The sequence below is a fragment of the Helianthus annuus genome, chromosome 2 (assembly GCF_002127325.2).
Source record: "Helianthus annuus cultivar XRQ/B chromosome 2, HanXRQr2.0-SUNRISE, whole genome shotgun sequence".
Classification (NCBI taxonomy): Eukaryota; Viridiplantae; Streptophyta; class Magnoliopsida; order Asterales; family Asteraceae; genus Helianthus; species Helianthus annuus.
Window position 1 is genome coordinate 135512410 of NC_035434.2, and position 56492 is coordinate 135568901.

The 56492-nt window shown below is 36.3% G+C and overlaps 2 protein-coding genes and 2 long non-coding RNA genes across 6 annotated transcripts; 2 read left to right on the top strand and 2 right to left on the bottom strand.

Moving 5' to 3' along the window:
- Nucleotides 1–6061: 6061 nt before the first annotated feature.
- Nucleotides 6062–7012, bottom strand: LOC110883125. Its single transcript, XR_002560371.2, has 3 exons — nt 6882–7012; nt 6341–6414; nt 6062–6172 (listed from the first exon to the last, which is right to left on the bottom strand). It is a non-coding gene; the product is annotated as an uncharacterized LOC110883125 (long non-coding RNA).
- A 23163-nt stretch (nt 7013–30175) lies between these two features.
- LOC110883126 lies at nt 30176–32823 on the top strand. 2 transcript variants are annotated; one of them, XR_002560372.2, is made up of 3 exons: nt 30176–30338; nt 31001–31088; nt 32582–32823. It is a non-coding gene; the product is annotated as an uncharacterized LOC110883126 (long non-coding RNA). The 2 variants fall into 2 exon arrangements; XR_004886067.1 differs by having other exon boundaries at nt 31001–32823.
- An 8450-nt stretch (nt 32824–41273) lies between these two features.
- On the top strand, nt 41274–43569 carry LOC110883127 (short-chain dehydrogenase TIC 32, chloroplastic). Its single transcript, XM_022130966.2, has 8 exons — nt 41274–41394; nt 41466–41697; nt 42236–42315; nt 42436–42586; nt 42676–42754; nt 42845–42929; nt 43026–43072; nt 43257–43569. Exons 1-8 carry the CDS (start codon nt 41289–41291, stop codon nt 43419–43421), a joined length of 945 nt encoding a protein of 314 aa, XP_021986658.1. The 5' UTR covers nt 41274–41288; the 3' UTR covers nt 43422–43569.
- Nucleotides 43526–48490, bottom strand: LOC110886193. 2 transcript variants are annotated; one of them, XM_022133960.2, is made up of 4 exons: nt 48354–48490; nt 47952–48103; nt 46297–46469; nt 43526–46200 (listed from the first exon to the last, which is right to left on the bottom strand). In XM_022133960.2, exons 3-4 carry the CDS (start codon nt 46427–46429, stop codon nt 43535–43537), a joined length of 2799 nt encoding a protein of 932 aa, XP_021989652.1. In that variant the 5' UTR covers nt 46430–46469; nt 47952–48103; nt 48354–48490; the 3' UTR covers nt 43526–43534. The 2 variants fall into 2 exon arrangements, with proteins under 2 accessions (XP_021989652.1, XP_021989653.1); XM_022133961.2 differs by having other exon boundaries at nt 48375–48455.
- Between the last annotated feature and the right edge of the window lie 8002 nt (nt 48491–56492).

Here is a 56492-nt window from a genome sequence, read left to right on the forward strand (position 1 = left end):
GAAAACATATATCGAAAATACAGTTTTACACAATAATATAAACAAGTTTGAAGAGAGTTCTAGTCATACAAAACAATATAAACAAGTTTGAAGAAAGTTCTAGTCATATCGTTTTCGTTAACCATCACGATTGTCGATTGGTTTGAACCTTGAAGTCCACTTTGATTCTTTGAAGCCTGCTGTTGGGCCCACTTTGAAGCCCACTGTTGAACCTGATTTAATTGACCAAATGGATAGGCCTGTTGACCATTATGTTCCGATTAATATGGTGTTTGGTGTTTGACATTTTCCCCAGCTTTTTGTTGGGCTCTATTTATATATATATATATAAATAGTGTTCCAAAGTAGCATGTGAATGAGACTAACAAACTCCATTTGGATACCCTAAGTCCAAACGTAGCGTATGTTATGTGATTTTAACTTGGCCCATTTTCAGTAATGGATGAAGATGGGTCGGGTTCTAGACAACTTTGGTATTTGAGTGACTAGGACCACGAGTTGAACCGGTTCCGCTATCTCGATCCCTGTTTTCCTTATGAATCCTGACCACTACAAACCTATTTGCGATGAGAGCTTTGGTTTGTATCATCTTCTAGAGTTGAATATAAAAAAAACCATAGTGACAACTTCCATTACATTCTAAGAATTAAGTTCACGTACAAAGAGTCTTATGGTACAAAACGTACAAAAGGCATGAAAAATCCAAAAAACGCGGTGGCATTTTCGTAATTATTTATTCGTAGAGTAATTATCAAAATTACTCTACAAATGATTCTATAGAGTAATTTTGATATTGTAGAGTAATTTTGTAAAATATTCTTGTAGGGTAATTCTGATCTTTTAGAATATCATAATTACTCTACAAATGATCTTCTTTGGTAATTTTGATTTTGTAAGGTAATTTTGTAGAGTATCATAATTATTCTACAAATGATTTTGTAGAGTAATTTTGAATTGTATGTTGTTTGATAAACTTGCAGAGTAATTTTGATGCATTGTAATTTTGATACACTTGTAGAGTAATTTTGATAACTACCGTACAAGATCAAAATTACTCTACAAGAACATTTTACAAAATTACTATACAAGATCAAAATTACTCTACAGGATCATTTGTAGAGTAATTTTGATGATTACTAATAATTATGAAAATGTCACCGCATTTTTCAGCAAAACCTTCAGTTCGTACGTTTTGTACGTTAAAGTTATTTGTATTCGATTTTTTGTCTACATTCTAATATATAAAGCATGTCGTGCATGAGGTGGTAAAATGGAAGGGTTGAGTAATGAATACATTATATATATATATATATATATATATATATATAGGGGACCGCTAGAATGAGAACCACCTCGAGTTGTAAGAACCGCGAGAACCACACCGTACGGGGCGAGGTGGACCAAATTTTTTTTTTAAAAACGTAGATGCGTGTATTATAAACACATTCGTAAAAAAAATTAAAAAAAAAATGTCGTGCGTGTAGTTTTTACACCACAAGTTTGTGGTTTACGAGTTCCGTAAATTTACGGAACTCGTAAACCACAAACTTGTGGTGTAAAAAACTACACGCACGACATTTTTTTTTAAATTTCTTTTTTTTTACGAATGTGTTTATAATACATGCATCTACGTTTTTGAAAAAAAAATTGGTCCACATCGCCCTGGATCAAGTAGTTCTCGCGGTTCTTACAACTCGAGGTGGTTCTCATTCTAGCGCCCCCCTATATATATATGTATATATATATATATATAGGGGAAGGTTCAAATGAAAACCACTAGTTATTGTGAAAACTCGAAAACTAATTAAAAAAAACCAAAAAAACATACAAAAAATTTTTTTTTTTTTGCAATCAAAATTTCGCAGGTTTTTTAATATAAAAAAAAATTTCAAAAAAAAAAAAATTTTGTCTAGTGCACATGTGTAATACTGCACATATGTATGTGTACTACACATGTGTATTATTACACATGTGCACTACACAAATTTTTTTTTTTTTTTTTTGAAAAAAAGTTTTTTTATATATAAAAACTAGCGATTTTTATAAAAAAAAATTGAAAAAAAAAATTTTTGTGTGTTTTTTAGGCTTTTTTTGGTTAGTTTTCGAGTTTTCACAATAAAAGTGGTTTTCATTTGAACCATCCCCTATATATATATATACTAGTTTAAGATCCCGCGAATTTCGCGGGTGGACTAACACACAAATACATAACTTAAAATTGTTGAAATAATTCTTTGAAAGAAATAAACGTTCAAGTAACGAAATCCATCCCTCTACCAACGGGTACGTAATGTCAAACGAAGTTAGAAAACCAACGCACTATTTTTACGATCTAATTAAACAAACAATACAAATACCGTTCGGCTCTTACACACACGTCCCAACGTATCTGAAAGGTAAAATAAAACACACTATTTTTACGGTCATTAATATTATATGTAAATGACTTGCTTTAATCGAATCTATTATAAAGTCAAAAGAAGAATATTTCTGTAGTCGAAAGAAGATAATTGAACTCTACATGTTTGGTATCGTTTACATATTGGTTTTTGTTTGCTTATGGTGGGTTACAACTCCTTTAATGGGAAAATCAGAAAAGAAAAAAAAAGTTTCACAAACAAAATTACTAAAATACATATGGACAAAATTACTAAAAAAGACATGAAATGGAAACGGTATATACAAACATCAAGCGGGAAAAGTGGTTTAGAAGAAACTACAACAGGTGTTATTTGTTCTATTGTCACATAATGGTCCCCTAAAGCATTAGTTGCACAACCAAGGTTTATATAAGAAGAATTAACACAAATAAAAATGAATTTGTTTAACTGAAAGAGAACCAATCAATGCTTAGTAAAGCTATATTATAGTTTGGATTGAATTCCGATTAAGTGTTTCTCCGCACACGTAACATGTCTGCAAGATACCAAAAAACCAACAAACTTAACTACCACACGCGGCAAAATTTGAGGTTTGTTTGAAGTAAAATACGACAAAAGAACAGTACCTGATGTCAACAACCAAAGGCCATGTCTTTGATATTAGTAACCAAAATTGGGCATTGCTGAATAAGATCCAAAAAAAAAAGAAAAAAAATCATCACACCTCGAATTTAACCAAGAACCGTGTTAATGCAAAGTACTTTGAAAGAACTGTATGAATTAGAATTTTTTTTACGTGCAGTAAAATGGGCCAATGAGTAACGGGTCAGAATGGACTTGAGCCAAAACGGTAAATATTCTGACTGTCAAATGTGTACCTGGTTGTCAATTGTTGCTTTATATTAGAAGGGATTTCCATAAATGCTAAAAGAGCAAATTTGGTCTCTTTTTGTAGTATTGCAGCTACATTATTTGACATGATTTCTGTGAAATTGACAAACTAAGACAACAAATAGAATAACATCAGAAGTTACAATATCTTAGTAGCACACTATAGATACTAAAAAATAACATTAGAAGTTATGATATCTCAGTTGCGATCAGGGATATTATCGTCAAATTCTTTCATTATGTCCCATGGCCCATCACTATCCTCAAGTAATACGATAGAGAGTGGAAGCTTGCTGTACAAAAATATATATTATACTTTACCAAAAGCCGATAAAAATTCTTACAAATAGAAACTTATTACTTAATAAATGTTGTAGAGTGTAGACAATCACCTTGCTTCAAAGATACATCAAACTTAATAAATTCTTCGTTGTAGAGTGTAGACCTCCAAATATGAAGCGCCTTCATAAGAAGTCATTGTGGTTAGTTTGCCTTCAAAGCAATTTGTTATAAAATAAACAATGATTATTTTGAAAGAAGCCCCATAGTGCGACCCAGTCCATGGTATGGATCCTAAAACAACAATGTTCAGATTTATCTTATCTTAAAAATCCCAATAAAAAGCATTAAATTCAAAGCGAAAAGTGACCCGATAACTTACTATTCCATAAGATCACTATCAAGGCTTATTCCCACCACTAATTTTAGTGTAGAACACCACCACATTTAGTTTTTTTTTTTTTTTATCATTTTGCATTATTCAAATGACTCCAAACATTCTTTATATAATCACAGATATACAAACTCATAAAAGATTCAAAATGCTCTTGGTAATCTTGATTAATTCATCAAAATATACTTCTTTAAAGCTACAATAAAAGATGTTATATTCCGGTATTAAAAGGGAAATCAAGAGAATTGTCCACCTGATTATATTAACGATTCAGATATCTTGCTTACACAATGTCGTTAATCTCTTATATCCAAAACGGGATGAATTTTGTAACCCACCACCGAAGCAACCTGAGCCCAAGGTCGGCAACACTGCCTAAACATAATTGACGAAAATCATACCTAAAAAGATAGAAAAGATCAGTAATTTGATATCAAACCGACGACATGAGAATCCAAAACGAAGAATCAACACTGGCGAGTATAGAGGTGAAGAAGCGATTTGTGGTTTGAAATCGGAAAGAACGATCTAAGATATATCAAATTAACAATCAGAATATGAATCAACAAAAGGAAAATACATACAAGATTGATTATAGTGGCTGGATCTTTGAAGAAACAATTGTAGCGGCTTGATCTTAAAAGAACCATCAAGTCTTACCATATGGAAGACCGAAACAAAAATCATATTGATTACAGCATCACGCGATATTATAAAATTATAAAATGAACCAACAGAAAGAGAAACTTACCATATGGAAGACCGAAACAAAAATCACGAATCTTTGCCGACCGTTGTTGTTCAGAGATTACGTTTTCCGTTGGTTCACTGATTGCTTCTCCATTGACATATTCTGTAGTACTTGAATTTGGTTTCCCTAAAATAGCATTATGTGATTTTAATGTACGATTTAGAACTGACTTACTATCTAACTAAATCAAAGATTGATTTGATTTGGTGTCACAAGAGTAAGAAACTGAGAAGAGAAGAATACGATTGTAAAACGTTTTGCCGCTAAAACATATCTTACCTTCGATTGTCCGTTCTGTAGCATGGTGTGAAAGATCCAGATAACGAAATAATTTCAAATCTTCCCTACAACAAACCATATATTTCCGTTAAATGAAATAATTTCATAAATTATTCAAATTAAGTTCCTAAGATCATATGTTACGGTTCCTACAGAAGAACTGGCATGGGGCAAAGTCACATGTGAAATAACTTCTAAGCCCGCTATTGAACACGATAAGATCCGCGCCTTTCCATTTCACAGAGCCCCAATCCATTTTATCGAGTTTCAAAGTGGTCCTCACTTGTTTTGGTGAGCCAGCTGGCGGTCGACTCTGCAGGACCAGGTATGGGGCCCGGTAATACTCGATCGTGCAATTAAACTCAGCGAATTTAAACACCAAGAAACCAGTATGTTTAGTTATTAGTCTCCTGTTAACTTCATATATTGAAGATTTGTTTGTTACAGCAGTTGATAACAAACACAAAGGGGATTCCCATTGGTTTCTTCCAATTGAATCACCAACAAATGCTAATCTTCTGTTGCTCAGTCTTTCTAGCATAGTTTTTGCATCAAAGAAGATAAAAAACTAAGGATTCATTTGCAAAGAAAAAACTTTTACCAAAAACTCCAAATGATTACTTTTTATAAAAAACTGAAGTCAAAGATGCTCGCCAAACTACCAATTCATTTCCATAAAGTGAGTGTTTTGCATAAGAATATGATTTGCATCAAATAAATATAAGCAGCACATGATAATAGGTTTACTCATGTGCATCCACTTGTTACATCAAAACCCAACAAAAAGTTAAGCAGACCAAAGTGTTACTCTTTTAATATGTTCCCCTAGATAAACTTTATCAATTATGCCCCAAAACAATACCTAAAGAATGTTTATTAAGCCAAAAACTCACAATTTAGTGCACCCGTAGTGGTTTCGAAACGAAATAACTGATTTTTAATGATAACAAAAACCTCTTTTCCATGAATACCAAATTCTTTGGGTTGATTTGTTTCGGCCCGCTTGATCCGACCCGTGTCACACGTTATCTATAAAATTAATATAAAGGTAAAAAATAACTAAATATATCGGGTTATCTTTTATACCTTCAGCAATCTCCATTTTGTATATTTTCAGCACAAGCAACTCCTCAATTAACGTGCTGACTGGCTTAACCGGCCTTGACACGTTTGACAAAAGCCCAAAACGCTCCAAAACTACCCATTTTCCAGTAACAAATAAGTCTCTACACATTGCAAAATAATAAACAAATCGAAAGCAAAAACCAAAATAAAAATTACCTGAAATAAAAAAAATCTAAAAGCAAATTGAAAAGCAAAAACTGAATGAAAGCTTAAACATGAATACAAAAGTAAAAACATTACCTATGTTGCTTCATCGAGTGGTTTTCCACAGTCGATGGCTTCAAATTTGGCGAGTTCCCCTTTCTTTCAGTTTACTGCACATAAATGAAAGCTTAAACATGAATACAAAAGTAAAAACATCACGAATACGGATTCAATATTTCATCCGGCAAATAATCAATTTTCCAGCAAGATATTCAAATACAAATCAGATTCAGATGATAAAAATCAAGAACAAAATAGTAAATTACAAATCAGTAACCATAACTCATGGATAATTCTGTAGTATTCTAATTACATTCAACAAAACTTATGGATATTGAAACCCTAGACCTCAAAAATCGTAATTATTGTTCCAAAACTCATGGATACTCAGATTCAAAAACACAAACCTGATGGTTGTTGAAAAAAACATCTACAAAAAACAAATTTAAGATATAAATCTACAAAAAACAAATTTGATTTACCATATCAGTCGATTTAGATCGAGAGATCACCGTCATAATATTAAGTATAAACCGAGTCACCGTCATAATCCCAATCGGAACCCTAAATCGAATACCTTAAAGATGAAGATGAGAATCCATGGTCTGCGGCTAGGTTTTCTCCAAACAGAATGCGAATGAGGGATTATGTGATGAAGAGGAACAATGGAAACAAAAAAACCCTAATCCCAGTATGAGAGAATGAGAGAGAGAGAGACTATAAAAGAAGCGTATGTGAGAAGCTTCTCCAATCGATGTATATTGCCGCTCAAATAAGAATTGTGAGGAATATTAAGTTGACAGGTGGCAATAATAGGATTAAAATAATGCCAAGTGGCACCAAAGTGTTTTGTTTTAATATAGATAATAGATAGGCTAATGCTAGATAAAAAACCCTAAAAATTTTAAAAAACCCTAGAAAACCCAACCTCCCGACATTTTTTTTTTGAAAAAAATAACACATGTAATATACATGTTTTTAAGAGTTTTGGGCCAAAAAAAACAAAAAAGCACCGAAGGATTATTTTAAAAAAAAATAAACAAATTTCAGCAACTTTCGTGACTAACATGTGTTAGACAAAAAATACTGAAACTTGTTTATTTTTTTAAAAAACATTCATTCGGCGCTTTTTTTTTGCCTAAAACTCTTAAAAACATGTATATTACATGTGTTATTTTTTTCAAAAAAAAAATGTCGGGAGGTTGGGTTTTCTAGGGTTTTTTAAAATTTTTAGGGTTTTCTATATAGCCCTACCCTATATATATATATATATATATATATATATATATATATATATATATATATATATATATATATATATATAAGGGGTGGGGTTCTAGAGTGAACACTAGTGAATTTGCGAACTGAGTAAACAAATTCTGGCCATTGATCTATCTACATACGTGTATGGCTAGGATCTCATCATCAAATCGTAAAATACACTAGTGTATTTCAACATCAAATCCTGGCCATTGATCTACATACGTGTATGGTCATGATTAGTTCGCAAGCTATACTAGTGTTCACTCTTGAACCTAATCCTAAATATATATATAGGGTCAGGATTTAGAGAGAAAAGTGAGAAGTGTGAGAACAGTGAGAACAATTTTGGTGGTGATATATGGCATTGATGTTAAATTACACTAAGCGGTAATATTGTCAAAAAAAACCCACTCACGTTAACTAGGTGTTCAAATAAAACGCCATAACAAAAAAAAAAAAAAAACTATTTTTTGAGCTATAATTTACAACAGCTCAAAAAAACCATTTTTTAGCCATATAGCTCAAAAAAGGCCAAAACTCCCAAAAAAAAAAAAACTATTTTTTGAGCTATAATTTACAACAGCTCAAAAAACCATTTTTTTTAGCCATATAGCTCCCATTAAAACGCCATAACAAAAAAACCTATTTTTATAAGCTATATTTTAGAACAGTTAAAAAAAAACCATTTTTTTTAGACATATAGCTCAAAAAACGCCATAAGCTCCCAGCAAAAAAAAAGCTATTTTTGAGCTATAATTTACAACAGCTCAAAAAAAAAAAAACATTTTTTAGCTAGCTCCCATTAAAACGCAATAACAACTATTTTTTTGAGCTATAATTTACAACAGCTTAAAAAAAATCGTTTTTTTTTTAGCCATATAGCTCAAAAAACGCCATAAGCTCCCAGTTAAAATGCCACCAAAAAAACTATTTTTTTGAGCTATAATTTACAACAGTTCAAAAAAACCATTTTTGAGCCATATAGCTCAAAAAAAACCATTTTTTTGTGTCTAACCGCCTAAATTAAGATAGATGTAAATCTCGGACCTATGAATGGGGATATTCCCGAAACTGACAAACAAAAATGGAAGTGAGTTTTGAGCTTAGAAAAATCATAATTTGTGCTGTAAAAACGCCATAAAACACCCAGTTCAGAAAAACGCCATGAAAAAACTCAGTTGAAAACGCCATAAAACACTCAGTTCAGAAAAACGCCATGAAAATAACTAGTTAAAACGCCATAAAAACACCTAGTTCAGAAAAACGCCCTGAAAATACCTAGTCTAAAACGCCATAAAACACCCAGTTCAGAAAAAACGCTATAAAACCCAGTTAATTTTTTCCCGAAAAGTATATCAATAGTATACTCGTTGGAAAGATAAAAAAACGCTGAATTTTATTGTGTAATTTTTTTCAAAAAATAATCACATATAAAAAAGTTATTGTCGTTTAAATATGATGAGGGAAAATGGCATGTGCACCTTTGTTTGGATCTTCCTATTTTACCCCTCCTGAAAGTTCCAAGGCCCCTATTATTTACAAAAATGTCACCGCATCAATCTCAGCCACAAACCACTAAGATCTTGTGGCTGAGAATCGTTCTTACCGTTCTCACACTTTGAGGGGTTCTCTCCTGATCCTGTTCCTATATATATATATATATATATATATATATATATATATATATATATATATATATATATAGGGAGCCGCTAAAATAGAAACCACCTCCAGTTGTAAGAACCGCGAGAACCACTTTCAACCAATCAGATTATGCCAACTAAAAGGGTGTTTTGGTCTTTTACCCCAAATGTCTAATCTCTCATTCTCTCTCTTCATTTATTCCACCAGAAATGTCTATTCCTCCTTTTTATTGTCTCTCTCTTCTCTCATCCCTTATTCACATTTGCAAAGCTTCCTTTTTGAAACCCATAGATGAAGAAACCCTCACCCTCCTTATCTCATTATCACACTTTGGGTGCCTTTCTTCACTGATGAAACCCTCACCCTCCTTCTCCGGCGAACCCTCCTACTCCGGCGACCCCCCCCCCCACTCCTACTCCGGCGACCACCGCCGCCATCATCACCGCTCCAATTGGGGGGTAGCGAGCTCCGATTTGATGTTTTGTGGTTGTTGGTGTCCAGATCTATGACGTTGGTTGTCACACCCCAACCGATAGCGGAATCATCGGGGCGCGGCACTGAGCGAAACAGATTGTCCAGAAGTTTCCACAACAACTATTAATACAAATTCAGTTTAAAATGATACGTCCCATACCGTATCCCGAATAAATAACAAGTTATTACAGATAACATTCAAACAATTAATCCTGTTCCGACAACTCAGATTCAAATTAAACATAAATATTGTTCAATGCCCCTAAAGACCCAGACTGACAAGATCTACAGACAACTATGCACTAGCAACTTGTTCTTGACAGACAACTATTTGTTGGGGGCCTCTAGAGACTTATTCTAGCTTCACTTCCCTAGCAAGCAATTATCTTAAACACCTGTCACATACGTTAAAATAAAGTCAATACATAAAATGTAAAGGTGAGCATACAAGTTTGATAATAGCATATAGATTTCGAATAGTTTACGCATAACCAGCACGTACACAGAGGGAAATGATGCATGTTAATTATCAACATGGACCTATCGATACCAACGACTGCGGGTTGACTGTCCGAGACAGTTCGCAATACATGATTACCACCGTAATCCATGCAAGTAATTGTCCTTAACAACCCCCGTGTGAATGGGTGCTGAGTCCAAACTATAGTACTACGTTGCTAAGGCAGGTAGACAGCATTCCACGTGTAAACATAACAACAAGCATACATTTAGTCACGTAATACATGCAATCAGTTAACGTTCAAATAGTTTGAATAGTGTGTTCAATTGTGATTTTGATATGTAACATATGTAACACCCAAAAGTGCTAAAGCAAAAAGGGTTCGAGTATACTCACAGTGATTGGTTATGGATTGAAGGGAGCGCTGAGAGTAGGGTTAGCCTGAATAGTTCGATAGGACAACAATGAGTAACGCGAAAGTGCAAACAAGTGTAAATGGATCGAATAGTCTGGTCGATCGAACAACAGGTTCGATCGAACGGGCTGTTCGATCGGCTTGAAAGTCCGTTTGAACAGTCCTGTTCGATCGGCCGGTAGGCTCGATCGGCTGGGTCATTCGAGTGGATTGTTTCTTCCTCTGATGTGTTTGTGTGTTGGTGCATTACGTCTATTGACTTCGTCTTGTATCATGTTATAGGATAGGATAGGTTAGAATAACCAGTGCACGAGGTTCGAGAAACGAGAAGTGGTTGTATAGCATGTTGGACCGCTTATATGGACATTGTCCATAAAAGCGATCCACACAATATCCTGGACCGCTTTTGTGACATGTACGTATAAGGGGTTCCAGAATTCTATAAATAGGTGCATGGTTGATTCATTTGTAACGGCTCGGAACTTGTAACGAAGTGCTGCCGAATTGCTTCCAGGTTGTAAACATTATCAGAATCAATAAAGTGAAGCATTATATTTAGTTTGAGCGTCTAATTCACTGATTCCGCCTTTGAATTGGAAAACGACTCTTCTGATCGACTCATTCAGGGTCAACAACGATCCAACAAGTGGTATCAGAGCTCAGGAGGAAGAGTTTAGCTCAAATTTGATCCGTTTTCTGTCTTCTACACTTTCTTTTTCGATTTAGACAAGTTTCCACGGTTAAAATTGGACGAATTTTTCACAGGACGTGTATTATTGGACAATAACAAATCCTTGAAACTTTCAGACTAAAACTCGAACTAAAAATGGACCAAACAACCTTCGAATGTAGGATCGCATTTTCGGACATAGTTTGGACCGCTTTTAGGTACATTTGAAGGTTGAACCGCTCGAACAATCAGTCTGGACCGCTCCAAAAACGTGTTGGAACCGCTAATTTGAACAAGTTAGAACCGCTTATTTGTACATCCTTTAGTCTGGTCCGCTTTTATGAACCGCTCGATCGATTATCGTCTGGACCGCTCATTCGTACGGTAGTTAGTCTGGACCGCTCTTTTGTACAATTGATTTACCTGGCCCGCTCGAACGACTATACATTGGATCGCTTATTCAGACATTCTTGGACCGCTCGAACGGACAAACTTGGCCCGCTTATTTGACCCACTCGAGTGTACATTTCTGGATCGCTCGAGTATACATCTTTGGATCGCTTTTATAGACAGTGGTGAACCGCTTATCTGACATAGTCTGGTTCGCTCATACGACATAGTTTGGGATCGCTTATTCGTCCAACTTGTTTTGGTTCGCTTATTTGGTCAACTGTTTTGGTTCGCTTATTTGTCCAATCAGTTTCGCTTGTTTGTCAAGTTTGGTTTTGCTCGTTCGATCAATCTGATTTCGTTCAAGTGTCAAGATTGTTACACGACATCGAGTGTTAGTGTATTTCAATTTACTTGATATTGTTTGAACTGATTAAATTTGCTTGTTTGCTTCCAGGTCATTGATTTTCAGGTATTCAAAGATGTCGAACAATGGAGAAGAATTTTTCAACACATTTTACAACGCATTTACTTCCGAATCGTCAGAAAGAAGAATTGAGATGAAAGAAGTTTCAAAAGAGATATCAGAAAATTTGAAGTTTGAAAATATGTATGGTAGTCAACAAAAACCACCGAAATTGATGAAAGTCGAAGATTACAATTGGTGGAAGAATAGGTTTGAAGGTTGGGTGAAAGCTTTTGCACCGGAGAGTTGGCTAAAGTTAGTGACTGAATACAAAGCACCAGAGAAAACAGATGGAGGGGCTATCGAAGAGAAAGATTTTACAGAAGTAGATGTAAAGCATGTTGTGGCTGAATACAGAATGATAACATTGATCAAACAGTCAGTTAGAGAAGATATCATTTCACTGCTTGAAAACGAGAAAACGTCAAAGAAATTATGGGAAGCTTTGGAGAGAAAATGCATTGGGAGTAATGAGATTGTTAAAAACAAGAAAAAGTTGTTGCGTAGAGAGTTTGATTTGTTTAGCTGCATGAAAAATGAATCGGTTTGTAGTATGCTTGAAAGGTTTGGACATTTGAAGATGGAGTTGACAAGGCATGGAATTAGTTATGATGAAGATCTGATGGTAGATAAGTTGTTTGATTCATTACCAAATGATCAGGAATGGCAATATTTCGCACTTATGTTGAAAAACACAATTAAGCCAGAGGAGTTAAAATTTGACTTGCTGATTGAAAGGCTTGAAAGCCATGAGTTAGAATTGAAGAGATCGAAAGTCAACATTCCATCGCATCAGCAGAATGTGGAACTTTACTATAGAAGTCGTATACCACAAGCTGGGTCTCCAAAAACAGCTTTTTCTGCTGAAAGCTCGAATTCAGTGAACAAAGAAAGTCTTCACAGTGGCTATCACATTGGTTCTACGTCTTCTACAAATCAGTCTAATGCAAATTTTTCGTGCAATATCGCGATAGATTTGAAGAATGGACAAAATCTTAATGAGGAGACGGCTAAGCAACAGATGGTCTTTTTGGCGTCAGTATTGGAATCATATGAAGGTCTTGTTGCAGGAAAGATTGGAAATACCAACTTGACTAAAGAGGAGTATGATCAAATAGATCCTGAAGAAATGGAGCTGATGGATATCAGATGGGCTATGGCAAGTGCTGTTAGACGTGCACAACGTTTTATGGAAATCACGGGGAGAAAGTCGATTGGAGGGCCGTCTACCAAATTGGGTTTTGATAAATCCAAGGTGACATGTTTTAAATGCAAACAAAAAGGTCACTTCAAACGTGAGTGCCGTAATTCATATGTTGCTGATGACTCTGAGAATCCTTTCACTGAAGATTATTACAAACGAGCAATTTACCATCAGAACAAGTCTGAGCCACCAAGATTAAAACAACAGGAAGAGAAATCAAGAGCTCTTGCGGTCATTTATGATGATGAAGGATATGACTGGAGCAAAGAAGTTCTTCCGGAAAAAGATGCTGTTGGGTATGCATTTGTTGCAAATGATGAACATGATAGATGGTGGAAAAGAGACAGAGCAAGATGGGAGATTGGCAAGTTGTATGCTCCGTTTCAAGAAGCACAGAGAGCTGAGAGGTGGAGTGAAGAGTTGGAATGCTATTTGGATCCGTATGGTAATCCGGTGGTTGATCCAGCGAAAGTTGACTTTGATGCGGTAACTAATGCGTTTCCAAGTGAAGGCGTTTACAACACAAAAAGGCTCTCTGACAAAAATTATTTGATAGAATTCATGAAAGAATTGAAAGAGATTTTTGAGGCAAGCCTACCGAAGGTGGTAGAGATGAAGAGGAGAAAAGAAGAAGATTTAAAGAAAATGATTGAAGAAGTCAAGGCTGTGGTAAAGATTGATGTCGAAGAAAAGATTGAAAAGATACAGAAGACAGAGGCAGCCGATGTGTCGTCAATCACTGAGGTAAGAAAATTTTCTGACTCATTAAATGATGAAGTGATTGTGGATAAAGAAAACAAGTGCAGGAATTGCATTGAACAATGCAAAAACTGTACTGAAAAAGAAGATAGATTAAAAACAAAAGTTGCTGAAATGCATAAACTTGAAAATGCTTTAAAAGAAAAATGTAAAGAAAGAATTGAATCGGAACAAAATTTGAAGTCAAGAGTCGAGAAATTAACACAAAAATGTGAAAATCTTGAAAAAGAAAATATGGTTTTGAAAGAAAAATGTTCTACAAAATGTGTTGATTGCATTGAAAAAGAATCTAGATTTTTAGAATTACAAAAGCAATATGATTCTTTAAAACAATCAAGTCAGAGAGTACAAGAAGCTTATGATACTTTGAAGAGCCAAGTCAAAAGTTTTGATCAAAGATTGTCTGAAACTTTAACAACTAAAGAAATATATGAAAGACAATTTAAAGAAAAGCAAATTGAATTAAACAAACATGTTGATGAAATTGCTAATCTTAAACAAGTCTTGGCTGAAAAAGAAAAGATTGTTACAAAACTTCAAAGTTATCATGACTCTTCGTACATTCTCGAACGTATTTTCAATATCACACCTGATAACAAAGATACTAATGTTTGTAAAAAGGGTATTGGTTCAGAATATCATCAGGTACCACCACCATTGAGAGACAATTATACTTTTTATGATGAGGAAAAGGTGGCAAAGGGTTTGAACATAGCTGACCAATTACCTGAAAGTATCGATGTTACTTACACCAAATCTGATGATGCTGATGATTCAGAGGTGGTGAGTAAGGTGGTTGATAGTGTTTTGAAAGATGAGTCTACAAAAGGTAAGTCTGAATCACAAGATGAAGATGAAGGAAATCTTTATGATGGATATCTGAAAGATACAAAATCTGAGAAAAATTTGAATGATGATTCAAAAGGATTGGTCTATACCATGATTGGATCGGACAAACTATTCTTGGATGTGGTTTTCCCGATTCAGAATGTGATTTCAGAGAAAATTGACAAAGTTTTCAAGATGGTTGAAATTGAGAAGTCTGAAATGTCGAAGTTTGCTGGTAAAGGTTTCAAAGGGTCTTATAACAAACCTGGTTTTAAGAAGAAAAACATGAAGTCTGGTTTGGGGTATAAGAAGACACAGAGTCGAAATAGAACTGAAAGGTCGAATGTTCAGACAAAAACGAATTTTGTTCAGGGAAAAAGTTTTACTGAAGAAGAAATCAAAATCGGCACACAATCTAATACAGAGTTTGAGGTCATGAAAAAGAAACAACAACAGCCAAAAGATGTGTCAAAGAAAGTCTGTTTTAAATGTGATCAAATTGGCCATGTTGCACGAAAGTGTTCAAATCCAAAGTCTGTTGATGGTGAACCACAGAAATCTGAGAGTGTGAAACCGAGGTCAACCAGATTTGATTCGAGACAAACTTGGAGGTTTACAACAAACAAGTTTGCCTCAAATCAAAATTGGAAATCAAACCCGAACAGGTTTAACTCTAGACAGACCTGGAATTCTCACACATCCTGGAGTCGGAAAACATCAGTTGGTGTGACAAAACCTCAAAAGATTTGGAAACCTAAAAATGTTGTTCAAACTCAAAAGATTCAGAAAGAAACAAATTTTTACAAAAGAGGTACTCCGAAAGGTCAAGTGTGGTCTGTTAAGAAAAGTGTTGAGTTGATAAAAGATGTGAAACAGAAACAAATTTGGAAACCAAAAACAACTTCTGAGGATTCAGATGTGGTTGCTTATGATGCAAACGTTCCACCGCTTAAGGCTGAAAATTTCAAAATTCAGGTTGCTAGAATCAAGGTTACACCTAAGGCTCCTGAGGCCTGGGTGGACACCATGTTTGATTAAGTGGTTGGAATTGCCGGAGCTTCCGGAATCGCGAAGCATGAATCGGCATCTATCTTTATTGTTTGAAATTTGTTGTTGACAAATTGTTTGTGTATTTGATAAAGTTTGAATGTGCAGGTGTTAAATGCTGATGAAGATTGTGAGAGTGTTGCATGGAAAGAGATTGAAAAAGCCAAAAACATGATAAAATCAAAAATTTGAGTTGTGCGTAAAAAGAGGAAATGATAGTACATCAGTAGACAGTTGCAGTATGCTAAAGAAATGTAATGATTAAATAGCATTAAACAGTCTCACTGATGATATGTCGATAGGTTTTTATACATTTAGTAAGCTTTTTCGGGATATAAACTTAAATTCAAACTTGCTTATTTTGTGGGGAACACTACTTGGATATATAGGTAACCCCTGAAATCTCGTTTGACAGGTCTCGTATTCTGATATACTAGGTGTTTATACTCTATGATGTCTGGGGTATTATTCCGGGACTTCTGCTGAACGGTGGTTCTGACCTAGTCCTTGGCTAATACTTTATTCCAAAATGCTTGAAATATAGCATAAAGCCCTCAGCTGATTAGACAATAAAATTGATAATCAGTTGTTGTAGCTAAAAAGATTCTCTAAAGGGAACACACTGCAAAGTCGAAGCTGATATCTCTCTGCTGAACGGAAGTTCTGACCTGAGATCCCTCAGTTCTCGCATACCCTAATTTATGTACAGACATCATTGTAGTATTCTTACCTGTAAGACTGAATATTGGGATTCTGGATACGGGAGTATATTCAAGAGGTGGGACACATGAATGAGTTTAAGTCTTAAAACATCTAAATCGTATCCTGAATCAGTTGAAATCTGTATGAAAATTTAAATGGATCAGTATATCGACAATCTAAGTGAATTGTTTAATTCTGAGTATGATTTAAAGCTTAACGGTACTTGTGACTGGTCAAACACTGATATGATCCTCTGACGCATACTCAAACAAAAATATTGTCTGTAAATATGTTTGTCTATATTTCTTTACAGCTTTATATTTTTCAGAAAACACAAAAAGATTTTGATTTCTGTGTTATTTTCGATAAACCGATGTCTGAGTTGCTGAGTTTCAAAATCTAAGTATGCTGATTGTGTGTCTGAAAACAAAACGAGTTCATTAATTTGAAACTTGAAATTTCTTGGAAAATCTTCAAAAACAGTTGTGATATCTTCAAGGTCATTAACTTGAACTTGAATGATATTTGGTGAGGAAATTGGATTCTTTATATTGCTATATCTGTTAAGTTTGTTGACAGGGGGAGTGTATTAGAGAACATGTTTAATGAATTTGAAAATATTGTTACTTATGAATGTTTGAGAATTACAGGAAAGATTCAGATTACGATCCCAAAAGCTGAGTCTTAGGGGGAGTCTGAAGACGAGTTTATTGCAAACAAAAGTGTGCAAAAAGCTAGGTATCGTTAGCTGAAAAGCAAGGTGATGATCCCTAAAAGCATGGAAGCTTGACGAGAGGGGGAGCTTACTGATGATGAAGATGATCAATGAGAAAGATTGAAGATTGTTACAATCTGAACAAGTTGGCAAAGATGATCAAGACTGAAGAGGTAGCATAACAGAGAATGTTCACTGAAGACTTCGTCAATATCCGAGGGGGAGTCTGTTGGTGCATTACGTCTATTGACTTCGTCTTGTATCATGTTATAGGATAGGATAGGTTAGAATAACCAGTGCACGAGGTTCGAGAAACGAGAAGTGGTTGTATAGCATGTTGGACCGCTTATATGGACATTGTCCATAAAAGCGATCCACACAATATCCTGGACCGCTTTTGTGACATGTACGTATAAGGGGTTCCAGAATTCTATAAATAGGTGCATGGTTGATTCATTTGTAACGGCTCGGAACTTGTAACGAAGTGCTGCCGAATTGCTTCCAGGTTGTAAACATTATGAGAATCAATAAAGTGAAGCATTATATTTAGTTTGAGCGTCTAATTCACTGATTCCGCCTTTGAATTGGAAAACGACTCTTCTGATCGACTCATTCAGGGTCAACAACGATCCAACATTGTGTATGATGGTTTGAACTTTTGAAGTTTTCGTTGTAGTATTTGAGAACACTGAAGTGTTCTTACCTTTCAGGTCGATCGATCGAACGGTCTGTTCGATCGGCCGGCTTAACCGATCGGTTAGGAACTTCAGAAGTGGTTCTCAGCAGAATGTCACTCGATCGAACAGTCTGTTCGATCGGCTGGCACTCCACACTACGAACGAGTTGCAAATTCGATTAAGTGTTGAAGCATAGTATCTCATGATCCGAAGAGTAATGTTTACCAATCGAGTAGCGTATTCGATCGAACATCACTTCGTCAATAGCATACTTCATGAAATCTGAATAGTGTGGAACCATGTGCTAGCCGATCGGCTGGCCCGGCCGATCGGCTGGTCCGGCCGATCGGCTGGTATGTTCGATCGACTAGGCTGTTTGTTCGAATAGCCTAGCCGTTCGGCCAGCAATTTTGACCTGGTCGGCCTCTCGTCTAACACTTGGCTGTTTGATTATTTGTCATGCTTTTAAGGCATTTTGACAGCGAGTTAAACCATAGAACGTGGGTTCTTACTTGTTGCATCGGTTCGGACAGGAATCACCCAAGTCCGGCCGGTGAACTGTTCGGAATGGTAGTTTGATGTTTAACCCGAAATCGGTGAACCTTGTAGATAGTATCCGAATCTTGAACCTTTTAACCGTTAGAATGATTAGTTAGTTGGTTCGAGCTCCGTTTCTATCGGTTTCTAAGGTTTTGAGTGTAAAATGTTGAAGAAAAGTTGGAAATCCTTCCATGAAAATGTTAAGATTCTTACAAATCTTAGTTTGTTTATGTGGAAATCGGTCAGATCTAAGCTATTCATGGTTGAATGAGGCCAAAGTATGATGTTCTTCAAGAACACCATGATGACATCACCCAAGAACACTTAGATCTTGGTGATTTCACGGTTAGAAATCAAGTTTTGAAAGATAGAAAGGTGTAGAATCATGTAATGATAAAAAACGTACAAGAATTAGAGTGAAAACTTACCGGAGTTGAGAGAAATCTGAGAAAAAGGTGAAGAACAAGGCTGGTTCGGTCAGAGCTTTCCAAAAGTAGAAAGAGTGACAATGACAGGGCTATTTATAGGCTCCAAAAGAGGAAAGTGGTAGCCGATCGGCCAGGACCTCCGATCGGCTGGGCTGCTCGATCGAACAGCATGTTCGATCGGCTAGCCTGTTCGATCGGTGATTCCTGTTCGATCAGGAACACCTTCTTGAGTGTTTCGCGATGATTTTCGATATTTCGATTTGGATGGACTACGTTACGAATACGATAGAGTTCCTAGTCAAATTACTTTCAGTCCCAACTACTATATCTAACATACAATCATCTATAAGTCATGTTCCGATGTCGATTTCGATTGAGTTTGATTGCCTTTCGAGTTTCGGTTCGAGTTTCGATTGATTCGATTGAATACCACACAAAACATAAAGTAAACATGCACAAGTAACCCATAAGGCACACACACACGTAAGTATTACCATACCAGTTTCGCATAGTTCGAACCTCGAGTTCGGTTGATTGATTTGATTAACTTGATTATCGATTGATTAACTTTATCGCATTGTTACTTCCTATTATCACAGTCGTAAACCGGTCGCATTGATTAAACACTCGATCATTTTATTTAGACAACACTTAGTCCACATAATACCAAAAGCAAAAAGAAACATTAACAGTCAAAGAATTCAAAGTTGACTTGGACTTTGACTTTGACCTTGACATTCGAAAATACGGGGTGTTACATTGGTGTCCTTCACCCCCTAATTTCTCTCTCTCAAGATCGTTCTAACCCCATACATGTTACGGTGGCGGTTGGTCGGCGGCGGTGGTTCTAACAGTGGGTTAGTGGCTGGTCGTAGCGGTTCGACGGTTGGGTGGTGGGCCGGCGGCAGTGCCGCCGTGAGCGGCGGAGGCCCTGGTCTCCTCCCGACGAGTTGATGATTTCTCTGGTATTTTTTGGCCTGTGTTCTTCTTTTTTTCGGGGGTTAGTTGATTTTTTGGTGATTTCTTGGCCTGTGTTCTTCACATGTGTTCTTGAATGATCTTATTTAGTGGGTATATTGGGGGTGTTTCTGTTCTTGATCTTATTTAGTGGGTGTTGATTTCTTGTGGGTTTCTCTCTCTAGAATCTGATGGTTTTTTGAATCTGATGGTTTTTTTATATGTTAGGGGTTTTGATGGGTTTTGTTGGTGATTTGTGAATGTGTTGAATGTTGGTGATTTTGTGAATGTGTTGAATGTTTGATCAGTGATTTCGAATGTGTTGAATGTTTGGATAGTGAAAAAAAACTGTGGGTTTTGATATGGTCGATTTGGGCGGCGATGATGAAAAAAAACGTAAATTTAGATGACGATGGCGCGGCAAGAACGGCGGAGGGTAGGTTTTTTGAACCTGCAACCCCACTTTTGCAGCCTTTTTGATTATCGGATAATCTGAGCCAAATCTCTTTTTTTTTCGAGATACCCTTTGCTTTGATTTTGTTGGTCCCCCCCCCCCTAGTCGATGATGATAACCATATATCTGAGACACCTCCCGAGTTTGCGATTTCTAGGTGTGTTCGTTTTTGCGTAAAAAAGTTTTTGTAAAAAAAAATTTTAACCGTAAACTTTTTAACATAAACCGTAACTTTTAAACGTAAACCGTAAATTTTTTAACGTAAAACGTAAAAAACGTGAAGCGTAAAAAGTTTTACGTAAAACTTAAACGTAAAACGTTTTACGTAAAACGTAAATCGTAAAAAGTTTTACGTAAAACGTAAAAAGTTTTAACGAAAACATATAACGTAAAAAGTAAAAAGTTTTACGTAAAACGTAAAAACTTTAAAGTTTTAACGTAGAACGTTTAACGTAAAAAGTTTTACGTAAAACGTATAAATTTTTAATGTAAAACGTACAACGTATAAATTATCCCGTAAAACCGTAAATTTTTTTTTGAAAAAAAACGGGCCGTAAAATACGGAACGTAAAAAACGGCGCGAAAAAAACGGGGCTAAACAGGGTGTAAAAAATTTTTGGCAAAACGGGGCGTAAAAAAAATTGGGCGGAGACGGAGCATAAAAACGGCGTTTGAAAAAACGGCGCGTTAAAAAACGTGGAAAAAACGGTGCGTTAAAAAACGTGGAAAAATCGGCGCGTTAAAAACGTGTAAAAAACGGCGCGTTAAAAAATGTGAAAAAATCGGCGCTTTAAAAAACGTGTAAAAATGGTGCGTTAAAAAAACACCGATTGAGAAAAACGGCGTCTTAAAAAACGGCGCGTTAAAAAACCCGGTGTGCAAAAACCGGCGCGTAAAAGTTTTTGTCTTGTTCAAAAAATTTGAAATTAAAAATACTTTTCATAAAAAAAATTCTTTTTAAAAAATAAAAGTAATATAATAAAACAAAAAAGTAATAAAAAATTAATAAAGACAAAAAGACAAAATAGAGTAATTTTACTATACTACCCTTTTGAATTAAAATATTAAAGACATAATAAGACAAAATCTATTTAATATTAATTTTAGTTACTTTAAATCTCATCCATCCATCTTCTTGATCTAAAGGCTAGAAAGTGGTTCTCTCAGTTCTTACAACGGGAGGTGGTTTTCATTTTTGCGGTCCCCATATATATATATATATATGCAGCCGCTAAAATGAAAACCACCCCCAGTTGTAAGAACCACGAGAACCACTATCCAACAATCAGAATAAGGGTTAATTTGGTCATTTGATCCAAATGTCTTGTCCATCTTTTATGTTTATGTATTTGTTCTCTCTCCTCTCTCCTCTGTTGGTGCAATAAAAGCTAAAGACTCACCAGGTTCTTCATCTCCATTAAATATGAGACTCACCATCAAAATATGAGACTCACCTGCTTCCTCCTCTCCCACTTGATACACCTCCCCCTGTTAATAAACCGGCGACCAGGATACTGGTGGAGCCGGCGCCGTCATCCGACAACAAGCCGACACCCACACCCTCCTCCGACAACAACCCCCTAAACCACCTCTTCATCACACAGAACCGGTGAAATCCGAAGGCGGCATGACATCACGAACAGAGAGAGAGAGAGAGAGGGGCTGATCGAGAGAGATGGGAAGAAGAAAGCTGGTTTGAGAGAGAGACGGCGGCATCGGTGCACGGCGACAGCAGCGTCGCCGCCGACGGCGGCGACGGGAGGACGCCGGCTATGATAGTTGTTTTCTTTTCTTTTTCGTTCAATCTCGGGTTCAACGGGTTCAGGTTTGTTTCGACTCGGTTTGGTTGCGGGTGCGGGTTTATTTCGGGTCCCTTCTAGTTGGGGATTTTAGGCTTTGTTTTTGTTCCGATGAAGTTTGGGTGTGAAAGATGTCGCTGATGATGTTCGGGTTCAGACTCTCTCTCCTCTGTCATTTTCTCCGGCAATGGGTGGGTAAGGGGGTGTGAACCTGTGGTGGCCGCCTTCTGTTGATTTTCTCCGGCAATGGGTGGGTGTGGGTTTGATCTGTTGATTTTCTTCTAGGTGTGAGTATGTTTTTCATTGAACAATTTAGGGTTTCTTCGAATTCTGATTGTATTATGTAGTATGATTTTGAAGTTACCAGTCTTTTTTTGCATAAATGTGGTTGTTTTGCTATAAATTTGGGTTTCTGGTTATAAAACATTATGTTTAACATGTAACGCAATTTAGTACAGACAATTAGTATTTAACATGTAAAACAAATTTGACTTAAAATCACATAGAACGTTCTATGTGATTTTAAGTAACCTCATTTGTTTAACTGAACACTGTTCTTAAATGTTACTGTTCATCTGTATATTTGAAAAGACACTGTTCACCCCCTATAATTTTTTAATATATTTTGAAAGTGGTTGTGAGTGAAGGAGAGAGAAAAGATAATGATAAAGGTATAAAAATATATTATTTAATTGAAAAGGAGAAAGAAAATGTAGTGTATTTTAGTGTAATTTAGGGTGAAAAAATGGTGGAATGGATGTGAATGCTCTTAAAAGTCAAATTTGACTTTAAAAATTGTGAAATAAACTGAAAAGTTCAAAGAAAAAGAAGTTGATGTCTTTCATAAAAGTAGAAAGTTTTACAAATGATTGTGTTGGTGGTATGTTGGAGCATTTTGGAAAAGCCGAAATGATCTAATTTTCTCGGGCAGAACAGTTGCGGTGGACGGGATCTTTGCAGTTGCATAAGCCATGGCGTTGATGTGGATCAAGAGCTGGGATAGGCGTCAAGAATTAGGTTGGAAGGAGTAGCATAATTTTAATTTTTAAAATATGAAAGTGTAAGTGTCTAGGTGAGGAGTGTTTTTGAAAGTGTAAACCGTAAACTTTTTAACGTAAAAACGTAAAACGTAAAAAGTTTTTACGTAAAGCGTAAAAAGTTTTCCGTGAAACGTTAAAAGTTTTTAGGTAAATCGTAAAATGTTTAATTTTTTTTAGTAAAACGTAAAAAACGTTAACGTAAAAAAACCGGCGCGTAAAACGTAAAAAAACGGTAACGTAAAAAACCGGTGCGTTAAACGCAAAAAACCGGCGCGTAAAACGTAAAAAAACGGTAACGTAAAAAACTGGGGCGTTAAACGCAAAAAAGGTTTACGCAACACGTAAGAAGTTTTTTGGCGGTCGTAAAACGTAAAAAAGGTTTACCTAAAACGTAAAAACGCAAAAAGTTTACATAAAACGTAAAAATTGTTACGTAAAAAAACGAGTAAAACACGGCGTTAAAAACGTAAATTACGTTAACGTAAAAACGGCACGTTGAAAAAACGACGTTAATAAACGGCGCGTAAAAAACGGCGTTAAAAAATTGACGCGTAAAAATCGGCGTTAAAAAACGGGGTTAAAAAAGTGGCACGAAAAAAACGGCGTTAAAAAATTGGCGCGTAAAAAACGGAGTTAAAAAGTTTGCGCGTAAAAAACGGGGCGTTGAAAAAACGACGTTAAAAAACGGTGCGTAAAACAACGGCGTTAAAAAAATGGCGCGTAAAAAATAACGACGCTTGAAAAACCCCGGCGTAAAAACGGCGCGTCAAAAAAACGTAAAACTTAAAAAGTTTAACGTAAAACTTGAATTGTAAAAAGTATAAAAAAACCTTATAAAGTTGTAATCAAATGTTTAAGCGTCGTTAAAAAAACGGCGTTAAAAAAAGGGCAACAAAAAATGGGCGTTAAAAACGGCGCGTGGTAAAAAACAGCGCGTGGAAAAAAACGGCGTTAACAAAACGGCGGTAAAAAACGGCGCGTAAAAAAACGGCGTTAAAAAATGGCGCGTTAAAAAAACGGCGAGTAAAAAACGGCGTTAAAACGGCGCATCAAAAAAACGACACGTAAAAAAGCCGGATGTAAAACATAAAAAGTTTTACGTAAAACGTAAAAGAATTTACGTAAAATGTAAAAAGTTTTACGTAAAACGTAAAACGTAAAGAGTTTAACGTAAAACGTAAAAACTTTTACGTAAAACGTAAAAAGTTTAAATTTTTAACGCAAAACGTAAAAAGTGTACAAAAAAGGGCGCGTTATAAAAAGTGAAAAAAACGGCGCGTTTAAAACGGCGCGTTAAAAAACGTGGAGAAACGGCGCGTTTTAAAAAAACGACGCTTGAAAAAACGGCGCGTAAAAACGCATAAAAAACCGGCGCGTTAAAAAACTTCGGAAAAACGGCGCGTTAAAAAACTTCAAAAAAACGGCGCATTAAAAAACTTCGGAAAAACGGCGCTTTAAAACGGCGTGTAAAAAATTTGGCGCGTTAAAAAACGTGGAAAAAACGGCACGTTTAAAAAAACGACGCTTGAAAAAAACGGCGCGTAAAAACGCGTAAAAAACGGCGCGTTAAAAAACTTCGGAAAAACGGCGCGTAAAAAACGTGTAAAAAACAGTGCGTTAAAAAAACGCCGATTGAGAAAAACGACGCCTTAAAAAACGGCGCGTTAAATCTGTTGATGCATGAAATGTCTGTTGACTACGTCTACATGAAGTCTGGGGTCAAGAAAGGTCAACAGGGGTCTAAATGTCAAAATATGTGTAATTGTATAGTGGTTCGCTTTTATGTACAGTTGTAGAAGAGATCCGTTTATAGGGTAGAATCAGGTTCGCTTTTAAGGTCATGTTAGGTTCGCTCATGTTACAATGTTATAGGTCCGCTTATATGTCAGGTCGTCTGAGCGGATCTTAGATGCGTGATTGTTCTCTGGAGCGAAACTCTGTCAAAATCTTGTTAGAAAGCAATAAAAGCAGTGGAATTGAAAGGACGAGCTGTTGTAACCTTGTATACTCTGTTTCCGCCTATGTATATGAGGATGAGCTACCTTGACTGACTTTTCGGGTCAAAACAACGGTCCAACAAGTGGTATCAGAGCTCAGGACGAGGAGTTCATACTACTACAGCTTATGTCTGCAGAAATCTCTCTCTTCTACTCACTTTCTCTCATACTTTTTCGATTTTCAGTGGTTCCTACGATTGAAATTGTCTGAAAATGGAATATAACGTGTAAAACACACTAATAACAAACCCTAGAAAGAATCAGGTTAAAATTCGGACTAAAAATGGTTAAAACAGGGTAAAAACCAAGATTCGCTTTTTCGGACAAGTGGTTCGCTTTTTCGGACAAAATCGACTAGTTTCGCTCGAAATTCACTAGTGGTTCGCTTGTAATTCATAACTGGTTCGCTCGAACGGACAATTACAGGTTCGCTCGAACATACATTCTGGTCCGCTCGAACGAACAAGTGCTGGTTCGCTCGAACATCTGGTCCGCTCATTTGAACGATTACTGGTCCGCTCAAAAGGACATTTTCTGGTTCGCTTTTGTGACATTATTGGGTCGCTCGAACTGTGATTTGTTTATTGGGTTCGCTTATTTGAACCTTATTGATCCGCTTATCTGTCATCTGTACAGATAGATTCGCTTTTGTGTCCTGATTTTCAAAAGTTTCGGAAAATTTTTCTAAGTGTTGGTTAATTTTTCAGGTACAATCAAAATGGATGATATTTTCATGAATCCCTTCAGCGACATGTATGCTTTCACAGGGAGTTCTGGAAACAATGACACCTCTTCAAGTAATGCAAACAAGAGTCCACCAAAAGAAAGAAAGAAGGAAGCTTGGGAGTCCGAAAGCGCATTTGGAACATTTAACAAACCTCCTAAGCTGATGGCTATAGAAGATTATAGCAGGTGGGCAACAAAGTTCGAAGACTGGTTGATGGCATTCGCTTTTCCCAGCTGGAAGAGTATGAAGAATGGTTATGCCGAGGGAAAGAAGAATGGTGAAGCATTGAGATCGGTTGATGAGATTGATAGTTTTGTGGCCGAGCAAAAGTGTGTGGCATTATTATTTCAGTCAGTGCGGGAAGACATCATTTCGCTGATAGATTACTCCAATGCTAAAGATTTGTGGGAGAAACTCGAAAAGAAGTGTCTTGGAAGCAAAGAGATTGTAAAGAACAAACAAAAGCTTCTTAGAAAAGAATTTGATCTTTTTGGATGTCTAAAGAATGAATCGGTGTGCAAAATGATAGAGAGGTTCGGTCATCTGAAACTAGAGTTAGCAAGACATGAAATCAAGTTTTCTGATGAAGAACTAGTTGACAAATTATTCGATTCATTACCGGATGAAATGGATTGGAGATACTATGCACTAATGTTGAAGAACACGATTGCTCCGGAAAAACTGGCTCCAGATGTGTTGATTGAAAGACTTGAAAGTCATGAGCTAGAACTGAAGAAAACATATAAAGTCAATAATTCATCTTATCAGCAAAACCTGGACCTATACTATCCGAAAAGCTTGATGCCAAAAGCTACTTCTCCAAAAACTGCATTTTCTGCTGAGAATGTTTCTCCAGCAAGCAAAGAAAGTCAAAGCAGTCCAAGCAGCGGAAGCCACAGTGGTTATCACGGTGGATCTTCGTCTTCTGAAAAACGTTCTGATGCGAAGTTTTCTTGTAACATCGCGATAGATCTGAAGAACGCACAGAATTTTGATGAAGAGTCGGCCAAGCAACAAATGGTTTTTCTGGCGTTTGTGTTGGAGTCCTACGAAGGGTTGGTGGCTGGAAAGATCGGGAACACAAATCTGACGAAAGAAGATTACGATCAGATAGACCCTGAAGAAATGGAGCTGATCGACATTCGTTGGGCGATGGCTAGTGCTGTTAGACGTGCTCAGCGCTTCATGGAGATAACGGGTAGAAAAACGATCGGTGGTCCATCTACAAAGCTGGGGTTCGACAAATCAAAGGTGACGTGTTTTAAGTGTAAGCAGAAAGGTCACTTTAAGAGAGAATGCAGGAATGCATATGCTGATGAGTCAGAAAATCCATTTCGAGACGATTATTACAAGAAGGCAATCTACCATCAAAATAAATCTGAGCCGCCCAGATTGAAGCAGACTGAGGATAACAGAGACAAATCAAGGGCTCTAGATGTGATTTATGATGATGAGGGGTATGATTGGAGTAAGGAAGTTCTACCGGAAGAAGATGCGGTGGGTTACGCATTCATGGCAAGTAATGATGAACCCATTCCATGGAAAGATAATCGAACAGAGGATCAGAAGTTTAAATACCGGAAGATGATTGCTGAAAACAAGATTATCAAACTTTCTGGTATATTTCTGGAGGCAAAAAGAGCAAATAGATGGGATCCAGATAGAGAGTACTACCTTGATAAGTATGGCAACATCGCGATTGATGACAAAACGCTAGATATCGAAGCCATCATCAAGGAGTACAAAGAAGAAGATGAATACTGGCAGCACAAGTGGTGGGGAACGCCAACTGAGAAGATGATTGAAGAAGAGAAAGAGAAAGAGAGAAAGGAGAAAGAGGAGAAAGAGATCAAAGAAAAAGAAGAGATTGAGAAAGTAAAGAAGGTTGATACGGGCTTGATCGATACTACGCAGGAGTTGACAGCTAAGAACCTGGGAAAGATGGCTGACAAGGTGCTGGCTAGGAAAGCGCTTGAGGTAGACCCTAATTCTGTTACTGAGTCAAAGGGGCTGGTCAGTCAAATTGTGTCAACAAATGCGTCAGGTAACAAGATTGATGGAAATGCTGACTGCAAAAATTGCACCAAACAATGCAATTTTTGTAGCACTGTCACGTACCTCAATAGTGAGAAAATCAAGAATCTGACAACGAAAGTTAAAAATGTTGAGGATCAGATTCTCGGTCGTGACAAAACCGTAAAAGCTTCAACTGAACGGATTAAAGAATTAACGGCTCAAATTGAAAATGATAAAATTGAACATGAGAAAGTTAAATGTGAAAATGAAAAGTTAATTCTTGAAAACCGTCAGATTTCAGAAAAGTTTGAAAAACTTAAAACCATTGTGAAAGATAGTGATGATCGAAATGGCAAAACGTTTAAAGAAAATGAACATCTGAGAGTTGTGGTGAAAATAAAAGAAGAATCAATTAACAACCAACTGGATGAAATTGCTAAACTGAAACTTAAAGTTCAAGAAGCTGAAATTGAAAATGAAAGAATTCAGTTGAAGTTAAACAGCTATAGCTCAGCAAGCTTTGTTTTGCAGCATATTGTTCCCAAACCCATAGGGAAAAACAAAGCTGGCGAGGATGTGTTTTCTGATGGAACGGGTGTAGGGTTTCACAAAGTTCCACCGCCAATTTTAGACAACTACACGAAAAAGCAGTCTAGTTTGGTGGAAATTAAGGAAGAAAGTGATGTTAAACTTCCTGAGAACATTGATGTCACGTTCACGTCTTCCAATGACGAGGGTGTCCAAAATGATGTGGTGAAAAGTGTGGTAGACAAAGTGCTTAAACCGGATTGTGACACTTCTGAGGAGGATGGGTGTTTCTTGGATAAATACATTCCGAAACAAAAGTCCAAGAACAACTTAGATGAAGAATCAAACCTTGTCATGTACAAGATGATGGGTTCGGATAAGTTGTTTTCGGATTCTGAGTTTCCGATAGAGAATGTTAATTTGAACATATTGACAAATGTTTTTAAACTGGTCGAAGTGGAGTTGTCAGCTGTGAACAATCTGAGTAGAAAGAAAGACAGGGTTTACAACAAGAAAACTGGTTATCCACCAGGTTTTTACAATAACAACAGAAACAATTGGTCGGGTGGTTATCAAGGGGGTAAACTATATCAGAAAAGAAATGTTCCAAACAAGAGGTTTGTCGAGAAGAAAAAGTTTGTGAACAGTTCGAGTTCATTGGCTGATTAAGAGAAAGAATTTTTTTCAAAATCGAACAAAGAATTTTTTGAGAAGAGAGCTTCACAGATTCAGTCTGAAGGCACGAGTCGAGTAGCTGATACTCGTACTTGTTTTAGGTGTGATAAGGTTGGTCACATTGCACGAAAGTGTACTTATGTGAAGCCTAAGACTGAAGCTGTGAAAGTTCAACAGAAGAAGGTTGATGTGAAGGGTAAAGCACCGATGTTTGTTGAGAAGAAGGTTGTTGAGCTGAAAAATGTTAAAATCGACAACTTAAAAGTGAAAACTGAACCCATAAAGAAGTTGGTAACTCAAAATGATAAATTTTACAAAAGGGTTGCAGTAACTCAACTGGTGTGGAAACCTAAAATTGAATCAAAAGTTGAGAAGAAAGTTTCAACTTCTGAGGTGAAAAAGGCTGAAGAATCAATTACTGTTGATTATGATGCAAATTTTCCACCTCTCAAGGCTGAAAATTTCAAAATTCAAATTGCAAGAGTCAAGGTTGCACCTAAGGCTGATGAGGCCTGGGTGGACTCAGTGTTTGACTAAATAGTCTGAATTGTCGGAGCTTCCTGGATTGCGAAGCATGAATCGGCATCTTTCTTGAAGTTGTTTAAATGATGATTTGTTATGTAACACCCCGAAAACATGTTTAGAAATTAAACCCCGTTAATACCAAAGACGGGGAAAGTACCGTTAGTGGTAAAAGTAAACCGGCAAATATTAGGAATAAATTGAATAATCCTAATATTTATTTAAAGTGAATCAGAGTTTTCAAGAAAAACAGGATAGATCAAAGGCTCAATTTAACGGGACTTAAAGTAGAACGGGTTATGAATTCCCGAACCCACTAAACTGACTAGGAAACAAATAACCTAGTTAGTTGGTTGTCTTGTGTTAAAGCATGAATAGGGTTAAAATGCAACTAGATTATAAGTTGTGCAAAATGGAAGGACCTAAGTTGTAAGAATTGAAACTATAATATTAATTTTAATAAAATTTAAAACCAAAACACCATTTTGAAGGTGTTGGTCGTACAGAAGAAGAGCAGGGGCGACTCCCCACTCTCAAACCCTAAAAACTCACTAAACTTGCAAATTGAAGGCTCAATCCAAGTCGAAATCGAAATTAAAGTGTAGATTATTGATCCTCATCACAAGAGGATTACAAGGTATGTAAAATTTCATGAAAACCCTCAACTTGAATTTCTCATGTAATTGGGAAAATCTGAAATTCATGGTTGCATGTTTGTTTTATGATGAATTAGGAACCATATAGTGTCTAGGGACAAACCCTAGACAAATACAAGTTGAAATAATGTGAAATTTTAGTGAAACCTATGAACACCATTGTAGGTGATTAGTGGGTTATGTGTAATTTGATGAACACTAGGAAATAGAGTGACAATCTAGTATAATTTGACAATTTTGAAATGATTTCAGAAGTTATAGAAGTTAACAACTTTGTAAGATGGTTGATTTATGTGAAAATAGGGTTAAGAGATAAGCTAAAGACTTGATAAATAAACATGTAAAATTCTGCCCTTAAAGTGTTTGTTGAAATGCCTCAAAGAAGGCTCGAAACTAGAATTTTTGTAGTTAAAACACCTAATTGTGATGTTTTGGCTATTATGCAAAAATGTGATTAAAAGAGTTCTAAACGTGATGATTGATTGAACTTATTGTGCGGGTAATATGATTGAAGTTAATTGACTATCGAAAGTCAAACAAATCAATGTTGAAGTCGAATAGTAGTTCCGACATAGAGTTCGTAAGATGAAAAAGTCGTATGTAATAATGACTAAACTAACCTTCTTACGAATTATGATGATAGTTTGACGCTTGACAAGCTAGGTGAAGGCTTGGAAAGGAAGCGGGTCAAACGAAGCAAATAAGAAGGAAAAGCGTACTTCGGATGCGAGGTAAGTAAAACTTACACCCACTTGTAGTATATGTGTTTATTTCATAACGATGAATACAATAAAGGATTTGGTTTGAATCATGGGTTCCGACCCAAAACGAAATGAGTCGGAACCAACAAAAAAAAATGTTTTAAACCATGATAAATGGTGAAAAAGGCAAAATGGTAAATTAGTCACGAACTGGTTAAGAATTAGTGAGTTTTTCTTAAAGTTACCTTATAGCGTAACTAGTAATGGAAAATGGGTAAAAATGGGAATTTAGTCAAGTATCGACTAAAGTAAAATAAGTTTCAAAGGACACCCATAGCGTGAGCCGAATGGGTTTAAAAAAATAATAAATATATATATATATATATATATATATATATATAAGAAATTGACTTTAGAAAGAAAGGGATCTAGTGAGAAAATCCGAAATGGGTCGGATATGTGTTTGGTAATTAAAAACCCATGTTTTGTTACATATGAAAATGTTGGGTTATATAGGTCGAACGGGTCAAATGGTGGGAATAACGCCATTTGACAATATCAACTAATGTGGTTGTCAAGTCATGTGTTTTCAGGGGCGAATAGTAACTTGGGTAATTGCGTCGCCATAAGAATATCGATAATAAAAGCAAGGAGTCGAAACGGGTCATTAGGTTGACTCGAGCCAGGTATGTATAAATAAGATTGTGGTTAAACATATATTTTTTTTTGGGTCAAATTAGTAGCAAATGCCCTTCGTCGTAAATGAGGGGCTAAAGTCGACTAAAATACCCTTGATGGGTAAATCGGGCAAACGACCTTTAAAGGTTGTTGGAAATAAGTGATTTGATAGATTAAATTCTTAGGATAAGTATAAAAGGGATGATATGGGATCTTAGTGCATAAATACCCTTAACGGGTCAAAATAGAAGTAATAGCGAAACGGGTTAAAAATGTGTAGTAACCCGTAAATTGAACCTTGTACAATAGGAAATAACCATAATAAAATGTTTACAAAAGAAACAAAGGCCACGAACGAGTTTGTTAGAGGAAACCGTGAACGGGTCAAAAGTGTCGTAATTGGACTTCAAGCCGAGAGCTTGAAGTATAAAATTTCATGAAGTGAGATGTTAGATTTCAACTCCATTCGATGGAGAATTAAATTACGAGTGCGTAGGAGAAAGAATCGTGTAAAAAGGACAAGCGGATTGAAAGATACGAAAGTTTTGTGTCAAATAGCGGCAAAAAAAAAATGGAAAGGTTGGATGCAGGTGCCACTGTAACTTACGGTGCCACCGTAAGTTACGGTGGAGCTGAATTGGTTACGGTGCTAGCCTACTGATGTACGGTAGGGAAATGTTAACACAGGGGCCACCGTAACTTACGGTGTCACTGTAAGTTACGGTGGAGGCCAGAAATGAGTTATTGTGTTGGGATCAAGATATAAATGTTGGATTTTCCTAATTTCCTCGTTGTATTAGTTATTTAATTATCAAAACTGACCTTTAAGTTGGTTTTGATCACAGGTGAATGTCGAGAGTCCCGGATGAAGATCAAGCATCGAGCAAGAACCGAACACACGTTAAACAAAGCTTCCGCAACGTTGTTTTGTCGTTATTCTAAACGGCGAATTAAATCACATTATGTATATCACTTAAATTGTAAAAGTTTTTAACAACCCGTATTTCCGATGTATATGTAATCATTAATTACATGATTATTTCGCTAAATATACGTTAAACCTTGATTTATAAGAACGGGTGTTACATGTTATGTGCAGGATCTTCCACAACTTATATCCAGGTGGATAATGGATAGTGGAGCGTCAAGACATATGACAGGGAAGACCGCATTACTGTATGATGTGAGGAACATTAATGGTGGTTATGTGGGTTTTGCGGGTAACCAAGGAGGAAGGATCATAGGTGAAGGAACGTTGTCGAATGGCGTCATAACGTTTGAGAGAGTTAACTACATCGCTAAGCTGGAGAACAACCTGCTAAGTATCTCCCATATTTGTGACAGGATGTATACTACTCACTTCACTAACAAAGAATGTTTGATCTTGAAACCGGGATTTGTGGTACCTGAAGAGTGGATCATCATGAGGGCACCAAGAGTCAATGATCTGTACGTGTTAGACATGAGCTTAGCTACTACAACCACGGGTCAGGCTCATTGTTTTGTGTCTAGGGCAACGGAGAAAGAGTCAAGATTGTGGCACCGAAAGATGGGGCATATCCATCTTAGAAAAATGAATCATTTGGTGCAAAACGACTTGGTCACATGAGTGCATGTCAAAGGGTTTCATCTGGAAGGGGAGTGCATAAGTTGTGTCAAAGGCAAACAGAAGAAAAAGTCACACCCTACAAAGCAAGTCAATTCAGTTTCGAGACCATTGGAAAGACTTCACATGGATTTGTTTGGTCCGGTGAATGTCAAAAGCATAACAGGAGATTACTACTGTTTGGTCGTGACTGATGATTACTCCAGATTTTCTTGGGTTATGTTCTTCAAATCCAAAGACGAAACATTTGACAGCTTGATGGTGTTATTTAAGAAAATAGAGAATCTGTACCAGAGGCCTATCTGTAGAATTCGAAATGATAATGGTGCAGAGTTCAAAAACAGTAAGATGGAAGAATTTTGTGATGAACGAGGTATACTGCATGAGTTTAGTGCTCCGTACACTCCGCAGCAGAATGGAGTTGCAGAACGTAAAAACCGGACGCTAATTGAGACAGCCAGAACGATGCTTGCAGACTCTAAGTTACCGATAAATTTCTGGGCTGAAGCTGTTTCTGCTGCATGCTATACTCTCAACAGAGTTCTTACTGTGAAGAAGTTCAACAAGACGTGTTTTGAGCTACTCAATAACCGCAAGCCGAATCTGAAGTATCTAGAACCGTTTAGGTCACCCTGTACGGTGATAGAGCCTAAAGGAAAGTTTGGTACGAAGAATGTTGAGGGAATCTTTGTGGGTTATTCAAGTCCTACGCGACGTGTCTTCCTTCCAAGCGAAAAGCGGATTATTGATGCAGCGAATGTTGAATGTCAGGGTTATACTATGCCGCCACAGAATCCTGGTGATTCATGGCGTTATTATTATGACAAACTTTGGGATTCGTTTGACATGAGAGAAGAATCAGAGGAAGAAGAAGATTTCTTTGATGAGCTGGATATTTTGCGAGAGTATGAGTCGCAGCTCAAGTTCCCAGCGGAGTATTCTAGAAGACATAGGGAGACTTCAAATGACGATGAAGCAGGTCCTAGCAATGCTGGTGAACAAGATGATGATGTTGCTCCTAGTAATCAGTCGGTAGTGAATGATGATCAAGAAGCTGATAATATGCCAGTATTTGACCATGGTGATTCAGATCTTGAGGGGGAGCAGATCCAGTTGTCAAGTCAAACAAACCAAGTTGGTGAACAAGATGCAGAGCAGAATGTTACTAATCTGGAAGGAGAGGTAGAAGTTCCAAGCGAAGTGATGCCGCGAACTCTTTCTTATCATCCAGAGGAGTTGATCATAGGAGAATTACAATCGGGCGTTCGCACGAGACGTCAAATTGACCAGGGCTTAACATGTTTTTATTCTACAGTAGCACCTTTACAAACTGAATTTTCATTAAGTTGTTTTATCTCGCAGGTCGAACCGAGAACTTACAAAGAGGCGCTTACTGAAGACTCTTGGGTCATAGCGATGCAAGAAGAGTTAAGTCAGTTTGAAAAATTGGGAGTGTGGAAGTTAGTTGATTTGCCGGATGGTCAAAGGAAAATCAATACAAAATGGGTTTTCAAATGTAAAAGGGACGATAGAGGAGTGATTGTAAGGAACAAAGCTCGACTCGTTGTTCAGGGTTTTAGTCAACAGGAGGGGATTGATTTTACAGAAGTCTATACTCCTGTCGCACGACTAGAGGCTATCAGAATTTTCCTAGCATTTGCGTCTTGGAAGAATTTCAAAGTATATCAGTTGGATGTAAAGTCAGCGTTTCTTTATGGGAAGGTCAAAGAGGAGGTTTATGTTGGTCAGCCGCCGGGCTTTACTGACCCAATCCACAAGAACAAAGTTTATCTGCTGGACAAAGCGTTGTATGGTCTACATCAGGCGCCGAGAGCCTGGTACGAGACTTTGTCTCAACACCTACTCGCTAACCAGTTCATACGTGGAAAAGTGGATGCCACTCTCTTCACTAAAGTCGTTGATGGTCATCTTCTGATAGTACAAATTTATGTGGTCGATATAATTTTTGGGTCAACGAATGAGAAATTGTGCAAAGATTTCGAACAGGTGATGAAGCAGAAATTCGAAATGTCATCAATGGGGGAGATGAAATTCTTTCTGGGTCTACAAGTTGAACAACTTCCTGAGGGAATTTTCATTCATCAAACGAAGTACGTGCATGATATTCTAGAGAAATTTGGAATGTCAAGTTCTACTCCAGCTGCTACCCCACTTGCGACTAATCATGGGATTCACCCAGATCTCACCGGAGACAGGGCTGATGAAACGTTCTACCGTTCCATGATCGGTTCTTTGATGTATCTAACTGCTTCACGTCCTGACATCATGTACCCAACGTGCCTTGCAGCAAGATTTTAGTCTAACCCGAGAGCATCGCACATGATTATTGTCACTCAAGAGGATATTACGTTACCTGAAAGGTACTCCGTCATTGGGGTTATGGTATCCTAGGAAAGGCGATTTTACGCTCGAAGGGTATTCTGATTCGGATTTCGGATGCTGCAAAGTCAATGCGAAATCAACAACTGCAGGATGCCAGTTCTTTGGTCCTAGATTGGTTACCTGGCAGTGTAAGAAACAAACATCTGTGGCGCTATCTACATGTGAAGCGGAGTACGTTTCTGCTAGCAGTTGCTGCTCTCAGATCCTGTGGATACAGCAACAAATGCGCGACTACGGTTTGCAGTTTCTTAACACACCTCTGTTTGTTGATAATGAGGCCGCAATTAACATTACTAAAAATCCAGTACATCACGCTAAAACTAAACATATAGAAATTCGTCATTACTTTATTCGCGATTGCTTCGAGAAAAAGTTGATACGAATTGAGAAAATCCACACTGACGAACAAAAAGCTGATTTGCATACCAAAGCTTTTGATAAAAATCGGTTTCAATATTTGTTAAAACTTAATGGTATGAAATTGCTTTCGGTGTCGGATGGAATTGTGAGCGTTGATGAGAGTACTGTTGCGGATGAAGACGAGAAACAATCTGCGATGGTTTGTCGGTTTTTTACGTGTTTTGGTATTTAGGGGGAGATAGATAGTTGTACATAGTTTATTTTCAGAAAATACAAAAACAGTAATAAATGCAAAAATCCAAAAAAACATGATAAAATTGAAAAAGGGCTTGTGTATATAGGGAAAATGATAGTACATCAGCTAGACAATTACAGTATGCTAAAGATTTGGAAAGTCAAAAAGAGTTAAACAGTCTCACTAACGATGTGTCGATAGGTTTTCGTACATTTAGTAGATTTATTCAGGATATAAACCTAAAATTTCAAACTTGTGAAATTCGTGGGGAATACTACTTGGATATATAGGTAACCCCTGAAATCTCGTTTGAAAGGTCCCATATTCTGAGATACTAGGTCTTTATACTCAGTGATATATGGGGTATTATTCCGGGACTTCTGCTGTATGGAAGTACTGACCTAGTCCTCGAATAATACTTTCTGCAAAATGCTTGAAATATAGTATCGCCCTCAGCAAGCTGATGAAACAATAAAATTGATAGTCGCTGTTGTTGTAATGCTAAAAGATCCTCTAAAGGGGACACACCAAAAGTCGAGCCGTCATCTCTCTGCTGAACGGAAGTTCTGACCTGAGCTCTCACGGTTTCGCATTTAACCCCTTACAGATATCATTTGTGGTATAATCACCTGTAAGACTGAATATCTGGGATTCTGGATACGGGAGTATATTCAAGAGGTGGGACACATGAATTGATCTAAGTTCTTAAGACACTTAAACGGTATCCTGAATAGATTGAAGTTTGTGTGAGAATGTAAGATGGATCAGTATATCGACAATCGAGGTGAATTGTTTAAGTCTGAGAATGTAATATAGCTTAACGGTACTAGTAATTTGTCTGAAAAGCTTGTATGATTCCCTGACACGCTCGCCAAAAATAAATCTGTAAATAGTTTACTTTCTGCAATTTAAGTTTTCTGTATTTCATTTCTTAGTTTAGATCACATTAAAAATTAAAAAAAAAATTACATTTCTGCTTTATTTTAGACAAACCAGAGTGGAAAGTTGATTGTCGGATTCTAGAAAGATGAAGCAGATGCAGGAGATTCTGAGCTGAAGAATGAGGAGAGCTTACATTGTTGGAAGTTTGAGAGTTTTCCAAAACAAAAACAAGTTCATTAACTTGATACTTGTTATTTTCAGAAAAAGTTGAAATAGTTTTTCCTAAAATCAATTCAATTCGTCAAAATGATCAACCAGGGTCATTAATTTGAACTTGGTAGATTAATCAAGTGATCAGGGTCATTAATTTGGACCTGAAAACTTGAGTGGATTTCTAGAGCTGATTGAATTTGTGTTTATTGTTAGAAAAGATAGATCGTAACGTTATTGGTTGAGTAACAGGTTTGGACTTTATTTCCCAACGGAGGCAAATTGTCAAAGCTTGAACCAGATATCACAAGATCCCAGCATACTGAGAGGGGGAGTCTGTGAAAGGGGAAGTCTGGATCAACTGCTAAAGGGAAGATGAAAGTTAGAGCCAGGTGTTAATTCTGAAACCTGTGAAGAATGCTTACGAGGAGAATACAGAGTTGGAGAAAAGACCAAGACTGAAGACTACGGATCTGAAGACTGATAAAGACTACGTCAACATCCAAGGGGGAGTCTGTTGATGCATGAAATGTCTGTTGACTACGTCTACATGAAGTCTGGGGTCAAGAAAGGTCAACAGGGGTCTAAATGTCAAAATATGTGTAATTGTATAGTGGTTCGCTTTTATGTACAGTTGTAGAAGAGATCCGCTTATAGGGTAGAATCAGGTTCGCTTTTAAGGTCATGTTAGGTTCGCTCATGTTACAATGTTATAGGTCAGCTTATATGTCAGGTCGTATAAACGAACCAGGTTAGGCTATATATAGTTGGTCAGTCTGAGCGGATCTTAGATGCGTGATTGTTCTCTGGAGCGAAACTCTGTCAAAATCTTGTTAGAAAGCAATAAAAGCAGTGGAATTGAAAGGACGAGCTGTTGTAACCTTGTATACTATGTTTCCGCCTTTGTATATGAGGATGAGCTACCTTGACTGACTTTTCGGGTCAAAACAACGGTCCAACAAAATCGGCGCGTAAAAACGGCGGGTAAAAAACGGCGCGTTAAAAAAACGCCGATTGAGAAAAACGACGCCTTAAAAAAACAGCGCGTTAAAAAACGCCGATTGAGAAAAACGACACCTTAAAAAAATGGCGCGTAAAAACGGCACGTAAAAAACGGCGCGTGAAAGACGGCGCGTGAAAAACGGTGTTAAAAAACGGCGCGTTAAAAAACGGCGTTAAAAAACAGCGTTAAAACGGCGTTAAAAAACAGCGTTAAAACGGCGCGTTACGCTTGAAAAACGGCGCGTAAAAAAACGGCGCGTTAAAAAACAGCGTTGAAAGCGGCGCGTTAAAAAAACGTAAAAAGTCTAACACAAAACTTAAATTGTAAAAAGTATAAAAATCTTTTAAAAAAAATCTCAATTTAAAAATGTTTTTAATAAAGAAATTATGTTTAAAAAATAAAAGTAATAAAAAGTAATTAATGAATAGGACAAAAAAGGTAATTTAAAATTAATATATATAAAAACACAAAATAGAGTCATTTTACTTAAATACCCTTTTGGATTATAATATTAAAGACATAATAAGACAAAAAGCTTTTAATATTAATATTAACTACTTTTAATCACATCCATCCATCTAGTTGATCTAAGGGCCATAAAGTGGTTCTCATGGTTTTTACAACTAGAGTTGGTTTTCATTTTAGCGATCCCTTATATATATATATATATATATATATATATATATATATATATATATATAGTGGAGGGTTCAAACGAGAAGAATTTTTTTGTAAAAAGAAAAAAGAAGAAGTTTCAACCAATAAGAATGTTTCATTTTACTTCATTTAATATTTGCATTTAATTTTAATATAAGGGTATCTTGGTAAACTTACAAAAATCATTAATTTGTATTCTTCCCTTTTAATAACTAAGTAAATTAAAATTGTAACTTCTTTTCAAAATATATACTTTTTCCAAATTAAAAAACAACTTAATTTAAAGTGTAGAATAAATTACTAGTTGTGTAGGATAAATTACGAGTTGTGTAGGATATATTTCGAGGTGTGTAGGATAAATTTGGACTGTGTAGGATAAAATTCTATAATGTGTAGGGTATATGTCGGAAAATTTTGATATGTGTAGGTTTTGTAGATTATATGTAGGATAATTAATGATTTGTTGACTAATTAATTAAAAGTTAAAAATTAATGATATGGGTTATAAATGAAATAGTATTTTACTAATATGCCATTTCTTCTTTTTCTTCTCACATTAAACTTCTTCTCAAATGAACCTTCCCATATTATATATATATATATATATATATATATATATATATATATATATATATATATATATATATATATATATATATAGGGGAAGGATGTATAGAAAACCCACTTTAAATTAGAAAACCCGGGAAACTCAAAGCTCCCGATGTTTTTTTTTCCTTGAAAAAATTTACACATGTTATATACATGTTTTTAAGGGTTTTGGTAAAAAAAAATCAAAAAAGCGCCGAATATATATTTTAAAAAAAAATAAACAAGTTTTGGTGTAACACATGTTACATTCATCTGACATATTTGTAACATGTGTTACACCAAAACTTGTTTATTTTTTTTAAAAATATCTACTCGGCGCTTTTTTGATTTTTTTTGCCCAAAACCCTTAAAAACATGTATATAACATGTGTAAATTTTTTCAAGAAAAAAAAACATCGGGAGCTTTGAGTTTCCCGGGTTTTCTAAATTAAAGTGGGTTTTCTATAGATACTTACATTATATATATATATATATATATATATATATATAAACTTTTTATGTTGTGGGAAATATGTAAATTCGGATTAGGTTAACCTGGAATAATTTTTTAACTAATCTTTTATTTCATTTATAAGAAACAATTTTATCTAAATACGAGATTAGTAAAATAAGTTAATTTTTCTAATAATCCAATTTAGTAAAGTTGTATGTGTTGGGAATTTCTAGTCTATCGGTGGCTTACATGCGTGAAGGATGGCTAATATATTATTAATTAATTAGTGGGTATTATCTAAGGTTTCTATACGTGTTAGGTTATAAAGTGTGTTTAGATAAATATCATATAATTCGTTAATAGATTTCCTAGTTATAGTCTAACCTGTTTAGGTTTGCTATATATACCAATCAAATTGATAGGGAAAATTGTAACTTGGAGTTTTTGAGTTAGATTTCTCCATAACCGTGAAGAATCGTATTCTGATTACAAATTTTGTACCAATTAATCCCTTTAGTATTTATTTGGTTATTAAGTTATTTGGGCTATTTTACCCATTTGATTTAAGCATATAACCAAATGTAATGAATTTAGGTGTGTCAAAATTACCACCTTCATACATTCATGGGCGAAGCTTTTAAGGGGCGGGAAGGGGCAGCCGACCCTCCGAACTTTTCGCTCAGTAGTGGAGAGTATGCAGTTTTCTTATAGAAATTTTTGAGTATATACGTTTTCGACCCCCCGGTTTTATAGAAATTTTTAGGTCCGGTAACTTCCGCCTCCTAGTTGGAAATCTCAAGCTTTGCCACTGCATACATTAATCGATCATTATATGGGTTGAAGTCGCCACCCTTTTTAACATTGATTTATAACTAAATGAGACAAAATTGTCACCTCTATACATTGATGTATGTTGAAAAGGCTATGAAAAATTCATGTTTGTTTTGTTGTAACAATAGATATAAACTATGCTCCAATACATAAATGATAAGTGATTAATGAACAAATCAATCTACATTTTGCAACTTAACATTAATTTAAACTTATATCCTCCTTGTTAACCACGATTAATATGCTAAAAACAAACTACTGATATAAACCATGCTCCAATACATCAATTTCTTAACTCACCATCAGAAACTGAAAGATCAAGAATGTGGATCTTTGGAAGAAAAGGATCATCAGGATTTTCAGCATCATCAACAGCTGAAGAAGTTACCGATGGAATCGATGGATCAGGTCTTACCGCAATTGTTACAGGTATGATCAGCTTCCATACTTCTATCAGTCTTCATTAGATTTTTAATTAATATTTGAGGTAAAAATGGTAGGAGCTACAAGTGGTATCGGGGCTAAGACTACGCGAGTCCTTGCCATGCGTGGTGTGCATGTAGTTATGGCGGTACGAAACATAGAAAAAGGTGTAACCGTCAAAGAAGCTATACTAATGGAAACACCTAATGCTAAAGTCGACGTAATGGAGTTAGATCTGAGCTCTCAGGCGTCGGTGAGGGATTTCGCGGCCAAATACTGCTCTTTGGGCCTTCCTTTGCACATTTTAATGTAAGAAACCGTGTGATATGTATCTAAGGTGGAAAAATGACGGGTTGGGTAAAGATTAAATACTAATAACGTTTTATGTGGCATGAAACGTGTAAATTTTGGTTTGGTTGATCCGTAACACTTTTCTTTTAATTGTTGTTATAAACTACTAGTATGTTAAATAAGATTACTATAATAAGTTAATTAAAAATCTTATATAGTAAAGTTGTATGTATTAGGTTATTAACAATACGCATTAATTTTAACTAAATGGGTCGAAATTATCACATCTATATGTTGATTTATAAGTTATAACTAAATGGGTCGAGATTACCTTTTGTATACTTTGATTTGTAACCAAATACGAAGTTATCACCTCTATATGTTAAGATATAACTAAACAGATCGAGGTTACCACCTCTATACACTGATTTGTAACCAAATGGGCCGAAAGTACCACCTCTATACATTGATTTATAACTAAGCAGGTCGAAATTACCACCTCTATATATAGATTATGTCGAACGCTATATGAATTCATGTTTGTTTTTGTTGTAAGTAACAATGCAGGGGTTTTGTCTCCGCAATTCAAGCTTTCGAAGGATGAAATCGAACTACATTTCGCAACTAATCATTTAGGTGTGTTTGAATGCTTTCTGTTTTAAAGAATTGACTTTCAAACCATTGTCTTCATGGTGAAAAACACTATCTTTTTTTGTAAAAATACAAAAAATGAACAAATCTGAGTCATATTTTCAGGTCATTTTCTTTTGACGAATCTGTTGTTGGAGACGATGAAGATAACTTCATATGAACAAAAAACACAAGGACGAATAATCAACGTATCGTCTAGAGGTCATCGTTATGCATACAATCGACCTTTCTCTGATCAAATAAACGATGAATCAAGGTTAACAAAAACACAAATTCTTAATGATCTTTTTCAAAGTACAAAAACTTTGTGTGTAGGCTTTAACCCGATATTAACATATGTGACAGTTATAATTCTCTATATGCGTACGGACAATCAAAACTGGCTAATATACTTCATGCTAAAGAGCTAGCGAGGCGTTTAAAGGTGATCACCATAGTCTTATTACCATCTATAACTAGTTTCGAGTCTTAGTTACTCATTAGGGAGCTCGGTTTACTTGATATGAGATTATAGGATGAGGAGGTCAACATCACTGCAAACTCATTGCATCCCGGATTCATAGTCACTGAGATTTTCCGTAGCTACAATGTTTTCTCAGGTACGTAGACAACCCTACAACGTTGACTAGAAACTCGATCACCTTCAAACCCGACCTGAATATAAAGATCGTTCTTTGACATACTTTTTGGCACAGTTATCTGCAACGCGGTTTTGAAGTACTTCGTGAAAGACGTTTCGCAGGTTTGTACTCGAGGTTTGTTTTTTTGGTAACCATGAGAACCCATTAGTGAAAACTTAAAAAAAATCCACAAATAGTTTTCTTTACCAGTGTGACCAGGTAAAACACAACTTACACTGGGGAGGTAGCCTTGAAGGGGTTAAGACATTTAAAATCGCCGTTTGTTTAATTACTTTTGGTTTTCAGGGAGCGGCAACCACATGCTATCTAGCTTTAAACCCGAAAGTAAAAGGCGTCACAGGCGAGTATTTTTCTGATAGTAATTTGGCGAAACCGACTCCTAGAGGTGAAGATCAAGAGTTAGCCAAAGAGTTATGGGAGTTTAGCTCGGGCTTGACTAGCTCCAAGTGAAGCGATTTAAAATGTGTCTTTCGCTCAATGAATCACGACCGTTTACTAACAAACTTTATCTAAATTTAACAAAAATATGTAAAGAATAAATGTAACAAAACTTGTATATAAATCTATGGTGAAGTATGCATTTGAACATTACCTATAAGTCTTGTAAGTTTACTAAGAGTTTCACGTGCAGATACAGTGTGTGGATGATCATCACCACAAATACAACTTCTAATAAATATAGCTTTCCTAATTAAATCATCCCCAATATCAAACTGCCCCCCTCTAAGCATCAACTTTGCCCTAATTTCAAGAACAGTAGCTCTTGAAAGAGCTAAATCTTGCCATAAACTCGGGTTTAACTGCGCATCGGTTTTAATCGGCTTCCAACACAACGATTTATCCAACCATTTTTCGACCGGTTTCACGAGCGCTTCATCGGCTGCTTCGAGTAGGTTGGTGCACAACCGCAAGAGCTCTAATGCGGCCGTGCACCGTGAAAACCGGACAAAGGTTCTTATCGCGAGTGGTAAGATTACTTCTTTTACGAGAACTGGTAGTTCTGAAGCTTTTGTCTCGATCACCACCGGGTCGGTCCCAAACCCGAGTAGCAAAAAACATGCAGCCCAGATGTGGTCCGAGTGATTTATAATTGTACCGCGGGTTACGATCGTGTGCACTACCGCATGCGCGGTCCCTGGGATGCTTCGTTTTCGTGCGTATAGTTTTACCAGCTGGTTAAACCGGATGTGACCGTCTTTGGTACAGCTTCTAGCGATGTTGAACCGTAATAGAACCGAACATGCTTCGGTTTCGGATTTCTTGTTGTATAAAGAAGAACAACCGCATGTTAACGACCGCAAAATCTTCCTCCATAACCGAGTGCGGTGATGTTTTTCTGGAATCTGTTTAGCGGCTAGAGCCAGTAAAGAAACCGGGGTTGGACCCGGTGCAAACCAGCCACTAGCAAGAACCATTCGAGTTGCTAAACTTCTTGGACCATCCGCGTGGTCAAATATCGAGAAGCAAACGTCAATAAGCTGCAAAAGAAACTTGTTTTTCCTCAAAGAACGACTCTCGATCTCTCGTCCGCTCGATGGCATTCGATTAATCGTGTCCAAAAGCCGACTCGGGGTTATCGGGAGCTCAGAAAGAACCGCTCCGACAATGGCTAATCCTAAAGTCAACCTACCGAGTTTCTCTTCGATCGTGCGTAGCGCGACGATTTCAGAAACCGATAGAGGCCGGTCGTTTACGTTTCCTTGCAATAACGACATGGCCTCGACTCCGGATAAGTACGAAAGCCGTAATGGTTCCATGTTTATTAACCGCGGTAGCCGTGTGGATATAAGAACATGAGTTTCTCCACCAAACCGAGGAAGAAGATCGATCACGTGTTTATGATCCCACCAATCTTCTTCGGATTCTAAATTGTCGATTATTACCAGAAACGGAATGTCTCTCATAAGCTCTTTTCGGATTCTGGCGATCGCGTATTCTTCATGTTCTTCGAAGCTCTTCGTCCTGCTTTTCTCCAATCCCGACTCGATTCCCACATCGACTTCTAAAAACGACAATAAATTCAAATAGTTTTGTCGAATGTATCGGCTTTCACCTCCAATCCACAACACCATTTTGTACCTTTGATGAAATCTATACGCGAATTCAAGAAGCAACTCGGTTTTACCGATACCAGAGTCCCCGGATACGCACGCGATTCCCTTTCCGTACACAACTTTCACAGCCCGTTTTCGTCTACCAGGTTTCAGTTTCGGTGTAAAATCCGCATTTTGCATCTCGATTTCCTTCTCGGATTCCTTCCAAACCACTGGTTCTTTCCCTTTTCTCGATTTCCGTTTTCTAACCTCGGTTTTCACTTCTCTTTTACGTTCATCTATCGAATTACTCCTACCCCAACTATGAATCAAATTCTTTCTTCTCGGTCTCGCTTTAAGCTCAAAATAATCCCGTTCTCCGTCCCCGATAACGTCGCCAAAAAGCATGAACTCAAGCTCAGAAAGCTCCTTCTTCCTCCCGATAAAGTTCTCATTTCGAGGGTACGGAAACTCTTTGTTTTCGACATTTTCCCGCCATTTTGTTAATCTATCGACTACGCTTCTCCGGCCTAACCTCGATGCTAAAACGGTCACGGCCCGAAGTATACAATCCCGCCATTTCCCATCACGGGCCTCCAATTTCCATTCGTCAACACGGGTCAACCCGTTGACTGCTTCTTTCCATTCGTGTTCTAACCCGCCATAAAGAAGCCAAAGCTCTCCACCATGTCGTTCCCACGTCTCCCCTCGTCTCTCGACTATATCTCTAACAAGACAATCATCCGGGCCCACGTCAAAATAAACAGGTACCAGATTCTTCTTACTTGCAAAGAACCGTAGCTCCTCGATCGTATACGCGTTCCTAAACGATTTTCTTGTGAGTATAATAACCCCAAATGCAGACGCGTCCATTGCTTTTTCTACAATGTTATGTTTTCTCAAGTTGCGACATTTCGCTCTATCTGTAACAAAGCAACTTAATCCTTGTACTTCTAAGTCGGCTCGAAGCCAGTTTACAAACCTTAATAGTAACTGCTTTTTGCCGTGAAATCCAATATACACGTCGAAGTTTCTTAATCTTGTGGGACCGTACGAGGTTGAGGGCGGGGTAAACGATGATAACGGGCTTCGGAGGGCTTTCTTTGGCTTTTCTTTGTGTTCGAAAGCTTCGTTTTCGTGACAGGTGGCGTATGGTAACGGGTTGTGTGATGTAGTTGTTGCCTGCACCGGGCCATCTGCAATTTGAAATGTAAATATTTTTGTTCAAAGAAATTTAATAGAAAATTAGGAATAAGATTTTGTAAACTTGAAGAAAATTGCTGTAGGAATACCATTAGCTGGTTGCCAAAATGATGATCTTGGAGAGAAGAATGGTGACTGATTTGCGGAGAAAAAGACGGAGGATGAAGATGATAAATTCCGTATATTCGATCCGAGTCTTGAGCTTTCGTCTCGTAAATCCATGTTTATGTGATCACTCACTCGTGGAACAGATTGTAGCCATCTGAAAATAAATTGAAAATTTTCAAGATTTTCGGTCTAATATGCAGCACTAGAAATTTGGAGACAACTTGCATTCAAGCCGAACCGCTAAGTATTGGTTCAGGAAACTGGTTATAGCGGTTTGAACTAATTTTTTTCGAAACTCGATAGTTTGTATCAAAAAATTTAAATTATAAAAGATGGTTCATGTATATAATACATATACATAATTGCATATTCCAAAACTAGAAAATATACAAACAAATAAAAAAAGGTTAAATAACTGCCAAACTTGTTAGCATCAAAAATTGCAAAAGGATAAAGATAGTTCATGAATATAATCATCATCATCATCATACTCAGTAAATCCCACCAACAGCAAAGCAAAGGTAGGGTCTGAGGAGGGTAAGATGTAGACAGCCTTACCTCTACCCCGTAGGAATAGAGAGGCTGCTTCCAGTGAGACCCCCGGCTCGATAGTAGTTTTGCATCAAGCCTTGGACATAAGGCACATAACACTCAGCAATCGGGACAAAGACCGATTAGTGCATGTACCCTTTTGTCTTTCGGCTATCAACGCCACCACATGATGCATGATTAACCTTCCTCAGCTTAACGTTATTTTCACGAAATTAGTAAAATAACGTTAAAATTAGTGCACTTTCACTTTTGCCCCCCGTGGCCCACACATATATACATTATATGTGCATACCGCAGGTGGGGCGTAGTTCATGAATATAATACATATACATAATTGAATATTCCGAAACTATAAAAAAATATAAAAATAAAAAAAGGTTAAACCAGTAAGTATCAAATCCTATGGTTTACACCAGTGGCGAAGCTTGAGATTTCCGACGGGGGGTCGAAAACGTACACAACCAAAAATTTCTATAAAACGGGGGGTCGAAAACGCATATACCCAAAAATTTCTGTACGAAAACTACATAATCTCCACTACTGAGCGAAAAGTTCGGGGGGTCGGCCGCCCCCTCCCGCCCCCAATATCCTACACCCTTGGTTTACACGTCCGGTTCCAAGTTCCAAACCTAATACTATCAAACCGTTAAACCATATAAATCTCAAACTTGCAGTTGGCATTGACCGGTTTAATTGGTTTCGACGGTTTATAAACATCCCTACTTGAGTAAAATCAAACAACATCATTACTATTTTATTGATAAAGAATCATTCAACAAGAATAATATGATTTCTGGGATTAAAAGGCAGGAAATTTTAATTATCTTAAGTCTTCAATATAATCATCAAGAAAAACCAATAACTTCAGTGCAGATTCATATGCATTATGCAGCCTATTAATTGGATGCAAAGAAATTGGGGGCAATAAACAAGTTTAAAACCAATGATATTATAATACTTCAGATCTAAAGAATCATTTGCAAACACAAAGAAACTTCAAACTAACAGTTTACATTATAATATCTCAGATCTGAAAAAAAAAAAAAAAAAAAAAAAAAAAAAAAAAAAAAAAAAAAACACTAACCTGCTGCAGAACAATGAGTATCTATCTTCAAATCATTCACAAAGATTGAATCTTTCCACAAACAAACTAAACCCCACTTGCTCAAAATGAATATCACCCCCAAATAAACAACAAATCATGAACCCCAAAATCTTCAAGCTTGTTAATCTAGCCTGGTCAACAAGAAAGTCAACTGTTTGATTAACTTCAATCAACATACATATATATAAACATAACATGTCTGCACCAAAACCCTAATCTTTTAAGTGGGGAAAGTGAACTAAAAAGACAGACTTTTTTAGTTTTTTTTGCCATTTTGGATAAAGATTTGAAAATTGACAGAAACCCTTTATTTAGGAAGAAAAATGGGAAAGATTTGATTCAAGAAATAAAAAACAATTAAGGGTTTTGATTTAAGCTCACCAATTTTGTTCAAAGTTCAACCTTATTAGATTAAATGCACTAAACCCTTGTTTGTTGGAGTGTGTGGACATATATACACATACAATGTATATGTATATGTGTGGGAAAATGAGAAATTTTGGGCTGACAAAAGAAAAGAAGATAAAAAGCAGAGGGATATGTATAGAACCCAACAAGAGGACGAATCTGATGGGGTTATTATGGTTGTTTGTGTCAAAAGGTTTAAGCTTTTTTTCAACTTCTTGTTGACACTAGATTAGTCAACAAGGTCAAACATTGTTTTTTTTTATGTTTTAACCATCATAAAAGATCAAATATATCAATTTTCGAGATCTAATAGCTTAAGGCGCTCTTTAGCAACTTTTGAATGGTTAAGTGTTAAATCAGTAAGAGATCTGAATTATTAAAACTAGTATAATATTAAACCGTTCAGAGACAAATGTCTAGCCAATTCAGATTATAGGTATGAACCATTCAGACATCTGCTCACGAAACAAACAGTTTAAACCATTAAGTGTTGAATCAGTAAGAGGTCGGAACCATTAAAAGCTAAACAAACAGCTCCTAAGTTTTTATTTCGTTGTATGGTCGTTTTATTTTTCTTGTACTTTTTTGGGTTTTACAGCTCTTGATGACCCTGGTTCGATAATCATATAATATCCGCAGTTCAAAAAAATATAATTTTTAGAATTGGTTTCTTGTGTGTTCGTTTCCTGGTTTCTAGCTAGAAAATTTTTCTTTTATTTAATAAAATTATCCGCCCTTCAAAATAAAATAAATTTTTGAAACTATTGTAAACAATTTTGATCAGATATAACGTTCGTTGGTACGTAAATTTAGGGTTGTAAACTGGCTGAGAGTCTTGTTGACTATACGAGATCGGCTAGTTAAAAGGTTGAACACATATGAGTTCAAATAAGGTCGAGCTTAAATTGAACCTTGTTTAAAGAACAAGTCCGAGTCCGAGCTTCATATACCGACTTTGATTAGGTTATAAGTATAAATGAATATTTATTTATATTATATAATAATTTTATTTTAATGTAATATAATTAATCCTAACATAATTATTATGTATTACAAATGACGATAGTATGATGATTGGAAAAAAAAATCTTATCAAAAAAATTATCATGGTGGATGTTATAAGGACAAATAAATTATTTTAGTGATTGTAGTTTTTTTCTTGGTTTTTTTAAGAAATAATAATAATATTCAAAACGTGTCTCCCATGTATGAAACTCCTTTTGGAGTTTTGTATGATCAAAATCTATGTGAAAAAATGGGCAATGGGTATGTGTTGTTTTTGGTGTTTGTTGGATAATGAATGAGAAATTGAAGAATATTTGGCCATTATGGGGTTGGCATCACATCTATAACTTATAATTGTACTTGTCATTTATAACTGATTAATAATAATAATAATTATTATTTACCCATTTTATGGAAAAAGAATAAAAAATAATGCTTTTTTTAAATCAAGGGTGTTGGTGGACTATTATTTCGCTAATTATTATTCTTGTCAGCTAAAATTAACTAATAATTGTTTTTCTTTTTTCTTGGTTATCATTGGAAATAATTGGTGAGAAAACATAAAATAACATATATATCCATTAACATATCCTTTTATTAGACAGAAGGGTGTGGGGATCCCCTGCCCGCGCGCGTCTCCGGCTCGTCCCCCGTGTTTCACACCGCCCCCTCCCCCTCGTCACGTCGCCAGCGTCGCCTGGAAGACGGCAGCAACGAGCTGCCTCTCTCTCTCCTTCCGGTTTCTCTCTCTCTCTCCTTCAATTATATATTTATATATTGATATTTTTTATTAAAGTGGGTAGTCCTCCACACCCTTAGGTAGTCCCCAAAGAGATGATCGTCCACCAATGTGACGTGACGCCTACATGGCTCATAGTCCCCAAAGGAACTACCCAAACCACACCCAATAGACTTAATGTTACCAACCAAACGTTGGCATTCAAGTTATGTACTTTACAAATTTGTCCACAAAAGTTGAAACAAATAATTGCCAGCCTAAGACGTTCTACATTCCATACTATTTAACAAAACTATGTAAGGGGGAGGGCACTTAACCCCTGAATCCTAAGTTCCGTTAATTTTGTCGCATGTCACTTAAATCATCCACTATCATCTCCTACCTAATTTACCGGCATCACTACCCTAAAATATGGACCCCTACCATTTTACCTCACTCTCTCTATACACACAACTCTCGAGTTTTTTTTTTCCAAATAGGTGTTGTTAGAAAAATTATTTACGAAAATGGATGATTCTAAAAATTTTACCAAAATAGGTTTTTTTTTCTTTACTTTTACCAAATTACCCCTCCTCTCTCTTGAACTCCTGTCTCTCTCTCGTAGGGGTGTGCACGGTTCGGTTCGGTTCGGTTTTTGGGTAAAACCAAAACCGTAACCGAAAGTTCGGTTTTTGGTTTTTAAAAACCGTTCGGTTTCGTTTTTTTTGGTTTCGGTTTTTTCGGTTTTAGCAACAGTTCGATTCGGTTTTTCGGTTTTTGAAACAAATTATGTAAGATTCAAAACTTAAAAGTATGATTCAAAGTTTAAGAATCTTTCTTAGATGTTTACATTTAAGTTAATATATTTAGTCTTTTAAATTAATATTATTCAAATAAACCTAACCTTGTAATCTATTTTAATGTTTCTCCAAAGTTTTTGTTAAGATGTTTTCTTTTATAATACTTTGAAAACCATTTAATTTTTATATTAAATTTTGTTAGTTCTTGTAAACAATGGATAATTTTAATGATAAATAAACATGGTAATGTTCTTATTATAAATATTTAACAAACAAGAATAAAATTAATAATTTTTCGTAGCATGAGTAGACACTTAAATAACTTAAACATAAAAATATATAGATTTGGTATACTATTAAAACTTATCGGTTTGGTTCGGTTATTTTCGGTTATTGAAAATGATTATCCGAAAACCGAACCGAAATTTTCGGTTATTAAAAATCCAAAAACCGAACCGTCGGTTTTTGTTTCGGTTCGGCTTTTTCGGTCCCGATTTTTCGGTTATTTCGGTTACGGTTCGGTTATTTCGGTTTTATGCTCACCCCTACTCTCGAATCTCAATGCTCTCTCAGGTACAGTCGACAATTTCTCCGTGCTCACAGAAAAAACATAAACAATGAAGAATTCTGTTCCAAAGCTCTTATGAGAAACACACATATTTTCATATTTGGGTTCTGTATTTTGATCTATAAGATAAAATAAAAAAATAAGGATCCGGACTGATTTTGGGATTTGTACGTATAAATTGGAAATTAAATTAGGGGATGCGGAGTGGTGGGCGGCAAAAGGCCATCACCGATCGGCAAGAGCACGGCAAACCATTGCCAACTTGTTTGCCGCGTGGGTGTTTGATGAAAATGGTGAGAAGTCGGTGAGCCAACACCGCTGCGGCAAAGGGAAGAAGAGAAGAGAGAGGGGGGTGTGGGGTGGGGTCCATTCCAATCTCAACCAATCACATCTTTTTTCCTTTTTTTTATTTAAAAAGTTTACCACTCCACCAAATGTTTAAACCATTGCCAACATTTTTCACCAAAGTTTAAACACTTTTGCCTAATTGACATGGCGCGCTCTCATTGGTCGGTTTTTTGGTTTGCCACTTTAAAGTGTTTAACCACTCCTTATACCCTTAGCAGTTTAGAGATAGTGGGCAATGCTGCTAATGTGACTTGAACTTGATTTGGGGTGGATTCAGACAAAAATGGATTTTAATGATAATCTGCACCATCATGCCTTTAGCTTTAAAAACCTTGTGCACCACCTCGGGTTATTTTTATTATTTTATTTATTTTGGCGACGTGGATGGTTGATTCACAGCTTTTGTACTCAATTAGTTGATGCCCCGCATGCGTTGCGAGGCGATGGCCGAATATTTCTCAATCAATTAAAAAATACTACTATAATTTTGCCAAGAAAAAAACTAAAACGATGATAAGACCGTAATTTTCGGCTCAGGGCAAAACTGTAATTTTTCAAGACTATGAGCGAGTGTTAGGCAGCTCCTTGAGACGAAAAAAATTAAATGGTGTCAACCAATTAAACAAAAAACTTCTATAGTTTGCAAAAAAAAATGATGGGAAAAACGTAATTTTGAACAGATGGCGAAATCATAATTTTATTTCAGGGATAAAATTATAAATTAAAAGGACCAATGGTGGAGTGTCAGGCAGCTGCCGGCATCACTGCAATTTTACCCTGGGGGCAAAATCGTAATTTTACCAGGAAAAAAAACGATGAAGAAAATGTAAATTTAAGTTGTGGGCAAAATCGTAACTTCGCTGTGAGAAAAAAATACTGATGGCAAAACTGTAAATTTCAACGGGGCAAAATCGTATTTTTTTACAAGAGGGCAAAACTGAAATTTTTAGCTTGGAGCAAAAGCGTACATTTATTTTTAAGTGGGGGTAAAAACATAATTTTGAACTTATGGCAAAATCGTAATTTTTAGGAAAAAAAACTAATGGCAAAAGTGTAAATTTAAACAGGGCAAAATCGTTATTTTGAACGAATGGCAAAATTGAAAAACTTAGCTGGGAGCAAAAGCGTAAATTTATTTTTAAGTGGGGTAAAAACATAATTTTAAACTGATGATAAAATCGTAATTTAAAACGGGATAAAATCGTAAATTTGTTGGGCCAATAGGGGAGTGCCAGGCAGGTGCCTGGCAGTATTCCCTTTGCCGCCCATTTCAGCCAATAGATGGCAGACAGTATTGCCCCTCATGGGGTTTGTATGTGTTGAAAATTTATGGCACGAAATCCAGAGGGAGTGTAGAGGTGGTTATGCTCACATGGGTGGGTGGAGAAGAATTTGGGGGTTTTATTGCACGATTATGTTGATCAAAACAACTTAATCTTGTATGATTTTATGGTATTCAACCGGAAAATCACGTGGCAGGTGATAATGGGGGAGTAGAAAATCACGTAGTGGCAGATGGGGGTCCTTCGTGCTCCGCTGGTGGGTAGAAAGTGAGACAGGTGGAGATGGCCTATGGTGTTGCCTACTTAGCGAAATCTAGCATATTGTCACCGGAAGTTCTTGGTTTCATTGGCTGGAAAAAAAAATAAGAGCAAGGGTATGGGGAAGGCATCGCCGATAAAGGGGGTGCAGGGTTTTGGATAGTTTTTTTTATTCTTAATTAAAATTAAAAATAATAAAAAATCATTTTGATAAATATTTTTTTCAAGAACACCCATTTAAGAAAAAACTCCACAGCTCTCTTTATCTCTCTCACATACCTACAAACACAACATTCTTTCTCTCTCTCTTCGGCAACAACTTAACCCTCCCCTAACCGCAGGGTACTACCCTAAGGACCGGTGCTGGTGAACCCTAGCGGGTAGTGGGTACCCGCTGGCTTATCCGTTGGTACCCCTCCTCCCCTAAGGCGTAATCTTGTTAATTTACATAGTAAACTGTAACTTGCGTCCCTGTGGTTTTAGTCAGGATTCACCCTGAGATATTTGAGGGGTCATACTTGTAGTTGTGGGACCAGTTTAGGTGATAAGTAAAAAGAAATAGAGTTAAATGTCAGTCCTTGTGGTTCGGACCATTTTGCCAGTTTAGTATAAAGGTTTCATTTTTCGCTTGTGTGTCCAAAAAGGTTTCACCATTTCCATTTTAATCCACTGGTTAACTTTATCTATTTTTTCTGTTAACGAGAATGACAATTCGGTCATTTTATATGGCCGAATTGCCCTTCTAGTTAACAGAATTACATATAAATGACCGAATTGCCGTTCTCGTTAACAGAAAAAAAATAGATGACGTTAATCTAATGGACTAAAATGGCAATGGTGAAACCTTTTTGGACTCACAGACGAAAAATGAAACATTTTGACTAAACTGGCAAACTGACCTAAACAACAAGAACTAAAATGAAACCTTTTTAGATTCACAGACAAAAAATAAAACCTTTTGAGTGATAAAGTATATTTTAGGACGATAAATAACTGCTTTTTAAATGTGTTACTAAAATTTTGGTTAAAAGAATCCATCTAAAAGAAAATGCTTAATAGAAAAAGTGAGGTGGCCTACAAACAAAATAAGAAGTAACCTTGGGTAAAAAGAAAGCACCAAAAATATTAAAAATACACAGTCACCCATCAACCTTTCTATATGTAACAGGTAAGGTAGAGCATCAAATAGGAAATTTAATTTGGTTAGAGAAGATAGAAAACAATAAGATTATGATATCTGGTAAAATTTAAAATAAAAAGGAATGATATTTTAGTCAATTTTATTTAATCTTCTTTCTTCTTCTCTCCCTGTAACTTGAAAACCCACTATTTTCAAAACTCGTCATCTTCAACCTTTTCTTCACTTTCTATCTCAACAAACGCTACATTATAGTGTGATTTTCGTCATCAATCAATGATTCAAACACCCAATCAACGTGTTCTTCAACTTTTTTGAAGAAACTCAGTTTAATTTCATACAATATCTCATAAAAATAATGACATAAAGAAACGTATCTTATAAACGACTGTTATGAATCAACTATAACCGGTACACTCATGTTAGACGACCATTATAAGTCAACTTTAAATTATATATGTTTTATAAAAATAAAACATAAATCTGCTACTTTTCAACAAAAAAAAAAATACAAACAAACAATAAACCAACACCCCACTTTTTCACCAAAACCCCACTTTTTTTCACCCAAAAACAAATTGACCCACCTATGTGCTGCGCTTTGGCCAAAGCGCAATGTTTAGGTACAATGTCAACAGACAAGGTCTGATAAGTCCAGTCCTTATTTGATGACTTTACATGCTCTATGATTTGGCTAAAACGCAACGCATAGGCATATGTAAAAAGCCAAATAGGCTGTGTGAACAGCCAACATCTAAAAAAGTGAAAGAAAAAGTTGTTCATGCTCTCCACTCTAGCTAGAAAGTGTGCATTGAGAAGTCCAACATGCACACACTTCTAGTTGCTCATGTAGGGCTGTTGACAAATTATACAATTGATATTTAATCATCGAGACGCCTAGAGTTAGAGGTAGATTATGATTAGACCACCCTCTCGTGGCCTCGTAGTTGGGTGGACCACGAACCACCCTTAGAGATGTTCAGAATTTTTTTCGAATTCGAAATTAGATTTAATTCGGTTATAAAAAATTCAAATTTGATTCAAATCGAGTTCAGTAAATTAAACACGAATCGAATACGAATTTATAATTTTGAGTTTGATTCGGAATTAAAATTATACGTATTTATTATTTTTATATATAATACACATATAACTTTTATTGGGCTATAGTATAAATTAATCTATAAATTTATTCTAAGTATTAAGATAGCTCATTACCAAGATCATTACAAAGCCCATAACTTAAACTAAAACAAATTTATTACATATTTTTACTAAATTTGAATGAAAACGAATTTATTTGAATTTATCCGAATTCGAATCAAATTCAAATTTTCAATTCAAGTAATTCGAAAATTTGATATTGGATTCAATAAACACCCCGAATCCCCAATCACGTTAAATGGCATTTTCGGCCGGTCCTCATGGTTACCAAGCGATGAAAGTTGTTTAATTCCAAAAAAAAACTAGTCGTCAGGATTAATTATTATTTTTTCAATTCCAAACCCTATAAATAAGCCACCAATTCTCATCCTCTAAAAAAAAATATGGATTATTCGTCATCATACATTTTCGGATTCTTATGAGATCTCGGAGGTCATTACAAGTGTGGAATAATTCATGGTAGAGTTTATGCAACACATTAGTCAACCTCTGCGTCTGGTTGTTAAAAGAAAACAAATCGACCACTTACGCACCACCTTCTTGACCCCCCTCCACAACCAACCGCCACCACATCGTCGTACTCTTGCTCAATACTTACTGACAGTGGCGTAGCATAGTGGGGGCGAGAGGGGCGACCGATCACCCGAACTTTTCACTCATAGTGGAGAGTATGTAGTTTTCGTATAAATTTTTTTGTGTATATATGTTTCCGACCTCTCGGTTTTATAGAAATTTTTGGATATATATACGTCTTCGACCACTCGATTAGAAATCTCAAACTTCAACACTGCTTACTGATCCAGAATTTTTTACCTAGTGAGAACTTCTAC

Excerpts from the sequence above, each read along its gene's own strand:
- LOC110886193 (XM_022133960.2), bottom strand. The coding sequence starts at position 46,429 with ATGGATTTACGAGACGAAAGCTCAAGACTCGGATCGAATATACGGAAT. Across the intron at positions 46,201-46,296 it reads ATTTTGGCAACCAGCTAATG|ATGGCCCGGTGCAGGCAACA; the intron begins GTATTCCTACAG and ends TTCAAATTGCAG.
- LOC110883127 (XM_022130966.2), top strand. The coding sequence starts at position 41,289 with ATGTGGATCTTTGGAAGAAAAGGATCATCAGGATTTTCAGCATCATCA. Across the intron at positions 41,698-42,235 it reads CTTCCTTTGCACATTTTAAT|TAACAATGCAGGGGTTTTGT; the intron begins GTAAGAAACCGT and ends TTTTGTTGTAAG. Across the intron at positions 42,755-42,844 it reads AGCTAGCGAGGCGTTTAAAG|GATGAGGAGGTCAACATCAC; the intron begins GTGATCACCATA and ends ATGAGATTATAG.